The sequence below is a fragment of the Diaphorina citri genome, unplaced genomic scaffold, assembly GCF_000475195.1.
Source record: "Diaphorina citri unplaced genomic scaffold, Diaci psyllid genome assembly version 1.1 scaffold26, whole genome shotgun sequence".
Classification (NCBI taxonomy): domain Eukaryota; kingdom Metazoa; phylum Arthropoda; class Insecta; order Hemiptera; family Psyllidae; genus Diaphorina; species Diaphorina citri.
This window is the reverse complement of record NW_007377464.1, coordinates 373119-434650: the sequence shown is the minus strand read 5'-3', so window position 1 is coordinate 434650 and position 61532 is coordinate 373119. Positions and strand designations below refer to the sequence as shown.

The window sequence follows — 61532 nt, the reverse complement described above, 5'->3', positions numbered from 1 at the left end:
GATATAATCACAAGTAGGGTATAACTAGTAAGTATGTAGGTACTTTACACTATTTTTCATATCATAATACTTGGTATGTCCTCAACACTGAAGAGAAGAAAGTTGTTGAGAAATGAATAGGTAATAAAGTGAAAAACTCAACTTACCATTAAAAAGCTGTAGAAGTAGGTGATACATTACTTTGATCATTTCAAACTTTTTAGGTAGGTAGGTAACAATAATTTTAGAGAACAGCACTTCACATTCCTATAGTAGACCTGTTTTGCTGTAGGTCTAACACGGGTACCTACCTTGGTACCTACTCATATCCTTGTGGGTGCATTCATAATTTCATATATCTACTTATCTGTTATCTCAAAGAGATACATACGTAAAACTACAGCTATGTTGTTACTTTTTATTTCTCTCTGCAAAGGTCACTTAGGGCTGTGTGCCAATTAACCGTTTTTGCTGGCTTTTGAACAATTATTTACCTAAGTACCTACCTACCCACTTTCTACTTGTATTATACGATATACGCTCAAGGCGCTCAAGTGAAACATATTTAAAAGGAATCAAAAGTTCAGTCATCCAAATTCACACCACTCTTGAGTTCGGTCTGTTCGGTTAACCCCCTGTGTTCAGTTGCTTTTTAAAAAGTCGTAAAATTCGTAACGGCATCGGACTTGATACTACATGGCCTGGTACAAACATCATTGGAGTCCAGTACCATGTAACAGTTCAGTCCAGTTAATCCAATTACATAGGTAGTTGGTCAGTTTGTTTTTGGTTTGTAAGTAGTTATAGCCTATAACTACTTACAAACCAAAAACAAACTGACCGTTATAGCTGTAGCTATACAGAAGTGCATTTTGTCTGAATTGGACTCTGGAAATACTGGAATGTTCTTTTGAACTAAGACCAAGTCTCGAGTTTTTTTTTTTCGAGTTGATAGGTATACCTACCATAAAGAATGACTCATGATTAGATGATTACCTGTTGAAACTTCGAGGATAAGCGAAATTTCCGGAAAAGTTCTGCAAAGGAAACCGTCACAAGACTACAAGAAGGCCAAAAGGTCGAACTAAAACTACATTACCGTTACCGTAAAAACACAAGACCGTTATAAAAAACACGACTGTAAATTTGAACTTGCATTAGAGCGAGATTTAAAAAGTGCGAAGGCGGTAGATGAAAAAAAAAAAAAAAAATTACGACTATTTTCGAAGCAAGACGCGAGATAAGATGGATTTAGTTTTAGATTAAGTTAGGTAAGTGAATAAAAATAATATTGTTTAATTTAAAACTTTTATGCGATAACTTTAATTAAGCGAAAATAACTTTAAATTAACACACTACGAAATAGTTAAATTTTAAAGCTTACCTAACTAGAGGATACGTGAGTTATAAGTCCAAGTAGGCAAAAAGTTAGGTAAGTAGAGAAAAAAAGATTTGTAAAGATTTAAAAGTTTCAAGAACGAAAGTCGGTATTTTTTTAAAGATTTTAGTGAAGTATTTAGCAGAAAATTAGAAAAAAGAGGAGAGAAAAGAAGAAAATAGAGAGATTACAGATTACGTTTCTCCCTTATCGAAGGAACAAATTACACTAAAAAAAAAGTAAATAAAAAGTGTGAATTTGTTTGAATAAAATGATTACAAAGGTATTCGCTAGGGAGCGCCATTGTATTTATGTCCTCAAAAGGAAAGAAAAAGAACATTGTTCTTATGGAAGCTTTCTAAAGATATAGGTACCCACCCACCTAGGTAGCTAACTTTTTGTACTTTAAGCACTTTAAGGTATGGTTGATGGGAGGAGAAGGAATAGAGAGAAAATGAGAGTCCATCTTTTCTTCTCTCCTGATCAACCCTAAATATGATGGAGGCCAAAGAATATCTCCAAAACATGTGTGAAAGAAAGAAATATAGGTATTTTATTAGTGGATGCTGGATGTGCCAATTTGCCAAACAAGTTGTATTCGATTCTGTGAAATTTAATTCAGTCAAACATGGCTGAACTGAACCGATGAGATTCCTTTTCTTCTCTCCTGATCAACCATAAATATGATGGAGGCCAAAGAATATCTCCAAAACATGTGTGAAAGAAAGAAATACACGTTATTAGTGGATGTGCCAATTTGCCAAACAAGTTGTATTCGATTCTGTGAAATTTAATTCAGTCAAACATGGCTGAACTGAACCGATGAGATTCCGCTTTGGACGTAAACACAGCAACATCTCACAATCTCATTGGTTCAGCCATACCTATTTGACTGAATTAAATTTCACATAAGTAATTGACTCCAGTCATTCAGTATAGTACTGGACCAGTAAGTGGAACAACATAAATTATACCCAAACATAAAAGCAGCCAGCCGTTCCTTGACTCCAGTCATTCAGTATAGTACTGGACCAGTAAGTGGAACAACATAAATTATACCCAAACATAAAAGCAGCCAGCCGTTCCGAGAACATGGGAAAAGAACCAGTGACCTAGTAGTGATACCTACCTACATAAGTAACATGAGTCACTATTGTGCCAAAAGCACATCTTTTTCTTGCATTATGGATAGTGAGAGTGATTGTTGAGTTAAACAGGGATTAAGAAATCAACTCAATCAACAGATTGGTGGGTTTTAAAACTTTGGATATAATCCTTTGGACTATCAAAACTCAAATCCCCTAATCCCCACAGATCGCTGAAGTTAAGCAACCTTTCTCGTGGTTGGTTTGGTTCTTATGGAAGCTTTCTAAAGATACCCACCTAGGTAGCTAACTTTTTGCTTTTTGTACTTTAAGGTATGGTTGATGGGAGGAGAAGGAATAGAGAGAAAATGAGAGTCCATCTTTTCTTCTCTCCTGATCAACCCTAAGCCTAAATATGATGGAGGCCAAAGAATATCTCCAAAACATGTGTGAAAGAAAGAAATACATGTTATTAGTGCATGTGCCAATTTGCCAAACAAGTTGTATTCGATTCTGTGGAATTTAATTCAGTCAAACATGGCTGAACGCTGAACTGAACCGATGATATTCCGCTTTGGACGTAAACACAGCAAAATCTCACAATCTCATTGGTTCAGCCACACCTATTTGACTGAACTAAATTTCACATAATTGAATACAACTCCAGTCATTCAGTATAGTACTGGACCAGTAAGTGGAACAACATAAATTATACCCAAACATAAAAGCAGCCAGCCGTTCCGAGAACATGGGAAAAGAACCAGTGACCTAGTAGTGATACCTACATGAGTCACTATTATTGTGCCAAAAGCACATCTTTTTCTTGCAGTATGGATAGTGAGAGTGATTGTTTAGAGGGATTGAGAAATCAACTCAATCAACTGATTGGTGGGTTTTAAAACGTTGGATATAATCCTTTGGACTATCAAAACTCAAATCCCCTAATCCCCACAGATCGCTGAAGTTAAGCAACCTTTCTCGTGGTTGGTTTCTGGCTGCTGACTTTAATTACTTTTTTTTTAGTGTAGAGCCGGAGGAACTCACCTCCGGCTCTACATACAAGTACAGCGAAACGCCGCTCCGAGAACGAACCTTATCTGTTTGGGATAAAATCCGCCCTGGCCGGGAATCGAACCAGCGAACTAGCGCCTAAAAGGCAGGAGCGGTACCCTCCCAGCTAGTTTAAGTCTAAAGCTGTGTCCACACATAGTTGACGCCGTCGATCGACGAGGTGAAGCTATGTTGTCGAAGCAGTGTACGGTTTCAGTCGACATCGATCGACGGCGTCGAGCTTTTGTTGTCAAACCTTATTACCAGCACACTATTTCATCACTTTTAAATGCCTTTTCGTACGGTAATCATGACACGGACGTATCTGCTTGTTCTCTAAATTCAAGGCTGAAGACCGATACGCCGTTCAGCTCCAGCAGCGACGATTCCGTAAAGTGTCCGAGTACAAAATGATAAATGTTTTCACACACATGCACTTTCCCTCCTCCCCTATACCTTACCATTAGAACCTTGTCACTTCCCACGTTCCCTATAGCATTTGATATTGTCACACACCACGTGCGTTTAAAATGCACTTCTTGATGCAGCCTATGTGGCACTTTGTATGCAGTGCTACCTGAGCAGAGTAAGAGAGGGTGTTAAACCTAGAGATGCGAGTAACTCACTCACTCACTCGTCTTCTTACTTAATAAACCCCAAGATTAATTCCTTGATATCCCTTGACTTGAAGACATACCTACATATACCAATGAGAATGGGGCAATGCCTAAATCCAATGAAAAGTTTGAACCCTATAAGATTTTGAAAATGGAGGCGATAGATAGGTAGGTAGGTAATTTTCATAAATATCAAAAAGAAAGAAGAAGTGATGAAGAAGAAAGGATGATTCAAAGATTCCTTTGTTGAAGGGAGGACCTATAACCAATAAGTATTCATTCAGGTCTAACGAGGGGTTTCTGGATTTCTGGAGAGGGAGGGAATTTCTGGAGAGGGGAAAAGATAGTATAATATTCAAGTCCCGGGGACTTTATTGTAAATTGGGAGCTTTAGCGATAATAATAGGTTTTAAATGGTGTGATGCTCCTTAAACTTCCTTAATACTCCTTTTGTAAGAGGGAGAGGGTGATTGCGAAAGACAATGGGGGGGGAGAGAGAGAGAGAGAGAGAGAGAGAGAGAGAGAGAGGGAGAGAGAGAGAGAGAGGAGAGAGATATGGAAAAGGAGCGTAGCGGTAAAAGAGAGAGGGTGACGGCGAAAGACAATAGGGGAGAGAGAGAGAAAGAGAAGAAGAGAGAGAGAGAAAAGGGAAAGGGAGGTTGCCCTGTAATCCTTTTATTTTCTCCATTATGATGACATGCAGAAAAAGTAAAAAGGATTTTCAAATAAATTACTATCAACTGCTGATTACACCTTGGCGAAAATTGTTCTAACAAGTGAACCAACTATCCTTGTAAAGAACAAGTATACAGGGTGGCTCTAAAATCCTCGAGATTTGTTACTTGTTGGCTAATACCTACCTAAATTAATTATCAAACAGGTAGGTACTTACTTACCCACATGTTTCTTCATTGTCCGTCTGTGTACTCCTTTTGCACTTCGTGAAAAGCATGCACTTTCAAAATCCGTTTTCTGACATTGGCTAATACCTACCTAAATTAATTATCAAACAGGTAGGTACTTACCCACATGTTTCTTCATTGTCCGTCTGTGTACTCCTTTTGCACTTCGTGAAAAGCATGCACTTTCAAAATCCGTTTTCTGACCAGCCTTATCATCTTCTTTTTCTCTTTGTCACTGCGTTATCTTTCCGAAACCCTCTGGCCGACACTTCACTAAAAAGAACTTAAACATCTTAAATGCTGCTGGCTGCATTTTAAAATTTAAAACTTTTCACTTTTCACTTCCCAGTTTTCCCACCCTCCACCATTTCCCTGAACTTTTCGAAAGTTCGAGGTAGGGAACAAAATGAGGGCTGTGTTCGACTCGAACCTTTTAAAGGCCCGTACACACTTTCAACATGTTGTGAGGTAGAACTCACCTCCGGTCCTGCCGAAATTTCGACGTTCTGACGAGATCAGAGGATTGTACTACATTTCTTACCGGTACTTGCGTTTTTTTGCTAATACACGTACATTAATTTGACATTAGGTATAATCTTCTGTTGCAGCCATTTATCAACCAAAAGGTGATCAACTTTTTTTCCGCCTATTTCCAACTGGCCCCTCTCTACAAAATGAATATTTATAAAACGCCTTCAAATTTTGTAAAAATTTTGAATTATACATGCCATTGTGCCTACCTATTTAACTGAAGGCGCAACATAACTTATCAGGAATTTCACAAGATGGCGTCGGTCTATTTTTATTTTCTTTTTTCTTGAACAAAAAAAAAGTTTTTTTCCTGTGATTGTGATTTGTGTTCTCGTAATTTTGTGGTTTTAGGATTAATAATTAATCAAATAATAAGTACATGAGATATATTTCTATGTAAAATAACCTTTGTGTTCAATAATCCATGTTATGTGTTCAGTTCGAAAAGAAATTAGATTCGTGTAATCGTTAACTCAATATGCGTTGTACCTACCTAAACAGCTAATGTAGGAAACCACTATTTGGTTTTCCAGTGAAAATAAAGAAATAGTGTTCAGTGTTCAATACTTCACTTTGGACTACCGGTACTTGCGTTTTTTTGCTAATACACGTACATTTGACATTAGGTATAATCTTCTGTTGCAGCGATCTATCAACCAAAAGGTGATCAACTTTTTTTCCGCTTATTTCCAACTGGCCCCCTCTCTACAAAATGAATACTTATAAAACGCCTTCAAATTTTGTAAATTTTTGAATTCTACATGCCATTGTGCATACCTATTTAATTAAAGGCGCAACATAACTTATCAGGAATTTCACAAGATGGCGTCGGTCTATTTTTATTTTCTTTTTTCTTGAACAAAAAAAAAGTTTTTGTCCTGTGATTGTGATTTGTGTTCTCGTAATTTTGTGGTTTTAGGATTAATAATTAATTAAATAATAAGTACCTACGTGAGATATATTTCTATTTAAAATAACCTTTGTGTTCAATAATCCATGTTAAGTGTTTAGTTCGAAAAGAAATTAGATTCGTGTAATCGTTAACTCAATATGCGTTGTACGGGTTGTACCTAAACAGCTAATGTAGGAAACCACTATTTGGTTTTCCAGTGAAAATAAAGAAATAGTGTTCAGTGTTCAATACTTCACTTTGGAATTGTGTTCCTGACGTTTTAAATGTTCGTTTTATCACTTGTCATCAGAAATGAATCTGGCCCATACCTCTGATACTTTTGATATTAACGGTAAGTCAAATTGGGGCTCTCGGTGGTAAAAGTATGTAGGTGGCAGTGGGATAACAGATTCATCAGGGACCTGTGGACTCCCTATAGAAAAGAACTTGTGTACTTGTCCAGAAGTCATGTCAATGGAAAATTGCTATAAAAAGGAGCTGTCCCTAATGAGGAGAGACCAGTGTTACAGGATTAGGTTGAACGCAAAAACAAGCTTTCACAATTTGAGCAGTGACCAGCCTGACTAGTGTTATCATAGGGTTAGGTTAAACACAAAAGGGAGTTTTCTTCTTCATTCTGAACTATTCCGTTAAATTACTTGAGTGCAATCTTTTGCAGTGATTGGGTTGAGGCTGTCAAGAGTCAACAAAGGATTTAAGTCTGTTCCATAGAATATGTTGCAATTTGCATTTCACTCTTCATCAAGTTACATTGTAAAGAGAAGAAACCTTTCAAAACATTGCTCTATATTACTCTTTAATTACATCAGGTGTTTTGCCATCAAATATTGAGAAATGTTAAGTGCTAAGTGGCTTTGGTGAACACAGCCAAGATATTGAAGTTGGTGAGTCAGCTCCCATGGCGTAGTGGTCACTGCACTCGCCTTGCACGCGGGAGATCCGGGTTCGATTCCCGGCGGGGTCAAGAAATTTGTATCATGCAGATAATTGATTCCGTGACTGGCTGTTGCGGGGCCCACTCAGCCTCGTGAGGAAAATGAGTAGCTATGACATGTAAATGCGCATAGCGACCGGTGCCAGCATGGTAGATAAACATTGGATGATCAAGGTATTGACTGATTGAAAACTTTAACCTGTTTGAGAAAAAGAAAAAAAAAAAAAAAAAAAAATGTGAGTAGGTAGGTACATTTAATAAATTGTGTAGAACTCTCTCCAAGTTCAGGCTCAAGTGCAACAGTGCTACTATTTTTCTACCCATATATTATTTATTTAGAATGTTTTATGAATAAAGTACATTGAAATAGCACACAGTGTTATTCCCAGAGATATCTACCATAAAAAGAGATGTTTAAGTACTATTCAAAAGTTGACCCAAAATATAAGAACCAACCAGGCAACTAAATTGACCAATTTAACAATCTACCATCTGTGAATGATTGAACATTGGATTCTATAACCAACCTCAGTGTTTGGCTTGGTGGAATTTTTCAGCCTTGAAGTTCATGGATCAAGTCATCAAATTTAGCAAGAGATGTATGTATTAATTTGCAAATGACATTTCACACCTTCCTTGGTGGTGTAGTGGTCAAGCCACCCACCTGGTAAACAGGAGGACATGGGTTCAGTCCCAGCCCAGCTGAGGTACATACTTATGAAATTTTATCCTTGATATTGTTTGAGAATAACAATACCTAGATGTGATACCTTATTGCTTGAGGAAAGAGACTTTTCAGTCCAATCCTGTACTATAATTAGGCATGAAGTATTATAATTTTCAGATTTAAGCTTTTTTTTTAATTATTGGCATCTCACATGTATCTTATTAACATTAGGTGTTCATGTTGACCACAGTAGACTAGTTTCAGTGAAGATTCAAAGCATGACTTCTATTTTTATCATAGTCAAGGTCGGAATCTCACGTTGATCTTGATTCTTGATACAGCCTGATACTGTACGGAACTGTCCAATCTGAAATCTATAGAATTTAATAACTATAAATTTCCTAATCATTTTATTTTTAAATCAGTCAAAGATTTTTTTTTTTAATGAAGAAGTAAGATCTTTTGTGTGGTACCTAGTACCTACCTACCTCCTTAGACCCAGAAAATCAAAATGAGTAGACTTGAAAAGGAGAACCAAAAGGCAGATATTTTTTTGCAGAACTTCAAAGAATTAGGTATTATAGTTTATTTGTTAAAATGTTTCGGAAGCGACGAGGTACACTGAACACAGAAGACTAGAGGAGATCACAGAAAGAGGGTAGGTATAAGCTTAAAATTATAAAATATGAAAATATGAAAAATGCCTATAAATCTCATTTTTCATATTTTATAATTTTAAACCTTATACCTACCCTCTTTCTGTGATCTCCTCTACCTAGTCTTCTGTGTTCAGTGAGTGTACCTCGTTGTTTAGTGTTTCCTGTAGCCCTGATGATTAATTTTTCGTTCAAAAGACCCAAATGAGTAGGTATTAAATTAATCTTTAGATTCTTTAGACAAAAAGAAGAATAAAGTTTGCTCTGAACCACTGAAGTTGTAGAGATAAATTACTTACACCTTATCTATTCAACCAGAGTTGGATTGTCCAATCCAGTGGATTCAATCCACTTCAGCAACTGACCTACCTGTATCCACAAATACCTACTTGAGTATTCATAACAAGCACGCAGGTAGTGGATAATTAAAATAAATATTATCGATACTGATGACTGATGAGCTGATGACACATCCTAGTAGGGGGGCCCTCACAATCCGATCCACATAATATACGATTTCAGTATATCCCTAGCCACATATTTATAATTGGTCATTTTGTGCTACAAGTCGAACCTATTACACCCATTCACCTGTGTTTTTAGGAGTGGATTTACACCTATTTTACCTGTGTTTTTAGTTGGTGGATTTACACCTATTTTACCTGTGTTTTAGTTAGCAGTGAATTTCCACCTATTTTATAACTGTAAACAAGGTATATTCTATTCTATTCTATTCTATTCTATTTTACCTGCGTGTTTTTAACTGGGAGTCATCTACACATAATTTACATTTACTCGAAGTGCGTAGTCATTTTGTTGTTCGAATACACCCGTGTTTTTCGTTCATAGGAAAGTAGGAAATTATTGAGTTGATTTTGATTTTTGAGGTAATTTTTTCGGTGGAGCTATAGTGAGAGATCTTTACTCAAAGAAAAAGATATGTTGTATAAGAAATAACTCGCAGAAAATAAGTGCTTTTCAGCCAAATAGCAAAAATTGAACAAAAGAAATTAACTGGAATTTGAAGCTTTTGAATAATTTGAATTATTAAATTCTGTCCCGAATATTTCAACGAATACTCAATAGTCTTGTGCCGACAGTGTTTTAAAAGTCCAATGATATAATTTAATTTAGTCATTTTAATTCAATGAATAAGTACATATTTACCGTTATTAAATTCTGTCCTGAATATTTCAACGAATACCCAATACCCAATAGTCTTGTGCCGACAGTGTTTTAAAAGTCCAATGATATAATTTAATTTAGTCATTTTAATTCAATGAATAAGTACATATTTACCTACCAACCAATTTTTACTTTTTTATTATGATTTAACTGAAGTCTAGCTCCTAAACTTATTTAGCTAAAAACCACGTGTTCAACTGCAAGTAAGATAACTGTAATTATAACTTGTAAGTTTTACCTAGAAGTAATTAATTAGGTATAAAAGTACCTACTTAATTAAATTAATCAATTCATTTCATGTTGTTTTAACATTTCAATTTTTATAAATTAATTAAGTACAGAATTAATTAATAATTATTTAAATCAGGTATATATTAATCAATTTATACTCTGTTGTGTTCTTTTTAACATGTCAATTCCCCATAAAAATTAATATACGTTTTTACTTTCTATTTGCCTATTACTAGAAGAAAACGAGTTCCGATTCCTTTTCTAAATCAAAATCTTGAAATTAAAATCCCTGGATTACCTCGTCAGTGAAAGTGTGACACCTTGTTGAAATTATTAATCCTTTAATTCTTTCTTAATCCGGAATAAATCAGAGTGATAAGTAGAATGAGAAGTGACAAAATATGATGAACAAGACAAGAACTTCCCTGTGTGGTGAATCTATGTGTGGATTATTGTGGACAAACGTAAATCAAGTGTGAAGTATACCAACTTTGAAACCAAATAAATCATAATACCTACTTCTTTCTTAGTAGTACTAAACTTTGAAACCAAATTAATCATAATACCGTCAACTCACCAATTTCTCATATCGGATCAAAATAAAGTTAAGACCGCTTATAACTTGATCTGAGAATAATCTTGTACCATGCCTGAAGACGAAGAGACGGCCCAAGTCAATCCAGTAGTGCCAATACCGGCAATTAAACCAGGTCGAAAATGCTCGTGTAAGGTCAACTCGTGGTTTTCGTCTCTAGGGCGACCTAAGAAGAAATCGTCGACCCAAGTCAATCCAGTAGCGCCAATACCGGCAATTAAACCAGGTCGAAAATGCTCGTGTAAGGTCAACTCGTGGTTTTCGTCTCTAGGGCGACCTAAGAAGAAATCGAAAGCGGAACAATTGAAGAAGGAAGCCAGATCGATCTCAGAGTGGGAACTGCCCAGGATAGCCGCGCTCAGTAGCTGCCAATCGACTCTGGTACTTGATCTTTTAGCTAAGTTTTACTTATTTGTATTTGCCCTGAAAATGCCCAGTGTGCCTCGAAAAAGTTTTTTTCACTCTATGTTAATGTGGTGCAATATTGAACTATTGAGCTGAAGCTGATTTTCGTATTTCAGTGTGACCTGAGAAAGCTTTCTTGCTCTAAATATTACCTTAAGTGATGCAACATTAACTGTTGAGATAAAGGGACCACATGTCCTTCTTCGACAGTTATAAAGCACTATACTGTACGATGTTTGAAACTCTAAATTCTATTTACTTTATTCTTACCGTTTCTATTATTACTGGATACTAGGTATTTGTGTTTTTCTACTCCGACTCGAGTTTCGCCTATCTTATAGGCATCTTCATGGGAATTCTATTTACTTACATATGGGACAAAATTTTGTGTGAATTTTATGCTGTATCGCTTGGCAACCCACAATTTTAACAGTCTCGAAAACTTGTAAAAAAAAATCTAACAAAATTCACATTTATAATTTCGTACTCGCTTTTTGCCTGGTGCTCTGCGCTATTCTTCCTCCGAGAATCGAACCCAGAACCCGAAATTGCGACACCATAACTCATGGGGACTATTTTATGGGGCGGGGGGACTCTTATAGGTTTTCTGTCCATCATAATTTTCCCTAAACGATTCGAACAGACATACTTGTACATGATCCATATTTCCCTTTAATAAGCGTACGGCAGTGCGCCAGGCCAAATTTTAGAGATCCACTGAGTACAGTTACCAGTTGCTTAGTAGATGACTGACCATGGAATAGGGTATAACCCATTCCCCTTGATCCTTCACTGGGAATCGCAGGGAAATGATGGGTTGGCCTTACTGTGAACTAATACGTTTTTATCAATCTCTCCACTTTGCTAACTTGACTGATAAAGATGGGTTGTTGTACGAGGGTGTTACTTTGTGATATGTATAGTACTTTGCTTAGCGATATTACTTTGCTTAGTTGTGGACTAATTAAACTGCTGATAAAGGAAAATGATTGACTTGAGCTTGAGCTGCGATTATTAGTTTTTTTTTACAAAAGATAATGATGAGATTATTAGGCACTTTTCTATATGTTGTTAATCAGGCCCGCATTTACCGCTTTGGGTGTATGGGTCTAACGGTCCGCTTCAATGCTGCTAGGCCCTAGCTAGGGTAAAGGGACTCTTGAGTCCTATCTGTTTCATTAAAGTCCCAAGTATAATATGTTTATCCAATTTAGTTTAATTTGAGTCCTGTCTGTTTCATTAAAGTCCCAAGTATAATATGTTTATCCAATTTAGTTTAATACATATTGTTCTATTCTGCATGTTGAAAGGAACTTTGGAGTTCTGCGTAAGCATAAGCACATACTTGTTAAACGTCAAAAAATGGACCAAAATAAAGTAAACTTGGGGGTAAGGGTAACCTAATTTGTGGAAAACATGTTTTTCATCAAGCTAGTACCTAGGCTTTGGAAGTTGTGAATAACAATCAAGCTGCATTGGATTTTCCATGACTTAGCAATATTGTTGTTCATGTCGTTCGTCAGTTGTCTTTGTTGTTCAGAAAGTTCAAGAGTACAAAGCTCAAAGGTCAGAATCAGAATATGAATATGCTGTTAACAGTGAGTGAGTGAGTGAGAGAGAGGAGTGTGTGTGTGTATATGTGTGTGTGTGTGAGAGAGAGAGAGAGAGAGAGAGAGAGAGAGAGAGAGAGAGAGAAAGGTGAAGTAATTGAAGTTAGTATTATAACTTTTAGATTTAAGCCTTTTTTTTTAATTATTGGCATCTCACATGAATCTTATTAACATTAGATGTTCATGTTGACCACAGTAGACTAGTTTCAGTGAAGATTCAAAGCATGAGTTCTATTTTTATCATAGTCAAGGTCGGAATCTCATGTTGATCTTGATTCTTGATACAGCCTGATACTCTATGGAACTGTCCAATCTGAAATCTATAGAATTTAATAACTATAAATTTCCTAATCATTTTATTTTTAAATCAGTCAGATTTTTTTTTTTTTAATGAAGAAGTAAGATCTTTTGTGTGGTACCTAGTGTGGAATCACTCACCTCCTTAGACCCAGAAAATCAAAATGAGTAGACTTGAAAAGGAGAACCAAAAGGCAGATATATTTTGCAGAACTTCAAAGAATTATTATAGTTTATTTGTTAAAATGTTTTGGAGGTGCTCCCTCCATCATCAGGGCTACAGGAAACACTATTACACTAAACAACGAGGTACACTGACACTGAACACAGAAGACTAGTACTAGAGGAGATCAATGAAAGAGGGTAGGTCCCGGTAGGTATAAGGTTAAAATTATAAAATATGAAAAAATATAAATCTTATTTTTTCATATTTTATAATTTTCATATTTTATATTTTCATTTTTTATAATTTTATTTATAATTTTAAACCTTATACCTACCCTCTCTCTGTGATCTCCTCTAGTCTTCCGTGTTCAGTGTACCTCGTTGGTGGAGTGATTTGATACATATTTGTGTCTGGTTTCAAATACATTTTTTGACCGTGTGTACATTTCATCACCGCCTGCAATGTTTGAAGAGCGAGGTTAAATTATGGATTAAGAGGTTTTTAATGATGAAAGTAGTAGGTTGTTATAATGTTAATTGCCGCTTATTATTTGTTTGCACTGTCGATGTCGGCTGAGACCAAATCGTATTATGTATGTAAATGTAAAGCATAATAACGTCTGACTTTATAAAAGGTTGTTAATCAAAGTACTTATAGGTAGGTAAATAATGATACATAATAAGTACATAATAATAATAATAATCGTCGTATAACACATAATTATGTTACTTTTCAAGTTTTACTGTTCCTTTCCGCCCCTTCCCTATTGTGTTCCCTGTTCCCTCCCATGAAGCTAGAAACAAAAGACGGTCTTTGTTCCGAGTTTTAAAAGAAATAATTAATACTTAATGCAACAGCTATTTACTTTGTGAATAGGTATTTATTTTCCATTTCAAGCTTTAGAGTTGAAGCTTGTGCAGTGGATTTCTGATTTGAAGGTTGGTAGTTTGAGTCCAAGTGTCAAAAAAATTCAGCTCTATACATATTGTGAAAAGGGGACGGCAGCGTTCGTGACAAGGACACACCTTTTTTTTTTGATCCAAGACTAAAAAGTCCCAGCATAAAAAAAAAATGCTTAACACAATTGAAATTCCTCCTGTCAGAGAAAATTGAAATGGAGCTGTTTAGAAATAATAGGAATTTAGTATACACAAATTTTAAAAGAAATACTTAATGAAACAGCTATTTACTTTGTGAATGGGTATTTATTTTCCATTTCAAGCTTTAAGAGTTGAAGCTTGTGCGGTGGATTTCTGATTTGAAGGTTGGTAGTTTGAGCTCAAGTGTCAAAAAAATTCAGCTCTATACATATGGTGAAAGGGGGACGGCAGCGTTCATGACAAGCACACACCTTTTTTATCCAAGACTAAAAAGTCCCAGCATAAAAAAAAATGCTTAACACAATTGAAATTCCTCCTGTCAGAGAAAATTGAAATGGAGCTGTTTAGAAATAATAGGAATTTAGTATACATACGTATTGTTTAGAAGTCACATGTATTGTTATACAGACTATACAGAGGCAATATCATGTCTACTTGAACTTTTCAGGGTTGTAGAGTGTTCTTATCAGTGTGTTATCAATATACAGACTATACAGAGGCAATATCATGTCTACTTGAACTTTTCAGGGTTGTAGAGTGTTCTTATCAGTGTGTTATCAATGTTATTACAGACTTGACAAACAAGGCTTTCATCGCTTGTTCTGCCAGTCTTCATGAGCTCTCTCACTCTAGTCTATGTCTCCTTTTCTCCTTTCTTCCTCTCTCTCTCTCTTTCTTTCGCCTCTCTTTCTGTCTCTCTCCTCTCTTTCTCTCCTCTCCTCTCCTCTTTCTCTCTCTCTCTCTCTCTCTCTCTCTCTCTCCTCTCCCCTCCTGTCTTTGTATCCTACTCTTTATCTTTAGAAAGGGACATTTCAGGCTGTAGCAGTTCTCTCTTTCTTTCTTTTGTTCACCTCTCTTTTTTCCACTTTCTCTCCTCTCCTGTCTTTCAGCTCTTTCTCCTGGGTGAAGGGACTTTTCAGTCTCATCCTAGCAGTCTAAGTGAGGTTTCTTTCCCTCTTCCTCCCTCTCCCTGGTCTCTCTTTCCGTCAGTCCGTGTTTTTTATTTCATTTTCATCAGTTCACTTGTTCTAATGAGCATATGTCTCGAGTCTATTCTCAACTTTCTCTCCGTACCCATTCCTCTCCTCCTCCTCCTCCTCCTCCTCCCTCTTCCTTTTTTCTCATTCTTCTTTCCCCTTGGCTTGTGACATGTCGTCTACAAACGACATGTTTCTCTCTCTCTCTCTCTCTCTCTCTCCCTCTCTCTCTCCCTCGTTCTTTCCCTAGCCTCTCTTTCTGTCAGTCCGTGTTTTTTGTTTCATTTTCATCAGATCACTTGTTCTAATGAGCATATGTCTCGAGTTTATTCTCAACTTTCTCCCTCGTTCCTCTTCATCCTAACCTTTCTCCTCCTCCTCCTCCTCCTCCTCCTACCTCTTCCTTTTTTTCTCTTTCTCATTCTTCTTTTCCTTTGGCTTGTCATGTAACTGTAGTTGTAGACGACATGTCCTCATATGTGAGCTTTGAGGGTACTTGGCTTCACATCTTTCATGGAAACAGAGTAGGTGCTGTGTGCTCTAGCCTACTAGATAATTCGAACAAGGATTGGATTATTGAGTCATGGGACTCATAAGTTGTTGTTTTTTTTTTTTTTTTTTTTTTTTTGGGCTAAAACTTCTCCTCCCTCTTCCTTTTTTTCTCTTTCTCATTCTTCTTTTCCTTTGGCTTATGATGTAATTGTAGTTGTAGACGACATGTCCTCATATGTGAGCTTTGAGGGTACTTAGCTTCACATCTTTCGTGGAAACAGAGTAGGTGCTGTGTGCTCTAGCCTACTAGATAATTCGACCAAGGATTGGATTATTGAGTCATGGGACTCGTAAGTTGTTGTTGGTTCCCCCCCCCCTTTTTTGGGCTAATACTGAGCCAGAACATTTGCTATGGCCTAATATCGGGCCAGAACATTCATGGACAGCCGTGTCGAGTTTTGGGGCTCTCGTCAGCATTTCCTAACTCAAGTCCAGTTCTTGGTTCTACTCAGTACTCACTTTAAGCTCAGCGAAAAGTTCCTGTAGCGCTGATGCATACCAACAAAACACTTTTGGAATATTATTACCTCGTAGGCAGGCACCTGCTGTATCATCATGGATTCGTGTCACAAATGACTCTAGGGCTATGGGGTGCTCATATTAATGTTTAAATTTCCTTTATAAGCATAATGGACTCCGAGTTTATTACAGTCAAACATGTTATTTTTATTTTCTCCTCTGTCTGGACTAGAGGGGGGGCTACCCTTTTACCCTTTGTGTTCCAAAACATATTATTAGCAGGAACAATATTGATATGAACTATTATTTTGTTTTTGTTTTCATCCCCAAAATATAGTCAGTGTTTCTTAATTAGTTTGGCCCGCGGAACCCTTTTCAAAAGGTGAACATTTTTGCGGAACCCTGAACTTTCAAGATTGCACCCCCTCTCTCCCGTTTCTCTCTCTCTCTCTCCCCCTCCCTCCCCCCTCCCCTTTTTTTCTCTCTGCCTCCTCGTTTTTATCTTTTCCACCCTAGGGTCCCTAGGGCAGTGTTTCTTAATTAGTTTGGCCCGCGGAACCCTTTTCAAAAGGTGAACATTTTTGCGGAACCCTGAACTTTCAAGATTGCACCCCCACCCCCACCCCCCTTATTATAAAAATACAAGTTTTTTTTATATAACAACATTTTATTTTTATTTATTACTATTGGAAGAGTGGTATTTCTGAATGCTTTTTTGCATGCAGAAATACCGTTTGAAACTGCATTTTATCTAGTGTATGATTTTTCCAAAATATCTCGCGGAACCCTTGCCGTTCCTTTATGATAGTACTTTGCTTAGCGATATTACTTTGCTTAGTTGTGTACTAATTAAACTGCTGATAAAGGAAAATGATTGACTTGAGCTTGAGCTGCGATTTTATTAGTTTTTTTTTTTACAAAAGATAATGATGAGATTATTAGGCACTTTTCTATATGTTGTTAATCAGGCCCGCATTTACCGCTTTGGGTGTATGGGTCTAACGGTCCGCTTCAATGCTGCTAGGCCCTAGCTAGGGTAAAGGGACTCTTGAGTCCTATCTGTTTCATTAAAGTCCCAAGTATAATATGTTTATCCAATTTAGTTTAATACATATTGTTCTATTCTTCATGTTGAAAGGTACTTTGGGGTTCTGCGTAAGCACATACTTGTTAAACGTCAAAAAATGGACCAAAATAAAGTAAACTTGGGGGTAAGGGTAACCTAATTTGTGAAAAACATGTTTTTCATCAAGCTAGTACCTATAGGCTTTGGAAGTTGTGAATAACAATCAAGCTGCATTGGATTTTCCATGACTTCACAATATTGTTGTTCATGTCGTTCGTCAGTTGTCTTTGTTGTTCAAAAAGTTCAAGAGTACAAAGCTCAAAGGTCGGAATCAGAATATGAATATGCTGTTAACAGTGAGTGAGTGAGAGAGAGAGGAGTGTGTGTGTGTGAGTGAGAGAGAGAGGAGTGTGTGTGTGAGAGAGTGAGAGAAAGGGGGCGGGGTTATCAATAAAATGTTGATTTGAAATTCCAACTTGTGTAGTTACTTTTGCAATTTGCAAAGGTCGTTGTTAATCAATTCCCATGTCTACACAGGTGAGAGAGGTAGATTCGTAGAAGCTTAACCCAGCTTTTAGGGCTGTCTAGCCCCTATCTCTAAGCCTCAGATTGTGCTTTTTGTGTATGAGAGAGAGAGAGGGGAGAGAGAGAGAGAGGGAGAGAGAAAGAGAGGGAGAGAGAAAGAGAGGGAGAGAGAAAGAGAGGGAGAGAGAAAGAGAGGGAGAGAGAAAGAGAGGGAGAGAGAGAGAGAGGGAGAGAGAGAGAGAGGGAGAGAGAGAGAGAGAGAGAGGGAGAGAGAGAGAGAGAGAGAGAGAGAGAGAGAGAGAGAGACTTTAATGTTTTGTTAGGTTTTTATGTTTTCGTTATGGCTATTGTTTGGTTTGTGTTCGGCTTGTTAGTGCACCTCGATGGGATAAAGCGGCTGCTCAAATGACAATCCTGCCCGAAATATATCAACTCGTCTGTCCTTTTATCTATAGTCTTGTTTTTTAACGTCTATTAGATAGGGGACAGTCCGTAATACTTATTTGTGTTTGCCCTGAAAATGCCCAGTGTGCCTCGAAAAAGTTTTTTCACTCTATGTTAATGTGGAGCAATATTGAACTATTGAGCTGAAGCTGATTTTCGTATTTCAGTGTGACCTGAGAAAGCTTTCTTGCTCTAAATATTACCTTAAGTGGAATCCTACCCGTTAAAACCTTAAAAAAAATGTTGACTCAGCACCTAAATGGGAAGTATTTCTGAAGTTTGAAGTTGCGTGAATATTTATCCAGTATGAACTTTTTCAAGTCGCGTATGAATATCAAACTCCATACCCGGTGAATAATCATGGGCATGATACACCCTAGGAAATGTAAGTATCACACATAGCTGACTCAAAACCCACCGTGTATGGACAAATGTGACAAACTGTCAGAAGACATTTGATTGTGTTCGAAATCCGCTCGACCCCGTAGAAGACATTTGATTGTGTTCGAAATCCGCTCGACCCCGTAGTATGTCTCTCTTATCGCCCACATCTGACGAGAGACATACTACGGGATGGGCATGCTACTACAAAGACCACATGCGTCTAATGTAGCAGTTGTTTCATTGCTACGAAATAAAAAAGGCGGTGAAACATTCATCTGAAAAAAAAGCAACTCAAATGTTCAAAATCTAGAGAATCAGCTCATTCACCTCAGAAACAGAAAGTCAGAAACTAAACAGCTTACATATATAAATAAGAGTCAATGCTGCATCCGCCCTAGAGTTTAAGAATTCTGCAAAGAATTTTCCTTGTGTTTTTATCATTACATATTATTTTATTTTCTAATCTTTCAAGGCAGGTGGGGGTTTTTCCAGTGTTTTACACAAAATGTTGACGACCCCTGGCCTGGCCTTATTGTTCTTATCTACAAATTCTACAACGATGAGTTGATCACTAGCGAGTAGGTTGAGCTCTCGGAGTGTTATCTGCTGAGGTTTTCGCGGAAAATAAGCTGTTTTCCGCGAATTGGATGTTCATATTTCATTTCGTGGTATTGGCGGAGCGGTTAGATTGTTTACTTGCGGACGGAAAAACTGTGGGAAAACACTCATCTCGGAAAAATGTACATAAACAAATAGAAAATACCAAACACTTTATCTATTCATATTGTCAGGGCTTAGCCTAGCAGCTTTCTTGTTCCTGAAAGAAAAAGGACCGGATAACATACAATATTAAGGAGCGCGGTAGCGCTCCGCCCCGCCAAGTCAAGAAAGTTTGACCGCGCTATTACAATAGTATGAGAGGAAAATCCCAAAGAAAGGAGGTAAAACCGTTTCGGCGACAAAGCTCCCATGGCGTAGTGGTCACTGCGCTCGCCTTGCAAGCGGGAGACCCGGGTTCGATTCCCGGTGGGGTCAAGAAATTTGTATCATCCAAATGATTGATTCCGTGACTGGCTGTTGCGGGGCCCACTCAGCCTCGTGAGGAAAGGGTCAAGAAATTTGTATCATGCAAATGATTGATACCGTGACTGGCTGTTGCGGGGCCCACTCAGCCTCGTGAGGAAATAGTAGCTATGACATGTAAATGCGCATAGCGACCGGTGCCAGCATGGTAGGTAAACATTGGTTGTTAGGATTATTGAGAATCAAGAAATTTGTATCATGCAAATGATTGATTCCGTGACTGGCTGTTGCGGGGCCCACTCAGCCTCGTGAGGAAAATCCAAGAAATTTGTATCATGCAAATGATTGATTCCGTGACTGGCCGTTACGGGGCCCACTCAGCCTCGTGAGGAAAATGAGTAGTATGACATATGAATGTGCATAGCAACAGGTACCAGCATGGTCAGGTAAACATTGGATTTTAGGATTATTGAGATAGGTATTGGGAAAATCCTACAATGCTGCACTGAGCACCAAAGTTGTGACATAATAACACAAAGAAACTGCATTTATTTATAACGTTTCGGCAACAAAACGGTTTCGGCTACCCGCCTTCTGACATTACCTTCACCCAGTCTGAGTGGGGCCGGGAAAAGCCAGCATCACGGGATCACCCATCCGAACAGCGCACACTAACCTTAGCTGCAGTAATCCATGGGGAACTGGCGCATTAAACTTGCTATCGCCGCTAGCCATTGTTGTTTTTTTTTTTTTCGTTCTTCTTCTTCTTCCTCCTCTTCTTCTTCTACCTTGCTTCCAGATTTTTTTGCTTTCCTTACCCTATAGCAGTTAGCGGGATTTCGACTGCTTTTTCAATGGGATAGGGAAAGTCGTGTGATATTCACACCAGATTTTTTTTTTCTTTCTCCATTTCGGTAGTTCTGACGGCCTACAAACTACAATAAGTAATTATTTACTTCAACATATTTCATGTCTTTAGTGTAACTTTATTTTCTGTTTATTGTGTTATCGGTATATCACTTAAGTGTTCAATGTTATGTTAGATATAACGCCTCAGCAAAAATCAAACCCGGGCCAAACAGATGTCGATCGGACGCAAGAAATTCAACATGGATCCCAAGAAGGGGATCGATTTTTCTTTCTCCATTTCGGTAGTTCTGACGGCCTACAAACTACAATAAGTAATTATTTACTTCAACATTATTTCATGTCTGTAGTGTAACTTTATTTTCTGTTTATTGTGTTATCGGTATATCACTTAAGTGTTCAATGTTATGTTAGATAACGCAAATTCCTAGGTGACACCTTTTTTTCCCATCTGTTCCGAAAATCAACAATATGTTATATTATGTTATCTTTATTTGTACTAAACAAGGTGCCAACTCCATTTCAGTAGTTCTGACGGCCTACAAACTACAATAAGTAATTATTTACTTCAACATTATTTCATGTCTAGTGTAACTTTATTTTCTGTTTATTGTGTTATCGGTATATCACTTAAGTGTTCAATGTTATGTTAGATAACGCAAATTCCTAGGTGACACCTTTTTTTCCCATCTGTTCCGAAAATCAACAATATGTTATATTATGTTATCTTTATTTGTACTAAACTAGGTGCCAAAACCTGCGCGAACGACCTTATGAGTGTTAAAGCACCTCATGAGGTGCCAACAAGATAAATTAGTTGCTTTACTTTTTTCTACTAATTCGTTTCTCCTAATCTAGCTTAAAATTTTAATTTTCTTATAATTTCCCTTTTTTTTTAAGTCGAGCTTTAATGTTTTGTTAGGTTTTTATGTTTTCGTTATGGCTATTGTTTGGTTTGTGTTCGGCTTGTTAGTGCACCCATCTGTTCCGAAAATCAACAATATGTTATATTATGTTATCTTTATTTGTACTAAACAAGGTGCCAAAACCTGCGCGAACGACCTTATCAGTGTTAAAGCACCTCATGAGGTGCCAACAAGATAAATTAGTTGATTTACTTTTTTTCTACTAATTCGTTTCTCCTAATCTAGCTTAAAATTTTAATTTTCTTATAATTTCCCTTTTTTTTTAAGTCGAGTAACGCAAATTCCTAGGTGACGCCTTTTTTTCCCATCTGTTCCGAAAATCAACAATATGTTATATTATGTTATCTTTTGTACTAAACAAGGTGCCAAAACCTGCGCGAACAACCTTATCAGTGTTAAAGCATCTCATGAGGTGCCAACAAGATAAATTAGTTGATTTACTTTTTTTCTATTAATTCGTTTCTCCTAATCTAGCTTAAAATTTTAATTTTCTTATAATTTCCCTTTTTTTTAAGTCGAGCTTTAATGTTTTGTTAGGTTTTTATGTTTTCGTTATGGCTATTGTTTGGTTTGTGTTCGGTTTGTTAGTGCACGGTTTTGTTGTTTGTTGCGTACGAGTATGTGTTATACATGTTGATATTGCGTTGATTGTTACTGATATGTTCGATGCTTGTTCTGGATGTTTTTTTTTACTTTTAATCTAACATTTTTTCGCACTTTTTCCTTCTATTTTTCATCCCTAGACTTAGGTGCATTCTTCAACATGTGTGATTCCTAAACTCTATCCAATTTGGTTGTAGATTTTTTTGCCCGTTTTGACCGCTTTTAAACCTAGCAGTTAGAAATTTTTACTTTTAATCTAACATTTTTTCGCACTTTTTCTTTCTATTTTTCATCCCTAGACTTAGGTGCATTTTTCAACATGTGTGATTCCTAAACTCTATCCAATTTGGTTGTAGATTTTTTGCCCGTTTTGACCGCTTTTAAACCTAGCGGCTAGAAATATCAAAAAAGTTATTGCCGAATACCCCGCAAAACCTTACCTAAAACTTCCCAATAATCATTCAATAGGATAAATAAGAGAGTTGTGTGATGTTCTCTCCAAATTTTTATTATTACTTTATGTCATACCTATTGCTTTTTTATAAAGGAATTTCGCAGTTAGAAATATCAAAAAAGTTATTGCCGAATACCCCGCAAAACCTTACCTAAAACTTCCCAAAAAGCATTCAATAGGATAAAAAAGAGAGTTGCGTGATGTTCTCTCCAAATTTTTATTATTACTTTATGTCATACCTATTGCTTTTTTATAAGGGAATTTCGTCCAATAGGATCCAAAGGTTTGGATGTCAAATCAAATTGGATTCCGTCTTAGAATCACGCCTGAAGATGAACAACTCCTTCTGACTACAATTTCACATTGATTCGTGAATGTTCATTCTCTTCTTCCGTCTTAGAATCACGCCTGAAGATGAACAACTCCTTCTGACTACAATTTCACATTGATTCGTGAATGTTCATTCTCTTCTGTCAAATCAAATTGGATTCCGTCTTAGAATCACGCCTGAAGATAAACAACTCCTTCTGACTACAATTTCACATTGATTCGTGAATGTTCATTCTCTTCTTGAAATATATGTTGATTTATTTCTTTTTTCTCAATGTTACACGGCACAAAATAATAAGTACAGTTAGGGTTTAAAGATTAAACTGCTAACACCCAATGGTGAAATGTGTAAATATTACGTACAAGTAACTTGTAAACTAATCTTACTGTATTGTAAATAGAAAAGTATATAAGTATAGGAAATTGAATAGTTATATTTTATGTTAGGCATTTTTCTATTTAGAATTGCTCCTCTGTATGTATTTTGTATTATACATGGTCAATAAATATTACGTACAAGTAACTTGTAAACTAATCTTACTGTATTGTAAATAGAAAAGTATGTACCTATAGGAAATTGAATAGTTATATTTTATGTTAGGCATTTTTCTATTTAGAATTGCTCCTCTGTATGTATTTTGTATTATACATGGTCATATTTGATAAATACTCGTATATAAATAAAAAAGATAATAATTATGTTTATTTGCAGATTGGTCTTTTCTTTATTGATTTTTTTTAAAGAAGGTTGATAGAGAGGGTACTGTCTACAAAGGTCTTATCTTCCCAAAAGTAGAGAAAAGGAAGACGGGATAGGAAAGGAGAAGACCAGCCATTCTGAGAGCAAATTTTATTGATTGTTGTACTTAGCGGGCGGGAATCGAACCTGTGACCTAGCGCTTACAAGGCAGACGTGCTACCCTCCAAGCTAACTAGGCACACTCATAGAAAACTAATTGCATTTTCCTATTCTATTCTTTGGGGTCTAGTCGTCGAGTGGATTGGAACACATCACATGCCTTCAGGCACACGCACACTCCATTAAAGAAGGTTGATAGAGAGGGAACTGTCTACAAAGGTCTTATCTTCCCAAGAGTAAAGAGAAAAGGAAGACGGGATAGGAAACGAGAAAACCAGCCATTCTGAGAGCAAATTTTATTGATTGCTGTACTTAGTTTGGTATTGAACAAAGTGATCTTGATTTCACTCGTCTGTCGATCAGACGATCTGAGAGATCTAGGTCTGAAGCTTTTCCTGGCACACACGTTCCGACGAATAAGAAATGGGTGGTACTTATTCTGATTGACTTGATAAGCAAGTGATAATGATGAGATGAAATCATGTACTTATAGTTTGGTTTTGGTATTGAACAAAGTGATCTTGATTTCATTCGTCTGTCAGACGGTCTGAGAGATCTAGGTCTGGAAAGCTTATCCTGGCACACACGTTCCGACGAATCGGACGAATAAGAAATGGGTGGTACTTATTCTGATTGACTTGATAAGCAAGTGATAATGATGAGATGAAATCGTATTAATGCCATGATCAAAAAGGTTCAAAAGTCAAAAGCCGTTAGAGCGGGAAATTTTTCAAATGGTCAAAAAGGACGTGCTCGAACATTTAAAATTTTTGCGCCCTACCAATCTTAAAAGACGGTCTGAGAGATCTAGGTCTGGAAAGCTTATCCTGGCACACACGTTCCGACGAATAAGAAATGGGTGGTACTTATTCTGATTGACTTGATAAGCAAGTGATAATGATGAGATGAAATCGTATTAACGCCATGATCAACAAGCTGGGTCCGTCCCTCCGGGAATTTTTTAGCCCGTAGTTTATTCGATCGTGATTAGAGAAAATCAGTACCTATGTACCTATTGTAAATTGCAATGTGTATATCATACTGTTCCTTACATATTAATATGTAAATTATTATTTTTCAGTGGATTATCCAAGTCTCATTGGAACTTGATGATTACAAGCACTTTTTATTTATCAAAATTACCTTCATTCCATAACTGGGCCAACAGCCTGCCATAACTGGGCCAACAGCAAATGATCCACAATATAAAAGGAGGGTTCCACTGGCCTGCTTTTTTTTTCAACTTGAAAGTAGGTACAAAATCAAACCTTAGCCATTACTTAACCATTATCTTGTTTCCCCGTTGATGTAACTTTGTGTATTTTATTATTATGTTTAGCACGAAACACACTTCTCTCTCTCCCTTGTGTTCATTCAGATAAATGTGATTGTGTCTCTCTGTCTCCGTCTTAGAATCACGCCTGAAGATAAACAACTCCTTCTGACTACAATTTCACATTGATTCGTGAATGTTCATTCTCTTCTTGAAATATATGTTGATTTATTTCTTTTTTTCTCAATGTTACACGGCACAAAATAATAAGTACAGTTAGGGTTTAAAGATTAAACTGCTAACACCCAATGGTGAAATGTGTAAAATTTTAAACAAGTAGTCTAATTCTTCTTGCTTCTCATTCCAGGTGCCAGTGCGAGAGGTTCAGGCGGTGATAAGACTTCGGGACGTGACGAGCGGAGAAACGAATCCAGACGATCTGGACCGAGGAAACGCGACAATATACGAGGGTACACGAAATCGGGTCGAGTTATAAAAGGACGCGGTGTATTTGTAAGTTAACTTTCCTTGGTAGTAAGGTGTTCCATACTTAGGCCCGTAATTAAACCCAAGACCTTGCCAGCCTAGTTAGCTTGGTTGGTAGCGCGTCTGCTGTGCAAGCGCTAGGCCGCGGATTCGATTTCCGCCCGGAGCAAATTTTATCCTGAACGGATAATGTTCGTTCTCGGAAGGTCTGGCTTTCTCCTATCCTGTCTTCCTTCTCTCTTAGATTTCGGGACGATAAGACCTTAGCAGTTACAGTTCCCTCTATCAAAACTAAAGTCCTGAGAATAGTCCTGAGAATAGTAACATAGTGAACTTTTTCTAGGTTTTTCAAAACTAAAGTCTTGAATAGCGGCCGAACCGTACATTTTTCGGGGTTCGGCCCTAAGAGACTTTTGATCTACATTTTATAAAGAACCTCTCTGCAAAGTTTGATTGACTTGGGCCGAAAACTAAAGTCCTGAGAATAGTCCTGAGAATAGTAACATAGTGAACTTTTTCTAGGTTTTTCAAAACTAAAGTCTTGAATAGCGGCCGAACCGTACATTTTTCGGGGTTCGGCCCTAAGAGACTTTTGATCTACATTTTATAAAGAACCTCTCTGCAAAGTTTGATTGACTTGGGCCGAAAACTAAAGTCCTGAGAATAGTCCTGAGAATAGTAACATAGTGAACTTTTTCTAGGTTTTTCAAAACTAAAGTCTTGAATAGCGGCCGAACCGTACATTTTTCGGGGTTCGGCCCTAAGAGACTTTTGATCTACATTTTATAAAGAACCTCTCTGCAAAGTTTGATTGACTTGGGCCGAAAACTAAAGTCCTGAGAATAGTCCTGAGAATAGTAACATAGTGAACTTTTTCTAGGTTTTTCAAAACTAAAGTCTTGAATAGCGGCCGAACCGTACATTTTTCGGGGTTCGGCCCTAAGAGACTTTTGATCTACATTTTATAAAGAACCTCTCTGCAAAGTTTGATTGACTTGGGCCGAAAACTAAAGTCCTGAGAATAGTCCTGAGAATAGTAACATAGTGAACTTTTTCTAGGTTTTTCAAAACTAAAGTCTTGAATAGCGGCCGAACCGTACATTTTTCGGGGTTCGGCCCTAAGAGACTTTTGATCTACATTTTATAAAGAACCTCTCTGCAAAGTTTGATTGACTTGGGCCGAAAACTAAAGTCCTGAGAATAGTCCTGAGAATAGTAACATAGTGAACTTTTTCTAGGTTTTTCAAAACTAAAGTCTTGAATAGCGGCCGAACCGTACATTTTTCGGGGTTCGGCCCTAAGAGACTTTTGATCTACATTTTATAAAGAACCTCTCTGCAAAGTTTGATTGACTTGGGCCGAAAACTAAAGTCCTGAGAATAGTCCTGAGAATAGTAACATAGTGAACTTTTTCTAGGTTTTTCAAAACTAAAGTCTTGAATAGCGGCCGAACCGTACATTTTTCGGGGTTCGGCCCTAAGAGACTTTTGATCTACATTTTATAAAGAACCTCTCTGCAAAGTTTGATTGACTTGGGCCGAAAACTAAAGTCCTGAGAATAGTCCTGAGAATAGTAACATAGTGAACTTTTTCTAGGTTTTTCAAAACTAAAGTCTTGAATAGCGGCCGAACCGTACATTTTTCGGGGTTCGGCCCTAAGAGACTTTTGATCTACATTTTATAAAGAACCTCTCTGCAAAGTTTGATTGACTTGGGCCGAAAACTAAAGTCCTGAGAATAGTCCTGAGAATAGTAACATAGTGAACTTTTTCTAGGTTTTTCAAAACTAAAGTCTTGAATCGCAGCCGAACCGTACATTTCTCGAAATAAATGTTCCTGACATGAGATCAAGAACACTAACCAATGATATCACATTCCACATACAGAATACCAGGGATGTACACCTTAAAAAATCTTCTATTGTGGCAGCTATGTCTGCATACAATTCATTAGAAATAAAGCCCAACATTATATCCTGAACGGACCTAGCGTCAGGTGTTGCGTTAAGTACACAGGTAACTTAAAAAGTTACCTGTGTAACGTGTAGACGCTAGTAAAAAAAAAGATGCTAGAATTGAAATCTAATAATATTGAAAACTAATAGGTAGGTAATAATATTGTTATGGGTGTGCTACGACACAGATTGTAGCAGTTGTCTCATATCGGGGTCGAGTGGATTGGAACACATCACAGGCGCTCAGGCCAGGCACACTCCATTTGTCAAAGGTCTAAAATTTAATTTGAAAAAACCATTTAGGTACTGATGAAAATTTGTAATTAAAACAATAAGTTGAAACACTCTCATTGAAAACTAATTAACTTTTCCTATTCTCGTAGGAAGCACAGTGGTAGTTCAGACAGCTCGGATAACGCGGTTACTGGTACAGACACCTCTGCCCCGCCCAAGAACTTCAACCCCATCACCGGTAGTCTGACGTCACGACTCTTTGAACTTTTTCATTAGAGCGGAAAATGGAAATTGAAATTTCGAATTTTTATAGTTTTTTTTTTTTTTTTTTTTTTTATCGGACTTCCCAGTTGACGTGGACTGTACATGAGAACATTTCTATTCTATTACAGAGATACAGAACCCCCTCTCGCAGTCGCTCGCGTAGTTTTACTCCCCCACATTGGAAACAGGCCGAGACTCGAACCATCAAACTATCTGAATTCCAGGTGAGTACTTCCACCGCGCGAAGGTCTTGATTCGATAAAGTTGGGTATAAATTCGCACACTGTGTCAAGCAGTCAAGCTGAGTCTACACTACAGCCGACCGAGCCCACCTCTGTGACTGAGTGGTCAAGAGCACTGACTCTTAACCCGGAGGTGCTGGGTTCGAATCCCGGCCAGAGCGGAAATTTTCTGACCGAAATTTTCCGTTCCTGGATAGGCAAGGATGTAAAAGAATGTGCCTTGAAGTATTGGGCGCAAAGTCAAGCTGAGTCTACACTACAGCCGACCGAGCCCACCTCTGTGACTGAGTGGTCAAGAGCATTGACTCTCAACCTGGAGGTGCTGGGTTCGAATCCCGGCCAGGGTGGAAATTTTCTGACCGAAATTTCCCGTTCCTAGATAGGCATGGGTGTAAAAGAATGTGCCTTGAAGTAATGCGAAAGCGGATTTAAGGTACATTTTTTCTTCTTTTTTTAACTACAGTCGACCGAGGTTGATTTCTGATGAAAATGATACCGGTGGGTGCTTACAAGACACTAGAGAACACACAATTCGTCCTTACTTTTCTTCTCTTATTACTATTTTTTTTTTTATTTGTATTTATTAAAGTGTTATTTACCATTTTTTCTCTTCTTTCTACAAGTAATCGGTTTGTTTCTGTTCGTAGAAATTGGAGCAGGAGAAGAAGCAGAAGGAAGAGGAAATACGATACTTACAAGACACTAGAGAACACACAATTCGTCCTTACTTTTCTTCTCTTATTACTATTTTTTTATGTGTATTTATTAAAGTGTTATTTACCATTTTTTTCTCTTCTTTCTACAAGTAATCGGTTTGTTTCTGTTCGTAGAAATTGGAGCAGGAGAAGAAGCAGAAGGAAGAGGAAATACGAAGACGCGAAGAAGCAAGAAAGAGACGGCACGAGGAGAGAGATCAGGAGTTGAGAGTGAAAATAGATGAGAGAAAGAACAAGGATGAACAGGAAGAAGAAGGAGGAGATGGGTAAGTAATAAATAACTAAGAAGACTTTGAAATTAGTCGAATTGGTCTTGATGTTTTAGTCTGGCTGTGGCTGGGGGACTTTAAACACCACATGACACGAATCACTTCTTTAATATCCCGGCTAAACCAACCACCCTTACCCCGATAGACCTCTTAGGTCGGAATCAAACGCGTGACCCAGCGCTTACAAGGCAGACGCCCTACCCTTCAAGCTAAATTGGCTGATCCCATACCGAACAAAAAATTGAAACATATTAAGGCCACTTAACCATGTAAAACTCATTCATATTTGGCTTATAAAAAAGGTTTTTTTATTTTTATTTTTTTTAAGAGGTTTGACAGAGGGAACTGTAACTGCTATGGTCCTATCGTCCCGAAATCGAAGAGAGAAGGAAGACAGGATAGGAAGAAAAAGGAGGAGAAGAAGATGGGTAAGTAATAAATAACTAAGAAGACTTTGAAATTAGTCGAATTGGTCTAGATGTTTTAGTCTGGCTGTGGCTGGGGGACTTTAAACAGTGCGCCGGAACACCACATGACACGAATCACCTCTTTAATTACCCGGCTAAACCAACCACCCTTACCCCGATAGACCTCTTGGAGAACCCAATGCAAGCTGCCACTTTTCTCGATCTCATTCGAACCCTGGAACCTCTTGGAGATGTTGACCTATCTGCTGTCACTGCTACAACAACACCACCACCACCACCAACAACAACACCACCAACAACAACAACAACAAACAGGGAACATACGAGCCTGAAATTTTCCTTAGCAAAGGTTGAGTGCGATGGGCATCCACTCGAAAAATTTTGTTTAGCCAAAACCAAATGTCAGCCCAATAGGGCTGATTGAGAGGCTGACGAAAAACGCCGACCCCGTCTAAACACGGGAAAAGGCGAAGAAAAAGAAGAAGAGGTCTTAATGTTTTATTCTTACCCCCGAGGTCACAAAGCGAGTTTAAACTCCGTTTAAATTTAAATCTCGATTAAAGCAATCTGATTGGCTGAATTTTTTAATAATCAATTAGATTGCCTAATCCGAGATTAAAACTTGAACCGAGTTTAAACTTACTTTGTGGCCCCCGGCCTCAGTGAAGTTTTTTGGCAGTATTGAATCGGAAGAAAAAACTCATCTTCCCGCAATTATCAGGAGTACAGGATAGTAGAAAGCCAATCGTTCCGAGAACGAACCTTGCTAGTTTAGTTTAGGTTAAAATTAACTCCCAGGCCGGAATCAAACGCGTGAACCAGCGCTTACAAGACAGACGCCCTACCCTTCAAACTAAATAGGCTGATCCCATACCGAACAAAAAATTGAAACATATTAAGGCCATTTAACCATGTAAAACTCATTCATATTTGGCTTATAAAAAAGGAGTTTTTTTTAAGAGGTTTGACAGAGGGAACTGTAACTGCTATGGTCTTATCGTCCCGAAATCGAAGAGAGAAGGAAGACAGGATAGTCCTAATATTTGTAACATATTCATAATAATCTACCTTTTATTGTCAAAATATTGTTAATTCACTCCCTAGGTACTACCCCACAAGTGTAGGGGCAAACAGTTGTGACTTGGTCGAAAAAGTGCTTCCTAGCCTTTTCCTATTTAGATCTAAAGGGAAGGCGTTTCTTGTCAGTCTCTTTCAGGCAGCCTTATTTGTGTCCCTGAAGACCCAAAAACAACCCCGACCCAAATTTGTGACTCGAAAAAGTACAATTACCGGGTAACACAGAAGTTACCACGTTAAAATTCGCCCCGGGCGGAAATCGAATCCGCGGCCTAGCGCTTATAAGGCAGACGCACTACCAACTAAGCTAACTAGGCTGGCACCGAATAAATACCTTATATAAAAATAAAATATTTACTTATTCTACAGTAAATATTTATTTCAATGTATCTGTTCCCCCCACCAGTGCCCCGGCAGCCAAACCTCAAAGACTTCGCCGTACCCAGGTCTCCTCAGCCGTCACTAATAGACAGGGTGGTTCAGACATCGCCCATGATAAACCGGCACCAGAAGAGACTGGCCCTGTAGATTACAACGCTTTGGATTACGATGATGAAGCGGTGAGTACATATTTTGGAAAACCAACCTCAGTGATGAAGTCGTTAACACATTGGACTTTGGATCTGGAGGTTGGTGGTTTGAGTCCAAGTCAACTCATAAAATTTATCTAGGTGTATTACTTTGGTGGACGATATTTGTGACAAGTATTTAAGTATGTTTAACACCATTGAAAATTCCTTTCTTTCTTTCTACACATTTTTGGAAATTGGACTTTGGATCTGGAGGTTGGTGGTTCGAGTCCAAGTCAATTCATAAAATTTATCTAGGTGTAATACTTTTGTGGACGATATTTGTGACAAGTATTTAAGTATGTTTAACACCATCCTTTCTTTCTACACATTTTTGGAATAGGCTGGTCAAGTGATGACTTTATGACGTAAAATGTAAAATTGGCTACACATATTGCGTGATTGGCTGATTAATTAAAACGACCCGCCGGGAATCGAACCCGAGAGCTCCGGAGTGCAAGCCTAGTGTGATACCCACTCGGCCACGTAGGTTGCTGAAATAAAGTTGAATATTCATTCCATTTTGCAGGACCCTGAAGATCCCAGGGACAGTCACCCGGCCAAGTCAAGCCAGGCCTTGGCTAAATCAAGCGGTGTTGCCGAGAACCGTAGTGATCAAATCGTAGCCACCATGCTGGCAACACTGGAGGGTCTCAATAAAGAGGCGAATGGGAGAAGAAATGAGGCTAGCAGTGATGAGGATAAGGAAAATGATAACGATAAGGCCGGGAAATTGGGAGGTAAGTATTAAGTTAGAAACACACTACTATCGCGTCACGTGAGCTCATGGGGAGTCAGAAAGATGTAGTTCAAAGTTTTCCCATAATATTGTAGGTAATTTGGTTCAGTACAGCCACACTACTATCCTTTAGGGACACGGTTAGCCCAGTTTTATTATCCCTCGTGTGCCGCGTTCATTCCTGTTTAGCACTGCTAGCCCAGTGGTAACGTGCAGTGAACTCATGAGTCAGAAAGATGTAGTTCAAAGTTTTCCTATAATATTGTAGGTAATTTCGTTCAGGACAGCCACACTACTAACCTTTAGGGACACGGTTAGCCCAGTTTTATTATCCCTCGTGTGCCGCGTTCATTCCTGTTTAGCACTGCTAGCCCAGTGGTAACGTGCTTGCTTTGCTTGCTTGCAGAGGGTTCCGGGTTCGTTTTCTTTATTCTTCCTGATTATTGTTTCATTTTCATCTTTAATTTTTTGGCACTTAGATTAGATACTTAAGCATTGTAGGATGTACTATCATGTATTATGTGCAAATAAAACATATATTCTATTCTCTCCAGATACCCTTGGAAAAGGTGACACCGACGGTCAATCCAAACCACCCCACCTGGCCCATTCCCCCTCCCCTGAAACCCGCCGTCGGGAATTAGAAGCCGTCCTACGCGCCAAGCTCCTCCTAAAAAAACAACTCGAGTTAGACGGCAAAGCCAAGTCCCGCTCTCGCTCGAAAGAGAACGTCCGACGGCGAAGGCGCACGATTTCCCGGACGTCGCTCGAGAAGAGAAAGTCGACGGCGAAAGAGGGGGAGGCGAAGAAACGGCCCGCCTCTCGGTCGGCGTCCCGGGAGAAAACGGCGAAGCGAAACCGTTCCCCTGGAGAAACGAAGGATACGGCGGATAAGGCCGATAAAGCCGACCCCGTCACTTCAACGGCGGACAAAACCTCCCCGCGGCCAGACTCGAAGCGGTCGCCTTCTCGGGAACAGACACTCGACAAAAAATCCGGGAAGGCCGAGAAGAAAGCCACCTCCAATCGGTCCCGGGACAAGTTCAAAACGACGCGCAAACACTCTCGCTCCCGGTCAGCTTCGAGAGATCGCCAGGGAAGGCTAGATCGCTCGAAAGACCGGCGGGCACGGTCACGAGATCGCTCCAGAAGACATCGGAGCGCCTCACGCTCAGTGGAGAGACGTAGGGGTCGCGATGAGAGACGAAAGCGACGAAGGTCGTCCTCGGACGATAGGAAGCGACGCCGTCGCTCTGGCTCGAGGGGAAGGCTAGATCGCTCGAAAGACCGGCGGGCAAGGTCACGAGATCGCTCCAGAAGACATCGAAGCGCCTCACGCTCTGTGGAGAGACGTAGGGGTCGCGATGAGAGACGAAAGCGACGAAGGTCGTCCTCGGACGATAGGAAGCGACGCCGTCGCTCTGGCTCGAGAAAGCGGTCTGGCTCAAGAGATAGAAAGCGCTCTCGCTCAAGAGACAGAAAACGCTCTGGCTCGAGAGACAGAAAACGCTCTGGCTCGAGAGACAGAAGACGCTCGCGGGATCGCAAGGCGGGCAAGCGACGCGATTCCCTATCTAGATCCGACGCGGAGAGACGCAAATCTCCGCGCAAATCCCCGGATAGCGAGTCCGCGTTGAAGGAGAAGCGCAGCGAGGAGGCGCGTCGGAAGTTGACGGAGCGCTTGAAGGAGCTGGAAGACAGAAAACGCTCTGGCTCGAGAGACAGAAGACGCTCGCGGGATCGCAAGGCGGGCAAGCGACGCGATTCCCGATCTAGATCCGACGCGGAGAGACGCAAATCCCCGGATAGCGAGTCCGCGTTGAAGGAGAAGCGCAGCGAGGAGGCGCGTCGGAAGTTGACGGAGCGCTTGAAGGAGCTGGATCACTGTTTGCACTTATCTTCGCGAAGGCAATTGAGTAGCGACCAGTACCGATATTATTACCGCAGTGGCGGAGTAAAAATGCTTTTTCTCTTTTACTGCAGATCGAATATAAGGAATGTTGATTTCAAAGAAAGTTATTCGTAAGATTGATTTTAAACAAGTCTAATTCTTCTTGCTTCTCATTCCAGGTGCCAGTGCGAGAGGTTCAGGCGGTGATAAGACTTCGGGACGTGACGAGCGGAGAAACGGGAGCTGGAGCGCGCTCGGGAAGCGCGCCTGAAACAGAAGAAGCGGCGCTCGGCCTCTTCTTCTGTTTCTTCGAGTGATTCGTCTTCCAGTGGTTCGGATTGATATCTGAGTGAGTGCAACAGTTGGAAACCCCGCGGTCCTAGTGTTAGGTGTTTTGAGATGAAAACCATTTGAGATTGAATTGAATTGATGTGGGTTTCGAGATATCTAATAAACCATTTGACACCTGATTTTATTAGTTTTTCCTTTACGAGTTTGTGAGTTGTCCTAGTGTTAGGTGTTTCCCACAGGTTGTCCTAGGGGTGTTGATATGACAATTTGAGATAATAAATCATTTCCTATTCGATTATTTAATAGTTTTTCCTATACAAGTACCTACGTGAAATCGACATTCTGTATTGTGGCGTAAAGGTGGCCGTTGGCATACATAAAATACAACCTGCGCTACCACACTCCTTGAAACCTGGGACAAAAAATCTAAAGGTCAAGATAGCCTATGATTTTTCTGACATTATTTTTTCGTGATTCATTTGTATTTTAGCCAAAGTCCTTTTGGAATGGGGCTTTTTTTATCTTTGTAAAACATCAGGCTAGAGTATAGGTAATATTAGTACATTTTGTTGTGCAAGCACTTGCCAGGATTTTTAAATAGCTCCCAGACATATTGCACGTTAGTAAATTTATTAATTTAATGGACCTTTTGGAAATAAATTTTCTCTCCATTGCTCGAGTATGAATAATATAAATATTTCCTGGTATTCTGGTAGATTGTATGTAACTCTTTCGTTGTTATAAAATTACCCATGTCAATAATTACAAATGCATTATAATATTTGTCTGTTTATTTTTATTGAGTACAAAATTCTATGCCTCAGCTGGGATCGAATACGACCTTCGCAGTTACAGTTCCCTTTATCGAACCTCTTCAAAAATATTGGTAATAGAAAGTAAAACTAGTGACCCAAGGTAAAAACTAGGTGTGGCCACACATGATCGACCGTCCGTCGATTGATATCGACTGACCTGTCCACACTGGCTCGATAATATAGATTTATCTCGCTGGTCGATAATGTGTGGACCACACCTTTACAGTTTCCTTTATCAAACCTCTCCCAAAATATTGGATGGTAATAGAAAGTGAAGTGAAACGAGTGGCCCAAATAACAACCCCGACCCAAAGTTGTGCCTTTATCATACACAAAAAGCCCACCCCAAGGTTTGAGTGTTAGGGGCAAACAGTTGTGACTTGGTCGAAAAAGTGCTTCCTAGCCTTTTCCTATTTAGATATATTATAGGGAAGGCGTTTCTTGTCAGTCTCTTTCAGGCAGCCTTATTGTGTCCCTGAAGACCCAAAAACAACCCCGACCCAAATTTGTGACTCGAAAAAGTTCAATTACCGGGTAACACAGAAGTTACCACGTGATAGTGGTACATTGTGGTAGGATGTAGAATGTTTCGAGGTAAATTACTTACTTACCTTAAATTGATTAAAAAAACTGTAAAAGTAATGTCTTATTCCCTTATAATTCTAGTCAAGTAGGTAAGTACATATTCAATGTACTCAAATCTTGAGAAGATACGAGTTTACATAGGTATGTACTATGTACCTATCTATTTTTTTTTTTTTTTTTTTTGGTTTTTTTTTTAAAGGTCTGATAGAGGGAACTGTAAAAAGGGTTTGTTAGAGGGAACTGGAAAAATAATATGCCTTGTTTTTTTAAGAGGTTTGATAGAGGCAACTGTAACTGCTATGGTCTTATCGTCCCGAAAGCGAAGATAGAACGAGGACAGAGGACAGGATAGGAGAAAGTCAGCCGTTCCGAGAACGAACATTACCTGTTCAGGATAAAATCCGCCCCAGGCGGGAAGCGAAAACGCGGTAGCGCTTACAAGGCAGACGCTCTACCAACCAAGCTAACTAGGCTGGCAAGATGGCTTTTTAGTCCGTCCTTCCTTTATTATTACAATAGTAATAAAAAAAGGTATGAGGGACGGACTATTTTATTAAATCCCCCTTACGATGAAAGTCAGTCAAGGTTTTGTCTCACCAAACTTGGGTAACTTAAACTAACTAGGTAGGTTGAAGAAGGTCCGTTGATTATACCTACTACATCATTAATTTAAGGTAGGTACATTCACCCACGACCTACCTAAGTACCTACCTACTGCTTATTTACTTTTTATTAAAGAAACGTACCTACCCTACTCGTCTTCAATTTAAACACGTGAACTCATGGGGAGTCAGAAAGATGTAGTTCAAAGTTTTCCTATAATATTGTAGGTAATTTCGTTCAGGACAGCCACACTACACATCATAACGATTGAACATAAATTGTCAACAATAGACCCGTCCGTGCTATATTGGGTAATTTATTACTATTCATTGACTATTATAGAACCGCTTGGAGTAGGTTAGCAAGGTAACGAGACCTATAGTCCCTGTGGTCAATTAGCCGTAATTGATATATACCTATCTGTTTTGTATGCCTATTGTCGAAAAAGTGAGAGTACAAATCTATTCTACGCACAAAGGAAGCACTACGTATCCTGTGCTGCCATCTTTGGTCCAATCTTTTCATTGATAAAATATTTAAATTTCCCCTCCGCTCCCGTTCAGAAGAGAAGGGTGTATACGAAAAGCCCGTCGGATGATGACCGATTTGAACGATTGATTTGGATAAAGTGCGCGTTAATTTTTTTGATAATCTGTGGTGATGGTCCGAGAAAAAAAAGTATATAACTTTTTGTTAATCAGTGATGATTCGAGAAAAAATGCAACTTTTTGTTGAAGTTATTTATTTTTTTGCCCAAATAAAGAAGTTATTTTTTGAACCAAAAGATTTTCTAAGACACCCTATTATTATTGTTTTTTTTTTTTTAATCCAAGCCGGTTTATAAATCATGATATTTAAATCACCATATATTACGTCTACCACTGTAACTATTCAGGTGTAAAATAATTGATTTCTGCCAATAATCATCCCGATGGTCCAGCCTCACCTATTTACTATGTTTGTGGAGTTTGTCCATTTCCCTCGGTAGGTAAATTAGAAATACCTGAAAAATACATTAGCATTTGATAATAATTCAAAGGCCAAATGATAAATAAAATAGAAAAGTAAAATGGTTTTTTTAAAAGGTCTGATAGAGGGAACTGTAAAAAGGGTTTGATAGAGGGAACTGGAAAAATAATATGCCTTGTTTTTTTAAGAGGTTTGATAGAGGCAACTGTAACTGCTAAGGTCTTATCGTCCCGAAAGCGAAGATAGAACGAAGACAGAGGACAGGATAAGAGAAAGCCAGCCGTTCCGAGAACGAACATTACCCGTTCAGGATAAAATCCGCCCCAGGCGGGAAGCGAAAACGCGGTAGCGCTTACAAGGCAGACGCTCTACCACCCAAGCTAACTAGGCTGGCAAGATGGCTTTTTAAATCCCCGTTGCGATGTAAGTCAGTCAAGGTTTTGTCTTATCAAACTTGGTTAGCTTAAACTTACTAGGTAGGGTACTTACTTAGTTGAAGAAGGTCCGTTGATTATACCTACTATTACTATATCATTAATTTTAGGTAGGTAGGTAGGTAGGTACTTGCTTATTTTGAAGTTTAAAAGGTAGGTAGGTACACCCACGACCTACCTAAGTACCTACCTACTGCTTATTTACTTTTTATTAAAGAAACGTACCTACCCTACTCGTCTTCAATTTAAACAATCGAAAAAGTGAGAGTACAAATATTCTACGCACAAAGGAAGCACTACGTATCCTGTGCTGCCATCTTTGGTCCAATCTTTTCATTGATAAAATATTTAAATTTCCCCTCTCTAGCCCAGCGTTTCTCAACCTTTATCAGATGACCCGCGGTAGCCAGGTACCTCTTGTCATAGAACATATCTACACAAAAAGCCCAATCTGAGGCTTAGGTGTAGGGGCAAACAGCCTTAAATGGGTTAAGCTTCTACGAATCTACCTCTTGTCAGTTCACACTACATTTCAGATCACAAAATAGCTCATCCCTGATGGGAATTTAGCTGGAAAAAAGGGTTTTTAATGTCACTGTAAAACTCTGCTAGAGTTTTTTTAATGATGAGGATTTTATTCTCCATTCGGCGATAAGCGATAAGCTAGCGTCTCCTCATATAAACCCCACCCAGTTTGAGTGTGGTCGGGAAAAGTAAGTCCAGATGGTCACCCATCCGGATACTAACCACGCCGAACGTTGCTCAAGTTTGGTGATCAATTGGAAACTAGTGCATCTTCCTCTTCTTTTACTGCACCTTTTCCCAATCTTATTTGGGGTCGGCGTTACTAATTTTATTCTCCATTCGGCTCCATTCATATAAACCCCACCCAGTTTGAGTGTGGTCGGGAAAAGTAAGTCCAGATGGTCACCCATCCGGATACTAACCACGCCGAACGTTACTCAAGTTTGGTGATCAATTGGAAACTAGTGCATCTTCCTCTTCTTTTACTGCACCTTTTCCCAATCTTATTTGGGGTCGGCGTTACTTAAAATAGTGCATACCACGTGCCAATGCCGCTGGCTCTGACTGTTGATTGGCGAGGTGTTCCTATTTTTTTTGGTCACACTTTTGGAACCGCTGACTCTACCCAGGAGATTCAGGTTGATGGATTATGAAATGGATTTTGACACGGGAGGAGGAGGGGGGTTATTGTAAGAAGGGTAGGAGGGGGGGTTAATACAAGAAGGGTCGTGAAGATATGTGGAGCTTGTCCATTTCCCTCGGTAGGTATATCAGAAATACCTGAAAAATACATTAACATTTGATAATATTGAAAGTTTTTTTTTATGAACTGTATGTAGGATTGTAACAATAATAATAATTATTATTATTACAATAATAATAATAATTAATACAGAAGGGTCGTGAAGATATGTGGAGCTTGTCCATTTCCCTCGGTAGGTAAATCAGAAATACCTGAAAAATACATTTACATTTGATAATAATTCAAAGGCCAAATGATAAATAAAATAGAAAAGTAAAATGGCTTTTTTTAAGAGGTCTGATAGAGGGAACTGTAAAAAGGGTTTGATAGAGGGAACTGGAAAAATAATATGCCTTGTTTTTTAAGAGGTTCAATAGAGGCAACTGTAACTGCTAAGGTCTTATCGTCCCGAAAGCGAAGATAGAACGAGGACAGGATAGGAGAAAGCCAGCCGTTCCGAGAACGAACATTACCCGTTCAGGATAAAATCCGCCCCATCAGGCGGGAAGCGAAAACGCGGTAGCGCTTACAAGGCAGACGCTCTACCAACGTACCAACCAAGCTAACTAGGCTGGCAAGATGGCTTTTCAAATCCCCCCTTACGATGAAAGTCAGTCAAGGTTTTGTCTCACCAAACTTGGTTACTTAAACTAACTAGTTAGGGCACTTACTTAGTTGAAGGTCTGTTGATTATACCTACTACATCATTAATTTAAGGTAGGTAGGTAGGTAGGTACCTACTTGCTTATTTTGAAGTTTAAAAGGTAGCTAGGTAGGTAGGTACACCCACGACCTACCTAAGTACCTACCTACCTACTGCTTATTTACTTTTTATTAAAGAAACGTACCTACCCTACTCGTCTTTAATTTAAACAAACGGTCAGGTATGTTCCCAAATTAAATTAACAAATTTAATAGAAAGTAAGTACCTTGGAAGTAATATGAAGAAGGTAGTTACGCTCGTAAGTACCTTCATAAAAATTAATTGAAAAAAGTATTTGTTTTTTTATTGAGATGCCATCATCAACTTTTAATGTGTTTTCTAAATGATTTCAATTTATATCTTGTAGGAATGTACTTAAACTATATTTGAGTTTATTTTTTTATTACATAAGGAGAATTGCTTAGCGATTTTTTTTTTTAATTTGACAACAAGTATTTTGAGTCATCAAGAAGGTAAAGAACCAGCCTAGTTATTTTGGAGAGTAGCGTATTTGCCTTATTTTCTACACAATTACGAGACTCGAATCTGTAACCTCTTGTAACAGGCGCTTCACACTACGGACAGTAGGTCGTTCGCGCCGATGGGCTTTATTTATTGTGCCAGTGCTTGTTTCTTTTGGTAAAAGAAAAGAAAAAAAAATCCTAAAAAATATATGTAGGTATCTAAGAAATTCACAAAAAAAAAAAGTTCCGCCATGCGTAAAATAACTTGAATTTTTGTCCTTATTCGTCTTGTTTATAATAATAATAGTGCTTATTTATACTGCTCGCATAGGACTAAAAAGTCCCTTTACTCCAGCAGTAGGCTACTACTATTATTGTCAAATTCTCTAATTATATTGAGGATAAAATTCCATACCTCGGCTGGGATTGAACCCACGCCCTCCTGTTTACCAGGCGAGCGCCTTGACCACTACACCACCGAGGCAGGACTTGTTTACTTCTCTGTACCTAATAGAATCCCATCAACATACACAAACTGGCTATGTACCTAACCTATGTAACCAATGTACCTAGCTAAGTATATGTAACCTATGTAGCTAAGTACATATGCATTTTCAACTGAGGTAAACACACACATGAGTACCTAAAATTGCTTAATTTTATTTGGGTAGGAATGATGTTTGAGTTTTTGATAGTTTTTTTTTAGGATAGGTATTACTAGGATATTAACCTTATGTGATTTCTGTTTAAGGAAGATTAAAGCCTAAGCCGTGGAATCGGTGGCTATTGCCCTCTGTTGGTTTAAACTGGGAATTGGTACGAAATTAACCCATTGAGCGCCTTCTGAGTCGTCGAAAATTAAGAGGTGCTATCGAAATTAAGAGGTGCTATCGAAAATTAAGAGGTGCTATAGAAAATTAAGAGGTGCTATAGAAAATTAAGAGGTGCTATCGAAAATTAAGAGGTGCTATAGAAAATTAAGAGGTGCTATCGAAAATTAAGAGGTGCTATCGAAAATTAAGAGGTGCTATCGAAAATTAAGAGGTGCTATCGACCCGAAAGCGAAGAGAGAAGGAAGACAGGATAGGAGAAAGCGGGCTGTTCCGAGAACGAACCCTATTTGTTGGGGATAAAGTCCGCCTAGGGTGGGAATCGAACCCGCGGCCTAGCGCTCACAAGGCAGACGCGCTACCCTCCAAACTGTCTAGGTTGGCAACAAGATCTTTAAATACGAGGTAGGCTGACTTTCTTCTATCTCATCCTCGTTCTATCTTTCTTCGATTTCGGGACGATAAGACCTCAGCAATTACAATTCCCTCTATCAAACCTCGTTAAAAATATCTAAAGTTACTAAGCTAAGTATCTACCTACTATATAATTGCTTGATGAGAATAATTATAATGGGCGATGATGAACCTACTTGTTGATTTATTCGCAAAGATAAACAAAAACTTGCATTTTACTTAAAACTTGAAACAGAAAGCCCAATAGCTGAAATCCAGGGCATTCTTTAATACATATGTATAACGAAAATCTTGATTCACTTTTAATGAACGCGAGTGTAATTATGTGTTGGAAGACACAGGTAGCAAAGCCCAACAATTTTGTAGCTGTTTCATTTCTACAAAAAGAGATAAAATTAAACAAAATCAATACCTCCTCTAGCTCTACCCTTCATTTGTCTGCTAGGCACTAGGTGTTTCAGTGCAACCTAATCGTACGCTGACAAAAGATTAGTGAATTATGGCCCTTTAATAGAAAGTAAGTACCTTGGAAGTAATACGAAGAAGGTAGTTACACTCGTAAGTACCTTCATATTTTCATAAAAATTAATTGAAAAAAGTATTTGTTTTTTTATTGAGATGCCATCATCAACTTTTAATGTGTTTTCTAAATGATTTCAATTTATATCTTGTAGGAATATAGTTTAAGATATTTGAGTTTATTTTTTTTATTACATAAGGAGAATTGCTTAGCGATTTTTTTTTTTTAATTTGACAACAAGTATTTTGAGTCATCAAGAAGGTAAAGAACCAGCCTAGTTATTTTGGAGAGTAGCGTATTTGCCTTATTTTCTACACAATTACGAGACTCGAATCTGTAACCTCTTGTAACAGGCGCTTCACACTACGGACAGTAGGTCGTTCGCGCCGATGGGCTTTATTTATTGTGCCAGTGCTTGTTTCTTTTGGTAAAAGAAAAGAAAAAAAAATCCTAAAAAATATATGTAGGTATCTAAGAAATTCACAAAAAAAAAAAGTTCCGCCATGCGTAAAATAACTTGAATTTTTGTCCTTATTCGTCTTGTTTATAATAATAATAGTGCTTATTTATACTGCTCGCATAGGACTAAAAAGTCCCTTTACTCCAGCAGTAGGCTACTACTATTATTGTCAACTGCTCGCATAGGACTAAAAAGTCCCTTTACTCCAGCAGTAGGCTACTACTATTATCAAATTCTCTAATTATATTGAGGATAAAATTCCATACCTCGGCTGGGATTGAACCCACGCCCTCCTGTTTACCAGGCGAGCGCCTTGTATTGAGGATAAAATTCCATACCTCGGCTGGGATTGAACCCACGCCCTCCTGTTTACCAGGCGAGCGCCTTGACCAAACCACCGAGGCTTAGTCTGGCTGGGGGAATTTGAACAGAGAGTGTAGACCTGTTTAATCTGGCTAAGGGACTAACAGATAAAATTCCATACCTCGGCTGGGATTGAACCCACGCCCTCCTGTTTACCAGGCGAGCGCCTTGACCACTACACCACCAGGACTTGTTTACTTCTCTGTACCTAATAGAATCCCATCAACATACACAAACTGGCTATGTACCTAACCTATGTAACCAATGTACCTAGCTAAGTATATAACCTATGTAGCGAAGTAGGTACATATACATTTTCAACTGAGGTAAACACACACATGAGTACCTAAAATTGCTTAATTTTATTTGGGTAGGAATGATGTTAGGGTTTTTAATAGTTTTTTTTTAGGATATTACTAGGATATTAACCTTATGTGATTTCTGTTTAAAGGAAGATTAAAGCCTAAGCCGTGGAATCGGTGGCTATTGCCCTCTGTTGGTTTGAACTGGGAATTGGTACGAAATTAACCCATTGAGCGCCTTCTGAGTCGTCGAAAATTAAGAGGTGCTATCGAAACGAAAGCAAAGAGAGAAGGAAGACAGGCTAGGAGAAAGCGGGCTGTTCCGAGAACGAACCCTATTTGTTGGGGATAAAGTCCGCCTAGGGTGGGAATCGAACCCGCGGCCTAGCGCTCACAAGGCAGACGCGCTACCCTCCAAACTGTCTAGGTTGGCAACAAGATCTTTAAATACGAGGTAGGCTGACTTTCTTCTATCTCATCCTCGTTCTATCTTTCTTCGATTTCGGGACGATAAGACCTCAGCAATTACAATTCCCTCTATCAAACCTCGTTAAAAATATCTAAAGTTACTAAGCTAAGTATCTACCTACTACATAATTGCTTGATGAGAATAATTATAATGGGCGATGATGAACCTACTTGTTGATTTATTCGCAAAGATAAACAAAAACTTGCATTTTAAGCAGTTGGAAATGATGCTTCGTTATATCATTGTGTTTTAATAAGAGTTCATTTGGGATTGGGAAAGTTAATGTTGGAGCTACTCGGAAAAAGGGCAACATTAGATATAAGCCGCTGTAGACACGAGTCGTTTTGCAGTTCCTGGAACACCGAACCAGAAACCTATGTAGCGAAGTAGGTACATATACATTTTCAACTGAGGTAAACACACACATGAGTACCTAAAATTGCTTAATTTTATTTGGGTAGGAATGATGTTAGGGTTTTTAATAGTTTTTTTTTAGGATATTACTAGGATATTAACCTTATGTGATTTCTGTTTAAAGGAAGATTAAAGCCTAAGCCGTGGAATCGGTGGCTATTGCCCTCTGTTGGTTTGAACTGGGAATTGGTACGAAATTAACCCATTGAGCGCCTTCTGAGTCGTCGAAAATTAAGAGGTGCTATCGAAAATTAAGAGGTGCTATCGATCCGAAAGCAAAGAGAAGGAAGACAGGATAGGAGAAAGCGGGCTGTTCCGAGAGCGAACCCTATTTGTTTGGGATAAAGTTCGCCTAGGGCGGGAATCGAACCCGCGGCCTAGCGCTTACAAGGCAGACGCGCTACCCTCCAAACTGTCTAGGTTGGCAACAAGATCTTTAAATACGAGGAAGGCTGACTTTCTTCTATCTCATCCTCGTTCTATCTTTCTTCGATTTCGGGACGATAAGACCTCAGCAATTACAATTCCCTCTATCAAACCTTGTTAAAAATATCTAAAGTTACTAAGCTAAGTATCTACCTACTACATAATTGCTTGATGAGAATAATTATAATGGGCGATGATGAACCTACTTGTTGATTTATTCGCAAAGATAAACAAAAACTTGCATTTTAAGCAGTTGGAAATGATGCTTCGTTATATCATTGTGTTTTAATAAGAGTTCATTTGGGATTGGGAAAGTTAATGTTGGAGCTACTCGGAAAAAGGGCAACATTAGATATAAGCCGCTGTAGACACGAGTCGTTTTGCAGTTCCTGGAACACCGAACCAGAGATTTAGTTTTTTTTTAATTATTATTTTTTTTAAGAGGTTTAACAGAGGGAACTGTCACTGCTAAGGCCTTATCGTCTCGAAAGTGAAGAGAGAAGGAAGACAGGATAGGAGACAGTCAGCCGTTCCGAGAACGAACCTTATCTGCTTAGGATAAAAATCCCTTTGGGCGGAAATTACACCCGCGACCTAGCGGTTAAGGGGTTCAAGGCAGACGCGTTATAGATCCTCCAAGCTATGGTCCATTCCCAAAGTAGAAAATTTTACTTGTTATTATGTTAAGTTGTGTCCACACAAAAGTCGGCGCCGTCGATCGACTCTATCGATGTCGACTGTTGCCGTACACTGCCTCGACAGCATAGATTCACCGACGACGTCGACTATGTGTGGACACAGCTTTACGATTCTTTTTCGACTCGTGTGTGGCCGCCCTAAATAAGTACAAAGCGCGAGTACCTAAATTACCTGTACAGGCAAAGAAAATACATTATGTATGTGAATTATAGATCCTCCAATCTATAGCGGTTACAAGGCAGACGCGTTATAGATCCTCCAATCTATGGTCCATTCCCAAAGTAGAAAATTTTACTTGTTAAGTTGTGTCCACACAAAAGTCGGCGCCGTCGATCGACTCTATCGATGTCGACTGAAGCCGTACACTGCCTCGACAGCATAGATTCACCGACGACGTCGACTATGTGTGGACACAGCTTTACGATTCTTTTACGACTCGTGTGTGGCCGCCCTAAATAAGTACAAAGCGCGAGTACCTAAATTACCTGTACAGGCAAAGAAAATACATTATGTATGTGAACGTTAATGAGTCTTAATGTCTTAGTGTGAACTAGAAACGGGCGGTTTCGGAAACTGCATCATAGTATAAATCGCACAAAAATAATGATAATAAATGATTTCCATGCACCGAAGGATGTTTGGTCATTGGAAAACACCGAGTTGGTGTTGGCGTATATAATTTAGTCGAATTTATGAGGATCACCTATTCACCTCACATATTAGCAAAGGCGCATTGGCGAATCAGAATTCAGAGTATTGCGAAGTGGCATGTATGATTTGGTCGAATTATTGGGTTGACGTTGAAATCAGCGGAGGTGGGACACCGCTGACATGCACCGCGCGGTCACACCAATGACATCGGTGGATAATTGTTAGTGTAATAGTATGTATTACTATTGGTGCATATGTATTGGTACCTATGATAGTATATGTATTCGTATCGTTGCATAAGTATTAGTTTATTGAAGAAACACACCGGTGTCAGTGCGGTGTTAAAGTGTGTTATTATGTTAAGGCGGTCTCTTCCTGATCCCTTCTCTGCTTGACTTTCCTTGTTGTGACACTTAGTATAGCTATATATAGCCAAAATCAGTAAATAATGCCCAGGCTTCGTGCTTTCTCGATCGAACGCTAAGCGGAAAACAACCGGGCAAATGCCCCCTATTGACCTTGAAATGGGAACGATTTTTCAAAGAATTTGTCCGATTTTCCTTGTGTTGACAATTGGCATATTAGCTATAAACAGCTCAACAAATGTGATTCCTCGGTAAATAATGCCCAGGTTTCGTGCTATCCCTAACGCTGAGTGAAAAATCAACGGGAAAATACCCCCTTTTGACCTTGAAATTGATTTTCTTCCTCCAGCAGGGAAAAGAATTTGTCCGATTTTCCTTGTGTTGACATTTGGCATAGCTATAAACAGCTCAACAAATGTGATTCCTCGGTAAATAATGCCCAGGTTTCGTTGATAAGAAATAATTTCCATGCACCGGAGGATGTTTGGTCATTGGAAAACGCCGAGTTGGTATTGGCGTATATGATTTAGTCGAATTTATGAGGATCACCTCACATATTAGCAAAGGCGAATTGGCGAATCAGAGTATTGCGAAGTGGCATGTATGATTTGGTCGAATTATTGGTTATTGGGTTGACGTTGAAATCAGCGGAGGTGGGACACCGCTGACATGCACCGCGCGGTCACACCAATGACATCGGTTAGTGTAATAGTATGTATTACTATTGGTGCATATGTATTGGTACCTATGATAGTATATGTATTCGTATCGTTGCATAAGTATTAGTTTATTGAAGAAACACACCGGTGTCAGTGCGGTGTTAAAGTGTGTTATTATGTTAAGGGATTTAGTCGAATTTATGAGGATCACCTCACATATTAGCAAAGGCGAATTGGCGAATCAGACTATTGCGAAGTGGCATGTATGATTTGGTCGAATTGTTGGGTTTACGTTGAAATCAGCGGAGGTGGGACACCGCTGACATGCACCGCGCGGTCACACCAATGACATCGGTGGATAATTGTTAGTGTAATAGTATGTATTACTATTGGTGCATATGTATTGGTACCTATGCTAGTATGTTATTAGTATCGTTGCATAAGTATTAGTTTATTGAAGAAACACACCGGTGTCAGTGCGGTGTTAAAGTGTGATATTATGTTAAGGCAGTCTCTTCCTGATCCCTTATCTGCTTGACTTTCCTTGTTGTGACACTTAGTATAGCCAAAATCAGTAAAAATAATGCCCAGGCTTCGTGTTTTCTCGATCGAACGCTAAGCGGAAAACAACCGGGCAAATGCCCCCTTTGACCTTGAAATCGGAACGATTTTTCAAAGAATTTGTCCGATTTTCCTTGTGTTGACATTTGGCATAGCTATAAACAGCTCAACAAATGTGATTCCTCGGTAAATAATGCCCAGATTTCGTGCTATCCCTAACGCTGAGTGAAAAATCAACGGGAAAATGCCCCCTTTTGACCTTGAAATTGATTTTCTTCCTCCAGCAGGGAAAAGAATTTGTCCGATTTTCCTTGTGTTGACAGGGGAAATGACATTGGTAAAAGTAATAAATTCAAAAAAGTTATAAAATACTCGTCCATTTGTGTGATCAATAGCTTGTTTTTTCACCAAAGAGTGTAGAAACAGGGTATACTCAGGAGGCACGATATAAGGAAAAGCTTAGACTGTTGGCAACAGTGGAATAGTTCTGGTCGCTCTAGCATCACTGTAAAAAGGCTTGAAATTTTCTCAACGTAAAAAAGCTCGTGTTGTCTTCAACTGCCTCTGGTTATCTAGTTCTTGTAAGCGCTAGGTCGCGGGTTCGATTAGGTTCTTTCTTTCAAGTTTCCTACAACTTGTGGTATTTACTTAAGTACTTCTTACCTAGCCTATCACTATGTTTACTTTCTTTCTCCTAAGGCAAGTATTTTTTCTCAGAGTCTGACCTAGGTTTCTCCATAATATGGATACCTGATTTTTTTCCTTGTAGAACCTGAACTGACCAAATGTCTTTCTCTTCGGGTATGTGAACTGTTTTTTTTTGCCTGATCTGACTGGACTACAAGGAAAAAATCTGCTTTCTCTTCTCGCGGAGTTCACCCCAACAGCTTTCTTTCGCACCCAGTAGATGGCGTGTCGTGAAATCATAACCGGCAAGATATAACTCTCTAGTGCTAATTAATACCTGTGTTATGCATTGTAGTACACTGGTGGCGAATATGTTTTCCTTATGCATTGTATTCAGGGGCGTTTACAGCCGGAACGGGGCCTCGCGGAGTTCACCCCAACAGCTTTCTCTCGCACCCAGTAGATGGCGTGTGCTGAAATCATAACCGGCAAGATATAACTCTCTATTAGTGCTAATTAATACCTGTGTTATGCATTGTAGTACATTGGTGGCGAATATGTTTTCCTTATGCATTGTATTCAGGGGCGTTCACAGCCGGAACGGGGCCCCGGTGAAATGGGGGGCCCTCGTGACAAGATTATTTCATTAAACTAGCTCTTACCGTTCTCGAGATATTTCGGAACGGGGCCCCGGTGAAATGGGGGCCCTCGTCACAAGATTATTTCATTAAACTAGCTCTTACCGTTCTCGAGATATTTCGCGAACGGGGCCCCGGTGATATGAGGGGCCCTCGTGACAAGATTATTTCATTAAACTAGCTCTTACCGTTCTCGAGATATTTCGATTACAGACAGGCACAGGCCAATGGCTGAAACTTCGGATTAGGCTCTAGGGACCTCAAAACGTGTTTTGGCACTAAAAACTGACCACCGAAAATTTTTCCCGAATACATTACTTTCCTTCCTACTTATAGGATTAGGAAAGTAAAAGTAATGGGGTGCCTCAAGTTTTAGGAGACTTAGGGTGGAAGAACTCTATTATTGGGTTACTTTCCCCTGATTCAGGCTGTTGCAATGCTACACATTGAAGTGTCGAGCTTCCTGATATAGAGTTCCAGAACCCAGTCAATAGCTTGGGATTCCAGTACCCTAGTTTAATTCTCAGTGTACCTATATCATTTTCCTTTTGTTACTTCTCGGAAAGGCTACCTTTATCCTATCCTGTCTTCCTTCTCTCTTCGATTTCGGGACGATAAGACCTCAGCAGTTACAGTTCCCTCTATCAAACCTCTTAAAAAGCAAAATTCAATCAATCGGGTGTCAGGCCAAGGAATGTTGCCCCTTCCTTGGTTTTCATCCATAGGGACTTTCAAAGTTGTAGGGTTCTTTGGGCATTATATTCCTTTAACAAAACTGCTGATTCCGGGCTCTCCTTGAGCTCAAGACCGGGGCAAATGATACCGGCTGGACCCCCTTGTGAACGGGCCTGATGATATTACAATGTTAGTGCATATGTTACGTTGTTTCTCGCTGGTAGGTAAATGCATTTTCCATTTATTCATAGCAAGTTAGCAAGGCAGTGCTACATATACGTAGAAATCGTGGCTGTAGGTAACTTGCGTACTATTTCAATTTCAACCTTCTAGTTGCGTACTAAAATGAAAAAAAGATGTCCGACTTGCGTACTGGATCTTTTTTGTTTATTTTTCAAAAGGTTGAGGGATTTTTTTTTATTCACATGTGGGACAAAAACATTTCTCCGTTTTCCTAATTTTGCTCAAATAATTGAGAAGTCCTTTTTATATGTTTCCTAACCCTATACTAAACCCAATAACACACAAAAAGTTCATCATTTATGAAAGATCTTGTTGTGTACAACCAAACCCTATCATTCCCAGAAAGTTGATCATTTGTGAAAGTTCTTTTCGCGTGCTACCTAACCCTATCTTCCCAGAAAGTTGATCATTTGTGAAAGTTCTTTTCGCGTGCTACCAAACCCTATCATTCCCAGGAAGATGATCATTTGTGAAAGTTCTTTTCACGTGCTACCTAACCCTATCATTCAAAGGAAGTTGATCATTTGCGAAAGTTCTTTTCGCCTTCTAGAATTATTTCGTGGGATATAATAAGGGATTTTTTTTTCTGTGGGACCAAATTTTGAGAGGTATTTTTCCCCAGTCAACCTGGTTTTTCCAGTACGCAAGTAGTACATCTTTAGGACGCAAGTAGTACTGTCTACCTGAAAATTTAGTACGCAAGTAGTAAACACCGGAAATCGTTAAGCAATCATCATGTGAAAACAGCTCTTTTTTTTAGAAGTTTGATAAAGGAAATTGTAACTGCTAATGTCTTATCGTCCCGAAAGCGAGAGGAGGAAGACGGGATAGGAGAAAGCCAGCCGTTCCGAGTGGGGTGCCTCAAGTTTTAGGAGACTTAGGGTGGAAGAACTCTATTATTGGGTTACTTTCCCCTGATTCAGGCTGTTGCAATGCTACACATTGAAGTGTCGAGCTTCCTGATATAGAGTTCCAGAACCCAGTCAATAGCTTGGGATTCCAGTACCCTAGTTTAATTCTCAGTGTACCTATATCATTTTCCTTTTGTTACTTCTCGGAAAGGCTACCTTTATCCTATCCTGTCTTCCTTCTCTCTTCGATTTCGGGACGATAAGACCTCAGCAGTTACAGTTCCCTCTATCAAACCTCTTAAAAAGCAAGGAACCCAGTCAATAGCTTGGGATTCTAGTACCCTAGTTTAATTCTCAGTGTACCTATATCGTTTTCCTTTTGTTATTACTTCTCGGAAAGGCTGCCTTTATCCTATCCTGTCTTCCTTCTCTCTTCGATTTCGGGACGATAGGTCCCTAGCAGTTACAGTTCCTCTTAAAAAGCAAAATTTAATCAATCGGGTGTCAGGCCAAGGAATGTTGCACCTTCCTTTGTTTTCATCCATAGGGACTTTCAAAGTTGTAATAGGGTTCTTTGGGTATTATTTTCCTTAAAAAAGAACCCAGTCAATAGCTTGGGATTCCAGTAGTTTATTTCTCAGTGGTACCTATATCATTTTCCTTTTGTTACTTCTCGGAAAGGCTGCCTTTATCCTATCCTGTCTTCCTTCTCTCTTCGATTTCGGGACGATAAGACCTCAGCAGTTACAGTTCCCACTATCAAACCTCTTAAAAAGCAAAATTTAATCAATCGGGTCTCAGGCCAAGGAATGTTGCCCCTTCCTTGGTTTTCTTCCATAGGGACTTTCAAAGTGTAGGGTTCTTTGGGCATTATTTTCCTTTGAAAAAACTGCTGATTCCGGGCTCTCCTTGAGCTCAAGACCGGGGCAAATGATACTGGCTGGACCCCCTTGTGAACGGGCCTGATGATATTACAATGTTGGTGCATATGTTACGTTGTTTCTCGCTGGTAGGTAAATGCATTTTCCAATTACTCATAGCAAGTTAGCAAGGCAGTGCTACATATACGTAGAAATCGTGGCTGTAGGTAACTTGCGTACTATTTCAATTTCAACCTTCTAGGTAGTTGCGTACTAAAATGAAAAAAAAAAGATGTCCGACTTGCGTACTGGATCTTTTTTGTTTATTTTTCAAAAGGTTGAGGGATTTTTTTTTATTCACAGGGACAAAAAGCCTGACAATATTACAAGGTTGGTGCATATGTTACTTTGTTTCTCGCTGGTAGGTAGGTAAATGCATTTTCCATTTACTCATAGCAAGTTAGCAAGGCAGTGCTACATATACGCAGAAATCGTGGCTGTAGGTAACTTGCGTACTATTTCAATTTCAACCTTCTAGTTGCGTACTAAAATGAAAAACAAAGATGTCCGACTTGCGTACTGGATCTTTTTTGTTTATTTTTCAAAAGGTTGAGGGATTTTTTTTATTCACATGGGACAAAAACATTTCCCCGTTTTCCTAATTTTGCTCAAATAATTGAGAAGTCCTTTTTATATATGTTTCCTAACCCTATACTAAACCTAATAACACACAAAAAGTTGATCATTTATGAAAGATCTTGTTGTGTACAATCTAACCCTATCATTTCCAGAAAGTTGATCATTTGTGAAAGTTCTTTTCGCATGCTACTGCTACCTAACCCTATCATTCCCAGGAAGTTGATCATTTGTGAAAGTTCTTTTCACGTGCTACCTAACCCTATCATTCAAAGGAAGTTGATCATTTGCGAAAGTTCTTTTCGCCTTCTAGAATTATTTCGTGTGGGATATAATAAGGGATTTTTTTCTGTAAGACCAAATTTTGAGAGGTATTTTTCCCCAGTCAACCTGGTTTTTCCAGTACGCAAGTAGTACATCTTTAGGACGCAATCAGTACTGTCTACTGTCTACCTGAAAATTTAGTACGCAAGTAGTACTGCAGTACGCAAGTATTAAACACCGGAAATCGTTAAGCAATCATCATGTGAAAACAGCTCTTTTTTTTGTAGAAGCTTGATAAAGGAAATTGTAACTGCTAATGTCTTATCGTCCCGAAAGCGAGAGGAGGAAGACGGGATAGGAGAAAAAGGAAACTGAATCTGCTAATGTCTTATCGTCCTAAAAGCGACGAGAGAAGGAAGACAGGATAGGAGAAAGCCAGCCGTTCCGAGAACGAACCTTATCTGGTTAGGATAAAATCCGCCCCGGGCGATAATTGATTTTGCGACCTAGCGCTTTCAAGGCAAACCCGCTACCGGCGCTACCGTCCAAGCTAACTAGATTGGCTGAGTTCTAGTTTGAACGCCACACTTTTGATGTTGATTGTTAGTCCATTTGTTCGACGATAAATTTCAAACGGTAGGTAGGTTAGTAGTAGATATAAGGGAAAGTCTCAAAAGATCTAACCAGGTCGCAGTGACATAACGCCGATGGCCCTACTTATACCAATACCAATAGGTTAATAATGTTAATATGTACATTATGGTGATATTCTGATATTAATTTGACGGACTTTTTCCTCATCAATCTGGTACAATCTAGTTTCTTGAAATAGTCCCGGGCGGTAATCGAACCCGCGGTCTAGCGCTTACAAGGCAGACGCACTACCAACTAAGCAAACTAGGCTGGCAACGTTAATATGTACATTATGGTGATATTCTGATATTAATTTGACGGACTTTTTCCTCATCAATCTGGTACAATCTAGTTTCTTGAAATAGCCCCGGGCGATAATCGAACCCGCGGCCTAGCGCTTACAAGGCAAACGCACTACCAACTACCAACTAAGCTAACTAGGCTGGCAAGGTTAATATGTACATTATGGTGATATTCTGATATTAATTTGGCGGACTTTTTCCTCATCAATCTGGTACAATCTAGTTTCTTGAAATAGGTTTTCCTCATTCTAGGTACTGGAAGTAGGTCTGTTATGCGTATGAAAATAAATAGGTGGAAATGGGTTAACAGCGAATAAACACAGATGATGCTGAGTAATTGCAACCTGTGCTGGAGCGTATATACGTCATTCGCGTTAACCCCATTTGCTTCCCAGGGTCATATTTGTGACAGGCGACTAGAGTCAAAAAGTGAAGTTGGTGGCTCGAGTCATTTGCTTCCCAGGGTCATATTTGTGACAGGCGACTAGAGTCAAAAAGTGAAGTTGGTGGCTCGAGTCCAGATCAAAGCTAAACTTTTGCCCAGGCTGTGATGGAACCCACGCCCCTTTGTTCATTAGGTAATTAAACCATTCTGACCAGTGAAATATTAGGAAGTGCCTTCCAATAAGGTTAAAACTTGAAACAGAAAGCCCAATAGCTGAAATCCAGGGCATTCTTAAATACATATGTATAATGAAAATCTTGATTCACTTTTAATGAACGCGAGTGTAATTGTGTGTTGGAAGACACAGGTAGCAAAGCCCAACAATTTTGGTATGTATAATGAAAATCTTGATTCACTTTTAATGAACGCGAGTGTAATTGTGTGTTGGAAGACACAGGTAGCAAAGCCCAACAATTTTGTAGCTGTTTCATTTCTACAAAAAGAGATAAAATGAAACAAAATCAATACCTCCCCTAGCTCTACCCTTCATTTGTCTGCTATAGGCACTAGGTGTTTCAGTGCAACCTAATCGTACGCTGACAAAAGATTAGTGAATTATGGCCCAACCGAGGTAAACACACACATGAGGACCTAAAATTGCTTAATTTTATTTGGGTAGGAATGATGTTTGGGTTTTTAATAGTTTTTTTTAGGATATTACTAGGATATTAACCTTATGTGATTTCTGTTTAAGGAAGATTAAAGCCTAAACGGTGGAATCGGTGGCTATTGCCCTCTGTTGGTTTGAACTGGGAATTGGTACGAAATTAACCCATTGAGCGCCTTCTGAGTCGTCGAAAAATTCCCAACAGTTGGTTTAGTGCGAAATGAGAGCCCGTTCTTAGTCGTGAGTTTCACCTGATTTTTTCCGACTGTCCTTGTGGGCAATGCAATTTAAATGAGAGTGTTCCCATTACACACGACAGAATTTTTTCCGAACTACAAAACCAAATGTTTCGAAGGCCAACATTCCCAACAGTTGGTTTGGTGCGAAATGAGAGCCCGTTCCTACTTGTGAGTTTCACCTGATTTGTGGGCAATGCAATTTAAATGAGAGTGTTCCCATTACACACGACACAATTTTTTCCGAACTACAAAACCAAATGTTTCGAATGCTTAATTATGGCCAATTTATTTTATACACCGCCTGAGCTCCGTTAAGCCTAGCGCCCATCGGAAACATTTCTATCCCAATTAACATTCCCAACAGTTGGTTTGGTGCGAAATGAAAGCCCGTTCTTAGTCGTGAGTTTCACCTGATTTTTTCCGAATGTCCTTGTGGGCAATGCAATTTAAATGAGAGTGTTCCCATTACACACGACACAATTTTTTCCGAACTACAAAACCAAATGTTTCGAATGCTTTAAACTTTCAAGATTAAATAATTTATGTATTAGATACTAAAGGGCAAGAAAAATGATTCAGAATTAGGCCTGGTGAGGAAGAAAAGTTGCTGAATTGTTGCAAAAACATTCCTCGGTTGTTGAGAAACAATGTTTCTAATGAAAATGTCGCTGGTAGGTTCTAGGCTTAATGGTGGACAAATAGGTGTTTAAATCATTTTATAAATTGACATTATCTTCATCAATGCGGGTAGGTCCCCCCCACACTTTATCACTGCTAGATAGCGATAAAACTGCAGTGCATTAAATTTGAACGAGGGTAGGCGCTTCAAAGGATGGCCACCCCGCCTTTTTGCCTCGATTTGAGAAGAGGTTTGTTAGAGGGAACTGTAACTGCCACGGTCTTCATTGTTGCAAAAACATTCCTCGGTTGTTGAGAAACAATAACAATGTTTCTAATGAAAATGTCGCTGGTAGGTTCTAGGCTTAATGGTGGACAAATAGGTGTTTAAATCATTTTATAAATTGACATTATACACAAAAAGCCCACTCCGAGGCTTAGGTGTAGGGGCAAACAGCCTTAAAAGATGGGTTAAGCTTATACGAATCTACCTCTTGTCAGTTCACACTACATTTGAGATCACAAAATAGCTCATCCCTGATGGGAATTTAGCCGGAAAAAAGGGTTTTTATTGTCACTGAAAACTCTGCTAAAGTTTTTTAATGATGAGGATTTTATTCTCCATTCGGCGATAAGCTAGCGTCTCCTCATATAAACCCCACCCAGTTTGAGTTTGGTCGGGAAAAGTAAGTCCAGATGGTCACCCATCCGGATACTAACCACGCCGAACGTTACTCAAGTTTGGTGATCAATTGGAAACTAGTGCATCTTCCTCTTCTTTTACTGCACCTTTTCCCAATCTTATTTGGGGTCGGCGTTACTTCAGCTCTGGGCGGCGATCAAACCCGCAGCCTAGCGCTTACAAGGCAGACGCGCTACAAACCAAGCTAACTAGGCTGGCTACCCCTCCGCCTTTGAGCCTCGATTTGAGAGAATCGGGACCCATTTTGGCTTATTACTTAATACATGGGTAGATAGTTCAAAGGGTGACGGGCCACTTTTATGTCTTGATTTGGGAAAATCAGACCCTATTTTCGTCCACTTGTGCTGAATCTGGGCCCATTTCGGCCAACTGCTAGGTACATCAAAGTATTAAAAAAAAAACTGTTTGCGGAAGGGACTGCTAATATAAACAAACTCTTTGGGCACCTCACTTTATCACTGCTAGATAGCGATAAAACTGCAGTGCATTAAATTTGAAACGAAGGTAGGCGCTTCAAAGGATGGCCACCCCGCCTTTTTGCCTCGATTTGAGAAGAGGTTTGTTAGAGGGAACTGTAACTGCCACGGTCTTATCGTCCCGAAATCGAAGAGAGAAGGAAGACAGGAGAGGAGAAAGCTAGTCGTTCCGAGAACGAACCTTATCCGTTCAGGATAAAATCAGCTCTGGCCTATTGACCTTTGATTTTTCAAAGAATTTGTCCGATTTTCCTTGTGTTGAGATTTGGCATAGCTATAAACAGCTCAACAAATGTGATTCCTCGGTAAATAATGCCCAGGTTTCGTGCTATCCCTAACGCTGAGTGAAAACAGAGTGTGTTGTTGCCCGTAGAAAAGAAAAGTCAAAAATTGGGCTCGGGGGAAAAAAAGCGCCCGTTTTCTCAGAGCTTAGCCGAGAACCCCCAGGGGATTCCTCCGTGTTGAAATGCCATGTCAAATGGAAAACAAATAAATAATGCATGAAAACAAAGGGAATTGAAAAGTGGAAATGAAAAAGGAAAGAAAAATAAAAACATCCAAAATATGAATAATAAATAATCATACATGTGCGTAATATTGTAATATACCTATACCTACCCTTGTCCCCTACCATTTTCTCAAGTAGGTATTAACAATAATAATAAAATATTATAAACACTTGATAATCAGGGGTGACTTTAAGGGAGGGCTAAGTGTGAGGGCAATTTAGCAGGGGTATATTCAGGAGGGCTTTGAGCTTTGACAGCTAAAAGGCCCTTCGTGGCAGAGGACAAACAATTTCTTGAAGCTTAGAGTGTATTTCTTTGTTGTGCCTTGCAAAAATAACGAGTATTATTTTATTATTATTTCCTTTTAAGTAGGCGCTTTATCACATTGTTTTATGACGGTGAGATGCCTAAATATTGGCCTGCTTATGTGTACAGTACAGAGAGGTTTAATAAAATGTATATTTTATTACAGCAGGTTTCAGTAACCTTGATTTCTTTCATTCGATAAGCCTATGCGTAGCTACCTACATATGTAGTCCTACTCCCCACACTATTTAAGATATGCTTACCCACTTATATCTACTCACTCTTTAACTTGTTTGATGTTTACTCACTATATATGCGTAGCTACCTACATAATATGTAGTCCTACTCCCCACACTATTTAAGATATGCTTACCCACTTATATCTTCTCACTCTTTAACTTGTTTGATGTTTACTCACTATTATTATTTTAAGTATTTGAAGTCGTATGCTAAGTCCTTTAATTTGACAAGTAAATGAAGGGTAAGGGGGGGGGGAAATCAAATATGAGGGGTGCGTACCCAGATTCTTATTTTGGGAAAACAGCTTTTGAGATCTCTCCTTAAATTTGGGATCCCGTTCAGTCTTCCATTCTAATGTTTGGGGATTATTTATCTCCTTATTTGTCATGAAAATTAATCATCTTTTCCCCCATTTCTTTGTTTCAGGTATGTACATTGAGTTTCTCTACTGCCATTGAGTGATTCACACAACACACCAAACCATTCAGGGCAGATTTATGTATCTCCTTATTTGTCATGAAAATTAATCATCTTTTCCCCATTTCTTTGTTTCAGGTATGTACATTGAGTTTCTCTACTGCCATTGAGTGATTCACACAACACACCAAACCATTCAGGGCAGATAAGTTCACATTTTTTTTCCCACTTTCTGTAATTCTTTGACATCAGCACATTTTCCATGCTCTTTTTCTTGTAAAAAGACCTTTCTTCTTTTATCCGAGCGTACGGTACGGAGGTGGTCCAGGCCAAGTTATACATACGAACTTTATATCGAACCGATTCGCCAGGTTTCTCTCATCTTCATAGATCGGCTTCCTCTCAAGATGAACTTTTGAAATTCAGGGCATATATTAGTCTTTTATTTTCTTACATAATATTGTAGCAGTTAACGGTCCGTATGGCCCGCACTTCAAAGTCTGACAAAATCAACGAGAAAAATAAACATACATTAGATAGATACCAAATAGAAAAAAAATAAAAATGTAATTGTCAACTAGTTTTAAGACCCATCTTTATGTATATTATTATCACAATAAAATCAACATATATTTACAATTTACAATTTAAGTGACCGTAAGAGAAGGTCGTGTGATGTTCACATCATCACATCAGACTTATTATCTCTGTAAGTTCAAGGCTCTCTATTGAACAGTGTCGTTTGAAAATTGAAACTCTGAAAATTTCAGAACTTTCGAATGCTTTAAACTTTCAAGATTAAATAATTTATGTATTAGATACTAAAGGGCAAGAAAAATGATTCAGAATTAGGCCTGGTGAGGAAGAATTAAACTTTCAAGATTAAATAATTTATGTATTAGATACTAAAGGGCAAGAAAAATGATTCAGAATTAGGCCTGGTGAGGAAGAAAAGTTGCTGGATTGTTGCAAAAACATTCCTCGGTTGTTGAGAAACAATGTTTCTAATGAAAATGTCGCTGGTAGTTTCTAGGCTTAATGGTGGACAAATAGGTGTTTAAATCATTTTATAAATTGACATTATCTTCATCAATGCGGGTAGGTCCCCCCACACACTTTATCACTGCTAGATAGCGATAAAACTGCAGTGCATTAAATTTGAAACGAGGGTAGGCGCTTTAAAGGATGACCACCCCGCCTTTTTGCCTCGATTTGAGAAGAGGTTTGTTAGAGGGAACTGTAACTGCCACGGTCTTATCGTCCTGAAATCGAAGAGAGAAGGAAGACAGGAGAGGAGAAAGCTAGTCGTTCCGAGAACGAACCTTATCCGTTCAGGATAAAATCAGCTCTGGGGGCGCTTCAAAGGATGGCCACCCGCGTTTCTGCCTCGATTGAAGAGAATCGGGACCTATTTTGGCTTACTTAATACAAGGGTAAGTAGCTCAAAGGCTGCTTCTATGTGGCCTATGGCATAGAAGTTTTTCCCTCAAGTCCAATTTTCACCGGCCACTTCTGTGCCCCGAGGGAAAATCAGACCCTATTTTCGTCCACTTGTACTGAACCTGGTCTCATTTTGGTCCACTAGTAGGTATATCAAAGTATGACGAAAAAATCTGTTTGTGGAAAGGACTGCTAATATGTTGTGAACAAAGTCTTTGGGCACCTACGAAGTGTGTTCTTTCCCGTAGAAAAGAAAAGTCAAAAATTGGGCTCGGGGGAAAAAAAAGCGCCCGTTTTCTCAGAGCTTAGCCGAGAACCCCCAGGGGGTTCCTCCGTGTTGAAATGCCATGTCAAATGAAAAACAAATAAATAATGCATGAAAACAAAGGGAATTGAAAAGTGGAAATGAAAAAGGAAAGAAAAATAAAAACATCCAAAATATGAATAATAAATAATCATACATGTGCGTAATATTGTAATATACCTATACCTACCCTTGTCCCCTACCATTTTCTCAAGTAGGTATTAACAATAATAATAAAATATTATAAACACTTGATAATCAGGGGTGACTTTAAGGGAGGGCTAAGTGTGAGGGCAATTTAGCAGGGGTATAACTCAGGAGGGCTTTGAGCTTTGACGGCTAAAAGGTCCTTCGTGGCGGAGGACAAACAATTTCTTGAAGCTTAGAGTGTATTTCTTTGTTGTGCCTTGCAAAAATAATGAGTATTATTTTGTTATTATTATTTCCTTTTAGGCGCTTTATCACATTGTTTTATGACGGTGAGATGCCTAAATATTGGCCTGCGTATGTGTACAGAGAGGTTTAATAAAATGTATATTTTATTACAGTAGGTTTCAGTAACCTTGATTTCTTTCATTCGATAAGCCTATGCGTAGCTACCTACATATGTAGTCCTATACTCCCCACACTATTTAAGATATGCTTACTTACCCACTTATATCTACTCACTCTTAAACTTGTTTGATGTCTACTCACTATTATTATTTTAAGTATTTGAAGTCGTATGCCAAGTCCTTTAATTTGACAAGTAAATGAAGGGTAAGGAGGGGGGGGGAAATCAAATATGAGGGGTGCGTACCCAGATTCTTATTTTGGGAAAACAGCTTTTGAGATCTCTCCTTAAATTTGGGATCTGTAGTCCTACTCCCCACACTATTTAAGATATGCTTACCCACTTATATCTACTCACTCTTTAACTTGTTTGATGTTTACTCACTATTATTATTTTAAGTATTTGAAGTCGTATGCTAAGTCCTTTAATTTGACAAGTAAATGAAGGGTAAGGGGGGGGGGAAATCAAATATGAGGGGTGCGTACCCAGATTCTTATTTTGGGAAAACAGCTTTTGAGATCTCTCCTTAAATTTGGGATCCCGTTCAGTCTTCCATTCTAATGTTCGGGGACTATTTATGTCCTTATTTGTCTTGAAAATTTATCATCTTTTCCCCATTTCTTTGTTTCAGGTATGTACATTGAGTTTCTCTATACTGCCATTGAGTGATTCACACAACACACCAAACCATTCAGGGCAGATAAGTTCACATTTTTCCCCCCACTTTCTGTAATTCTTTGACATCAGCACATTTTCCATGCTTTTTTTCTTGTAAAAAGACCTTTCTTCTTTTATCCGAGCGTACGGTACGGAGGTGGTCCAGGCCAAGTTCCAGTAAGCAAGCCTGTGTGTATCTTTATACGAACCGATTCGCCAGGTTTCTCTCATCTTCATAGATCGGCTTCCTCTCAAGATGAACTTTTGAAATTCAGGGCATATATTAGTCTATCTTTGTACGAACCGATTCGCCAGGTTTCTCTCATCTTCATAGATCGGCTTCCTCTGAAGATGAACTTGAACTTTTGAAATTCAGGGCATATATTAGTCTTTTATTTTCTTACATAATATTGTAGCTGTCGCGTACTCGGCCCTGGCATGCCGAGTCAGTTCTGCAGCAAAACATGCTGCACCAAGTAACAAGCTAAAACCAATGCGTTGGTTTAGACTACTTTAGACTCTTCCCAAACGTCAAGGTGTAAGTTTCGGTTCCCTTTTCCAATCTATAAACTTTCAATTCTCAAAAATCCAGCGGCCTTTCTACATACCGAACAGTAGCAGTTAAGTGACCGTAAGAGAAGGTCGTGTGATGTTCACATCAGACTTATTATCTCTGTAAGTTCAAGGCTCTCTATTGAATAGTGTCATTTGAAAATTGAAACTCTGAAAATTTCAGAACTTTTTTGTCTACAACCCCTTCTCCTTTTCTCTCCCTCTCTTCATCCTTCCTTCCCCTCCTCTCTCCCTCATTTCCCTTCCCCTCCCTCTATTCAGTGTCTATAAATTATTATTACTCCTAGGATGCCATTTTTTATTACGAGTTGCCAACACAAAGTGTGATGTTCACATCAGACTTATTATCTCTGTAAGTTCAAGGCTCTCTATTGAACAGTGTCATTTGAAAATTGAAACTCTGAAAATTTCAGAACTTTTTTGTCTACAACCCCTTCTCCTTTTCTCTCCTCTCTTTCCTTCTTCCTTCCCCTCCTCTCTCCCTCATTTCCCTTCCCCTTCCCCTCCCTCTATTCAGTGTCTATATATTATTATTACTCC

General features: G+C 38.9%; 1 protein-coding gene, 2 long non-coding RNA genes and 1 other non-coding gene across 5 annotated transcripts; all 4 read left to right on the top strand.

The window, feature by feature from the left end:
* The first annotated feature begins 9263 nt into the window (after window positions 1-9263).
* On the top strand, window positions 9264-10589 carry LOC113467955. Of its 2 annotated transcripts, none has more exons than XR_003391858.1 (2): window positions 9264-9425; window positions 10368-10589. It is a non-coding gene; the product is annotated as an uncharacterized LOC113467955 (long non-coding RNA). The 2 variants fall into 2 exon arrangements; XR_003391857.1 differs by having other exon boundaries at window positions 10365-10589.
* A 9082-nt stretch (window positions 10590-19671) lies between these two features.
* Trnaa-ugc lies at window positions 19672-19743 on the top strand. The gene has a single exon. It is a non-coding gene; the product is annotated as a tRNA-Ala (tRNA).
* Window positions 19744-20869: 1126 nt separating this feature from the next.
* Window positions 20870-21576, top strand: LOC113467951. The gene is made up of 2 exons (XR_003391856.1): window positions 20870-21106; window positions 21346-21576. It is a non-coding gene; the product is annotated as an uncharacterized LOC113467951 (long non-coding RNA).
* Window positions 21577-25397: 3821 nt separating this feature from the next.
* Window positions 25398-34984, top strand: LOC103510398 (peptidyl-prolyl cis-trans isomerase G-like; the record flags this gene model as incomplete). Its single annotated transcript, XM_026824399.1, has 9 exons — window positions 25398-25556; window positions 28110-28205; window positions 29054-29183; window positions 29612-29636; window positions 31120-31273; window positions 31812-32022; window positions 32576-33245; window positions 33414-33892; window positions 34151-34984. Coding segments are annotated over 9 exons (2028 nt in total), but the record flags the coding sequence as incomplete, so codon positions are not given.
* Between the last annotated feature and the right edge of the window lie 26548 nt (window positions 34985-61532).